The sequence below is a fragment of the Triticum urartu genome, chromosome 3A (assembly GCF_056163025.1).
Source record: "Triticum urartu cultivar PI428250 chromosome 3A, HENAU_Tu73, whole genome shotgun sequence".
Taxonomy (NCBI): Eukaryota; Viridiplantae; Streptophyta; class Magnoliopsida; order Poales; family Poaceae; genus Triticum; species Triticum urartu.
The window spans coordinates 678,946,657-679,018,106 of NC_141875.1; the positions used below are offsets into that span (position 1 = coordinate 678,946,657).

A 71,450-nucleotide genomic window follows, 5' to 3' on the forward strand; every position below is an offset into this window, starting at 1 on the left:
GTAATGCTTTACTTTATTACTAAACGGTAGTGATAGTCGTGGAAGCATAAGATTGGCGAGACAACAACGATGCTACGATGGAGATCAAGGTGTCGCGCCGGTGACGATGGTGATCATGACGGTGCTTCGGAGATGGAGATCACAGGCACAAGATGATGATGGCCATATCATATCACTTATATTGATTGCATGTGATGTTTATCTTTTATGCATCTTATCTTGCTTTGATTGACGGTAGAATTATAAGATGATCTCTCACTAAATTATCAAGAAGTGTTCTCCCTGAGTATGCACCATTGCGAAAGTTCTTCGTGCTGAGACACCACGTGATGATCGGGTGTGATAGGCTCTACGTTCAAATACAACGGGTGCAAAACAGTTGCGCACGCGGAATACTCAGGTTATACTTGACGAGCCAAGCACATACAGATATGGCCTCGGAACACGGAGACCGAAAGGTCGAGCGTGAATCATATAGTAGATATGATCAACATAATGATGTTCACCGATGAAACTACTCCATCTCACGTGATGATCGGACATGGTTTAGTTGATTTGGATCACGTGATCACTTAGAGGATTAGAGGGATGTCTATCTAAGTGGGAGTTCTAAAGTAATATGATTAAATGAACTTAAATTTATCATGAACTTAGTACCTGATAGTATCTTGCTTGTTTATGTTGATTGTAGATAGATGGCTCGTGCTGTTGTTCCGTTGAATTTTAATGCGTTCCTTGAGAAAGCAAAGTTGAAAGATGATGGTAGCAATTACACGGACTGGGTCCGTAACTTGAGGATTATCCTCATTGCTGCACAGAAGAATTACGTCCTGGAAGCACCGCTAGGTGCCAGGCCTGCTGCTGGAGCAACACCAGATGTTATGAACGTCTGGCAGAGCAAAGCTGATGACTACTCGATAGTTCAGTGTGCCATGCTTTACGGCTTAGAATCGGGACTTCAACGACGTTTTGAACGTCATGGAGCATATGAGATGTTCCAGGAGTTGAAGTTGATATTTCAAGCAAATGCCCGGATTGAGAGATATGAAGTCTCCAATAAATTCTATAGCTGCAAGATGGAGGAGAACAGTTCTGTCAGTGAGCATATACTCAAAATGTCTGGGTATAATAATCACTTGATTCAATTGGGAGTTAATCTTCCAGATGATTGCGTCATTGACAGAATTCTCCAATCACTGCCACCAAGCTACAAGAGCTTCGTGATGAACTATAATATGCAAGGGATGAACAAGACTATTCCCAAGCTCTTCGCGATGCTGAAAGCTGCGGAGGTAGAAATCAAGAAAGAGCATCAAGTGTTGATGGTCAACAAGACCACTAGTTTCAAGAAAAAGGGCAAAGGAAAGAAGAAGGGGAACTTCAAGAAGAACGGCAAGCCAGTTGCTGCTCAAGAGAAGAAACCCAAGTCTGGACCTAAACCTGAAACTGAGTGCTTCTACTGCAAGCAGACTGGTCACTGAAAGCGGAACTGCCCCAAGTATTTGGCGGATAAGAAGGATGGCAAAGTGAACAAAGGTATATGTGATATACATGTTATTGATGTGTACCTTACTAATGCTCGCAGTAGCACCTGGGTATTTGATACTGGTTCTGTTGCTAATATTTGCAACTCGAAACAGGGGCTACGGATTAAGCGAAGATTGGCTAAGGACGAGGTGACGATGCGCGTGGGAAACGGTTCCAAAGTCGATGTGATCGCGGTCGGCACGCTACCTCTACATCTACCTTCAGGATTAATATTAGACCTGAATAATTGTTATTTGGTGCCAGCGTTGAGCATGAACATTATATCTGGATCTTGTTTAATGCGAGATGGTTATTCATTTAAATCAGAGAATAATGGTTGTTCTATTTATATGAGTAATATCTTTTATGGTCATGCATCCTTGAAGAGTGGTCTATTCTTATTGAATCTCGATAGTAGTAATACACATATTCATAATGTTGAAGCCAAAAGATGCAGAGTTGATAATGAAAGTGCAACTTATTTGTGGCACTGTCGTTTAGGTCATATCGGTATAAAGCGCATGAAGAAACTCCATACTGATGGACTTTTGGAACCACTTGATTATGAATCACTTGGTACTTGCGAACCGTGCCTCATGGGCAAGATGACTAAAACACCGTTCTCCGGTACTATGGAGAGAGCAACAGATTTGTTGGAAATCATACATACCGATGTATGTGGTCCGATGAATATTGAAGCTCGTGGTGGATATCATTATTTTCTCACCTTCACAGATGATTTAAGCAGATATGGGTATATCTACTTAATGAAACATAAGTCTGAAACATTTGAAAAGTTCAAAGAATTTCAGAGTGAAGTTGAAAATCATCATAACAAGAAAATAAAGTTTCTACGATCTGATCGTGGAGGAGAATATTTGAGTTACGAGTTTGGTGTACATTTGAAAAACTGTGGAATAGTTTCGCAACTCACGCCACCCGGAACACCACAACGTAATGGTGTGTCCGAACGTCGTAATCATACTTTACTGGATATGGTGCGATCTATGATGTCTCTTACTGATTTACCGCTATCGTTTTGGGGTTATGCTTTAGAGACGGCCGCATTCACGTTAAATAGGGCACCATCGAAATCCATTGAGACGACGCCTTATGAACTGTGGTTTGGCAAGAAACCAAAGTTGTCGTTTCTTAAAGTTTGGGGCTGTGATGCTTATGTGAAAAAGCTTCAACCTGATAAGCTCGAACCCAAATCGGAGAAATGTGTCTTCATAGGATATCCAAAGGAAACTATTGGATACACCTTCTATCACAGACCCGAAGGCAAGACTTTTGTTGCTAAATTCGGAAACTTTCTGGAGAAGGAGTTTCTCTCGAAAGAAGTGAGTGGCAGGAAAGTAGAACTTGACGAGGTAACTGTACCTGCTCCCTTGTTGGAAAGTAGTACATCACAGAAAAACTATTTCTGCGACACCTACACCAATAAGTGAGGAAGTTAGTGATAATGATCATGAAACTTCAGAACAAGATACTACTGAACCTCGTAGATCAACCAGAGTAAGATCCGCACCAGAGTGGTACGGTAATCCTGTTCTGGAAGTCATGCTATTAGATCATGATGAACCTATGAACTATGAAGAAGCGATGGTGAGCCCAGATTCCGCAAAGTGGCTTGAAGCCATGAAATTTGAGATGGGATCCATGTATGAGAACAAAGTATGGACTTTGGTTGACTTGCCCGATGATCGGCAAGCAATTGAGAATAAATGGATCTTCAAGAAGAAGACTGACGCTGATGGTAATGTTACTGTCTACAAAGCTCGACTTGTCGCGAAAGGTTTTCGACAAGTTCAAGGGGTTGACTACGATGAGACTTTCTCACCCGTAGCGATGCTTAAGTCTGTCCGAATCATGTTAGCGATTGCCGTATTTTATGATTATGAAATTTGGCAGATGGATGTCAAAACTGCATTCCTGAATGGATTTCTGGAAGAAGAGTTGTATATGATGCAACCGGAAGGTTTTGTCGATCCAAAGGGAGCTAACAAAGTGTGCAAGCTCCAGCGATCCATTTATGGACTGGTGCAAGCCTCTCGGAGTTGGAATAAACGTTTTGATAGTGTGATCAAAGCATTTGGTTTTATACAGACTTTCGGAGAAGCCTGTATTTACAAGAAAGTGAGTGGGAGCTCTGTAGCATTTCTGATATTATATGTGGATGACATATTGCTAATTGGAAATGATATAGAATTTCTGGATAGCATAAAGGGATACTTGAATAAAAGTTTTTCAATGAAAGACCTCGGTGAAGCTGCTTACATATTAGGCATTAAGATCTATAGAGATAGATCAAGACGCTTAATTGGACTTTCACAAAGCACATACCTTGACAAAATTTTGAAGAAGTTCAAAATGGATCAAGCAAAGAAAGGGTTCTCGCCTGTGTTACAAGGTATGAAATTGAGTAAGACTCAATGCCCGACCACTGCAGAAGGTAGAGAGAATATGAAAGATGTTCCCTATGCATCAGCCATAGGATCTATCATGTATGCAATGCTGTGTACCAGACCTGATGTGTGCCTTGCTATAAGTTTAGCAGGGAGGTACCAAAGTAATCCAGGAATGGATCACTGGACAGCGGTCAAGAACATCCTGAAATACCTGAAAAGGACTAAGGATATGTTTCTCATATATGGAGGTGACAAAGAGCTCACCGTAAAAGGTTACGTTGATGCAAGCTTTGACACTGATCCGGACGATTCTAAATCGCAAACCGGATACGTGTTTACATTAAACGGCGGAGCTGTCAGTTGGTGCAGTTCTAAACAAAGCGTCGTAGCGGGATCTACATGTGAAGCGGAGTACATAGCTGCTTCGGAAGCAGCGAACGAAGGAGTCTGGATGAAGGAGTTCATATCCGATCTAGGTGTCATACCTAATGCATCGGGTCCAATGAAAATCTTTTGTGACAATACTGGTGCAATTGCCTTGGCAAAGGAATCCAGATTTCACAAAAGAACCAAACACATCAAGAGACGCTTCAACTCCATCCGGGATCTAGTCCAGGTGGGAGACATAGAGATTTGCAAGATACATACGGATCTGAATGTTGCAGACCCGTTGACTAAGCCTCTTCCACGAGCAAAACATGATCAGCACCAAGGCTCCATGGGTGTTAGATTCATTACAGTGTAATCTAGATTATGGACTCTAGTGCAAGTGGGAGACTGAAGGAAATATGCCCTAGAGGCAATAATAAAGTTATTATTTATTTCCTTATAATCATGATAAATGTTTATTATTCATGCTAGAATTGTATTAACCGGAAACATAATACATGTGTGAATACATAGACAAACAAAGTGTCACTAGTATGCCTCTACTTGACTAGCTCGTTAATCAAAGATGGTTATGTTTCCTGACCATGAACAATGAGTTGTTTGATTAACGAGGTCACATCATTAGTTGAATGATCTGATTGACATGACCCATTCCATTAGCTTAGCACCCGATCGTTTAGTATGTTGTTATTGCTTTCTTCATGACTTATACATGTTCCTATGACTATGAGATTATGCAACTCCCGTTTGCCGGAGGAACACTTTGGGTGCTACCAAACGTCACAACGTAACTGGGTGATTATAAAGGAGCATTACAGGTGTCTCCGAAGGTAGATGTTGAGTTGGCGTATATCGAGATTAGGATTTGTCACTCCGATTGTCGGAGAGGTATCTCTGGGCCCTCTCGGTAATGCACATCACATAAGCCTTGCAAGCATTACAACTAATATGTTAGTTGTGAGATGATGTATTACGGAACGAGTAAAGAGACTTGCCGGTAACGAGATTGAACTAGGTATTGGATACCGACGATCGAATCTCGGGCAAGTAACATACCGATGACAAAGGGAACAACGTATGTTGTTATGCGGTCTGACCGATAAAGATCTTCATAGAATATGTAGGAGCCAATATGGGCATCCAGGTCCCGCTATTGGTTATTGACCGGAGACGTGTCTCGGTCATGTCTACATTGTTCTCGAACCCGTAGGGTCCGCACGCTTAAGGTTACGATGACAGTTATATTATGAGTTTATGCATTTTGAGGTACCGAAGGTTGTTCGGAGTCCCGGATATGATCATGGACATGACGAGGAGTCTCGAAATGGTCGAGACGTAAATATTGATATATTGGAAGCCTATGTTTGGATATCGGATGTGTTCCGGGTGAAATCGGGATTTTACCGGAATACCGGGAGGGTTACCGGAACCCCCCGGGAGCTATATGGGCCATAGTGGGCCTTGGTGGAAAAGAGAAGAGGCTGCCCTAGATGGGCTGTGGCCTCCCCCTTCCCCTAGTCCTATTAGGACTAGGAGAGGTGGCCGGCCCCCTCCTCCTCTTTTCCCCCTCCGCGAATCCTATTCCGACTAGGATTGGGGGGGGGGGAATCCTACTCCTAGAGGGAGTAGGACTCTCCTGCGCCCTCCTCCTTGGCCGGCCAGCCTCCCCCCCTCTACTCCTTTATATACGGAGGCAGGGGGCACCTCTAGACACACAAGTTGATCCACGTGATCTATTCCTTAGCCGTGTGCGGTGCCCCCTGCCACAATATACCTCGATAATACTGTAACGGAGTTTAGGCAAAGCCCTGCTGCTGTAGTACATCAAGATCGTCACCACGTCGTGCTGACGGAACTCTTCCCCGACACTTTGCTGGATCGGAGTCCGGGGATCGTCATCGAGCTGAACGTGTGCTCGAACTCGGAGGTGCCGTAGTTTCGGTGCTTGATCGGTTGGATCGTGAAGACGTACGACTACTTCCTCTACGTCGTGTCATCGCTTCCGCAGTCGGTCTGCGTTGGGTACGTAGACAACACTCTTCCCCTCGTTGCTATGCATCACATGATCTTGCGTGTGCGTAGGAAATTTTTTGAAATTACTACGAAACCCAACACCAGCATAGCAGCATTACATCATAAGGTTCTAGCTTCCTACCCACATCAAAATTTTGTGTGTATCGCTTTCTTTCCAGTGTGGTTTTACTCACTTGAATAATGTGTTCGGCAATACACTCCGGCTGCTTCGGTTCTTGACAAGCAACACCAGCAACTTGTCGTCGGACTTCAAGTTTTTGTGTGTATTTTCTCTTACCACCAGTTAAAAGTAAATATCATGAAGATTAGGTGTGATCTAAACTACTCCGGTTAAAATGATAGCAAGTATTGACTGAAAATGAGAAGATTAGGAGTATGTACCATAACCAAAACTTAAAATGAGAGCAAGTATTGACTTAAAAATGGAAAGATTAGCAATATTATGTGTGATGCACTGAGAAGAGTTTCTTATGGAATCTATCATGAAGTCTACCCATGATTCAAGTCTGAACACATTAGTGAGTTCATTTGCATCTGATCTGCTCTGCTTTCCTGTTTATCAAACAATGAGTGCCCTGCCTGCTTTATTGCTAAACACATTAGTGAGTTGGATATCACATTGGAGTAGAAAGAAATAAAGAAATGCATGGCATCATGAACACATTAGTGATCAAGTGTTAGTTACGAAGAAAGAATTTCAGTGGATTCCAATGTTTACCTTGGAGTAGCAAAGATAAATATGCATTGGGGGTAGCAATAGCTTGTTAGAGTAAGCATGACTAGCATGGAAGATTTGTCTTTATGCTATACTACTTTCCTAATGCCCCGTTTTTAGAACTAGCAATGGAGTAGTAGGTGAGCTAGTGCTCTGTTGGAAATATGCCCTAGAGGCAATAATAAAAGCATTATTATTATATTTCCTTGTTCATGATAATTGTCTTTATTCATGCTATAATTGTGTTATCCGGAAATCGTAATACATGTGTGAATAATAGACACCAACATGTCCCTAGTAAGCGTCTAGTTGACTAGCTCGTTGATCAACAGATAGTCATGGTTTCCTGACTATGGACATTGGATGTCATTGATAACGAGATCACATCATTAGGAGAATGATGTGATGGACAAGACCAAATCCTAAACATACCATAAGATCGTATAGTTCGTTTGCTAGAGTTTTCCAATGTCAAGTATCCTTTCCTTAGACCATGAGATCGTGTAACTCCCGGATACCGTAGGAGTGCTTTGGGTGTACCAAATGTCACAACGTAACTGGGTGACTATAAAGGTATACTACGGGTATCTCCGAAAGTGTCTGTTGGGTTGACATGGATCAAGACTGGGATTTGTCACTCCGTATGACGGAGAGGTATCACTGGGCCCACTCGGTAATGCATCATCATAATGAGCTCAAAGTGACCAAGTGTCTGGTCACGGGATCATGCACTACGGTACGAGTAAAGTGACTTGCCGGTAACGAGATTGAACGAGGTATTGGGATACCGACGATCGAATCTCGGGCAAGTAGCATACCGATTGACAAAGGGAATTGTATACGGGGTTGCTTGAATCCTCGACATCATGGTTCATCCGATGAGATCATCGAGGAGCATGTGGGAGCCAACATGGGTATCCAGATCCCGCTGTTGGTTATTGGCCGGAGAGCGATCTCGGTCATGTCTACATGTCTCCCGAACCCGTAGGGTCTACACACTTAAGGTTCGGTGACGCTAGGGTTGTAGGGATATGTATATGCAGTAACCCGAATGTTGTTCGGAGTCCCGGATGAGATCCCGGACGTCACAAGGAGTTCCGGGAATGGTCCGGAGGTAAAGAATTATATATAGGAAGTGCTATTTCGGGCATCGGGACAAGTTTCGGGGACACCGGTATTGTACCGGGACCACCGGAAGGGTCCCGGGGGTCCACCGGGTGGGTCCACCTGCCCCGGGGGGCCACATGGGCTGTAGGGGGTGCGCCTTGGCCTATATGGGCCAAGGGCACCAGCCCCAAGAGGCCCATGCGCCTAGGGTTCAAGAAGGGAAGAGTCCCAAAGGGGGAAGGCACCTCCTAGGTGCCTTGGGGAGGAGGGATTCCTCCCTTGGCCTCACCCCCCTAGGAGATTGGATCTCCTAGGGCCGGCGCCCCCCCTTTGGACTCCCTATATATAGTGGGGAAGGAGGGCCTCTCATAAGACATCTTTGGTGCCTCCCTCTCCCTCTCCAACACATCCTCCTCCTCCATAGAGCTTAGCGAAGCCCTGCCGGAGTACTGCAGCTCCACCACCACCACGCCGTCGTGCTGCTGTTGGAGCCATCTTCCTCAACCTCTCCTTTCCCCTTACTGGATCAAGAAGAAGGAGACGTTACGCTGACCGTACGTGTGTTGAACGCGGAGGTGTCGTCCGTTCGGCGCTAGGATCTTCAGTGATTTGGATCACGTCGAGTACGCCTTCCTCATCCCCATTCTTTGAACGCTTCCGCGCGTGATCTACAAAGGTATGTAGATGCAATCCAATCACTCGTTGCTAGATGAACTCCTAGATGGATCTTGGTGAAACCGTAGGAAAATTTTTGTTTTCTGCAACGTCCCCCAACATGCTCTTCATCTAATTGTTCAGAAAAAGTTCAAAATGCTCAAAAAAGTTTAGGAAAAGTTCAAAAATCCACATAAACATCACATTCAAATGCATCTTGTTTCATGTCTTAAAACTAGTGATGATTATAAATAGAACTTGAGGTCATCTTAATATAAATAGAAATTGAACCATTTCACCGTGGCTTCATATTCAGGCGAACCATTTCACCAGGGCTTCAGGTTCAGGTGAACCATTCCACCGTGGCTTCAGGTTCAGGTGAACCATTTCACGGTGGCTTCAGCTTCTTTTTTATATCTGTTTCTGTATATGAAGAGCATAAAATTTGTGTACATAAGCATCTCTGTTCTCTACAAGTAGATCTTACAAGTAAATAATAACCATATGTAGTATGTGCACATAAGAATTAGAAAAGCATTATGTGCTCAGAAAAATTTGTATGTATGTGTGGACAGAAACAAAAAATGAGTTTAACTATGCAACTAAAACAACACTCATCTTGTTCAAGCTCGTAGGGCACTTTGCGCTCTGCCGGCATACTGAGTTGTCCACTCATAAACCAATCCTTTCTGTATTGAGCGAAATATGCAACATTCACATGAGAACATAATAAAGCTTAATTTGGTTTCTATTCAATGTTATCTATTATAGCATCAAATAAGTTAACATTAACATTTAGTTCAATTTCTTATATGTTTGAAGGTATGGTATCATTCACTCATTTGCTTGTTTTTCATATTCTTCTATGCTCATGTAAATAGCTCTCCGCACACATTGGTATCGTGTAACAGAAAATTATTCATCTTATATCTTTGAGGGAAAATTCATTCTTTATTAAAAGCAGTAACCTTCTCTTATTAAAGAAAATATTTCCACTGAATCAAGGTGATGTTCCTTGGAAATTTAGGATGCAACACCCATGTTTGAACTAACCATGCAACATAGTGGTATGGAATATTTTCATTGTGAAGAGCATAACTCTAACTATCTAACATTAATAACATTGGGATATTGCTTGTTTTTGTCAATAACAAATTGTTGACAACACAGTGGATATTGATTTTTCTGTCAGTAACAAATTATTGACAACATAGTGAAATATCACTTGTTTTTGTTAGTGGAATATTGACAACACAGTTGAATATTACTTGTTTTTTCTGTAACAACACAGTGGTATGTAAACAATTTATTTAGGGATAAATATTGCTTGTTTTTTCAGTAACAATGGTGTGGAAATAATTTATGTAGAGACAAATGTTGTTTATTTTTGTCAATAATTAAGACTAGAATTAATTTGTCACTAACAAATTGATTGTTTCCAAAATTGATAACACATGTGTGTATTTCTAGATTGATTGTTCCAAAATAACATTATAGTATATTTCTACTCCTCTATGACGTTTGGGGAAGGCCGGAGGAGGAAACAACTGGGAAGACAACTAAATTTAAAAACATTACACTAAGAGCAAAGTGGTAAGAAACATGGTTGATAGTAAAACAATTTATACTGATTTTTTTATTTTTTTTATAGCTCCATATGAGTTTAGTCAACTTAAGTACACAATCTTTGTATTCTTCAAACGTATCAAAAACATTAAGGACATAACTACTAACAAAGTTGTATATTGCACGATTCAAACAAATATTATTACAAATACACATTATAAGTACAACAATTTTCATGAAAATATTCTATTTTTAGTTTGAGATGTTTCTTGAAATGAGTTTTTTTGCAGGATGTTTCTTGAAAATGAGTTATATCTAAACATATGCAAGCTTAAATTACAACAAAATCACATCCTTGTACAATAATTTGTGCCACTTAGATATACGACGTGGTGGTTATATGTGTTATTATTTAAAATTTAAGTATCTGTAAGTATCTTCATATGTCTACTTAATATCCCAATAGAACTTTCTAGCTACATGAAGATTACCTAGCTTAGTTTGAAGTATTAGGAAATTATAGCGTATGTCCTGTCAATGAGTGTCTTCTCCAATGTGCATTTATTCTTATTGGTTGCAAGCATATGTTGTCAGGAGGTCGACTATGTTTATAAGGGAGACGAAGTTTCCATATGCCTTTTTGGCGACAACATTCTATTCCGTGTGTTAATAGTTCAATGGTTTAATTCCTCATGTCTCCGCCAACTTGGGTGGTTCTCCTTCGATGGGAATTCAACAATATGTGTCTTTGAGAAGGTTGATCATTCCTCGTTCTTCATTTTATTCTGTAAAAGAAGAATAACTTCGTATGCATCGAAATATATGTTCCTCAAATTTGATCTGTTATATTAATGACATGATGTCATACAATTCCATGCTGGTTTTTTAGCAAACAATGAGAGGTCACTTAAAGCTCATGCGTTGGTTGGCATCACATCGAACTTCTTCAAAAGGAACATAGATCTACAATTTCTAGAGCAGTGGTAACTTGATGAGGGAAATTAAGGAGTGCGTCGTGCAAAATTTCAAAATGGATTTTGTGTATAGATGTTCTTCAAGATGGCAACGGAGACGGGTTTTGCTTGCGCATCCCCGTCCCCTGTGACAAAAATTGAAGCATGTCCCGTCCCCGTCATCATACATGGGAAACAGTTTTTTGACCATCCCCGTCCTCGTCGGTTTTTCTATACCCATGGGGAACCTGTCCCGGCAAGCGATAAGCAAAAACATCAGCAACATTTCAGCAAAACAACATTTTTTGGGTTTTCTTGGGGCTAGGCCTGGTGTTTAGATGTTGTAGTGTGGCAGACTAGCAACTGAAAGTGGAATTTTCGAGAGATAGTGGCGGGATGATAGGATTTTGGCCAACCTAGGTCTATTATGAGGCCCATGTGTCATACGTTTCACATGTTTGGCAGATTTCAGGTGCGGGTAGTACTAGAACGGGTTTGCACCCATGAAACCAGCCGGGTTCTCAAATTTACCAAGCAACAACCCCATGGGGATATAAACTGGCCCATCCCCGTCCCCTATTAGGGTAAAAACCCGCGGGGATGTGAGTTTCGAGGCTCCATTGCCTTCTTGAGATGATCTTGATATCTGCATCTTTCTATCCCTTGAGATTGGCACTTCTTGATGCTTCTTTTGACCATGATGAGCTCAGGGGCACTGTCTGGCGGTCCTTAGGGATGACAGAGGAATTTTCATTGCAAGGGGAATGGAAAGATAGACTGGTGCGCAGATATCCTGGCGGCGGAAGCCTTGGCGCCCCGATATGGTTTGTCCCTTGCGCAAAGGTTGGGCTGCAATCGCCTCGTTATTAACTCCGACAATATGGAGGTCATTGATACCATGAACCGCGGAGGATGTTCTACAGATGCAGTGGCGATGATTTTCGACAATTGTTATCATCTTGCTTGTGATTTTCCTATTTGCAGGTTGGGTTGCTCTCGTGCCTATCTCTCCATTTGCAACCCGGCCACACGCCAGCATGCCTCCTCCGAGCCACTGCCAGACTTCAAAATCTCGGGGATGTACCCGCACCGCCCTATTGGTGAGTACATGTTGTGATTGTTCACTACCTGGATCGTTCATGTGCGGTCTCAACTAATCCCTTGGTAGGGCCACAATGTCATGATTACATGTATAATTTAAAATGCAGACAAACCTTATGTTTTGAGGGCATGTACAATGGTAGCATATGGATACAGATGCTTCATAACCAAAAATAATTTGAGGCATATGTGTTGATTTTTTCTCCCCAATGCAAGCTACTACTAGTGGCCTCATAAAAAATAAAAAGTTACTCTCACTACATTTGCATCCCTCCTCTTTACTTCAACTTTTTCCAACTTTATGCACCGGACCACACTTTTCTCTCTAAGCACCCGCCTCCTGGAGAGGATCCTGCTTCCCCATCCAAACCTACTTTTTCTGTCATCCGATCCTACATGGCATGTGAGGCATCACCCTGGGGCTATGCATTGGCCATGCCCTGAATGAAGTGCAAATCCATGTTGCCTATGTTGGTTAGCGAGATGCTGGTCTTCTTTGATTCGAATAAATATCCATGGATTTGTAGAGGACTCTAATTCTTGAGACCTACGTAGGTCGTTTGACTCACAAGTTTAGAATCCTTATGATTTTTTCTTAAATATTTAACATATTTTCCAAACGGCAACTAGAGGAATTGTTCCACCCTCATGTGAGTTTTTCAGTCGCAGCTACATCGATTGTTTGATTTCAAAGAAAAAATTCCACTGGCCCAAACCGCTGTAGAAACGATTTTTCAAGATGGTCACTATGATTTCCTAATTCGCTATTGTGTGTGTGTGTGTGTGTGTGTGTGTTGATTTCATAGGCAAGACTTCTTTGACCCACCAGGTTCTAAAAGCATGGCAACAGAGGCAACGATATCGGAATGACATGCTCATTTGAATCATGCAAGATTTCGATTTGTTCGATTGGATCACAAAAGAGAAACAAAAGATTCCTTTCGAGAGGTTTTGGGTGGTCGTCCTATGAAATATTAGTACAAACAAAATCAGCGACAATTAATATGTACGAGAGGTAGTGGTGTTTTTCGTGTTGCTCTGTTTTTTTGAATCTTAGGGAGTGAAAGGAGTACATGGATTATAGCCTTTTCTTGGGGGCCAATGTGTAAAAAGAAGCAATCATGCGCAGCCCCCACACCCACAAAAGGTGGCCCCATCCCACCGGGCTCCCCCTGGAAAACCTCTCCCCTCTGCTGCTCCGCGTCCCCAGAGAGAGTCGCAACCGCCCCCTCGTCAAACCCGCCGACGAAGGGGGAGGACGGCGACGAAGTGCCCGTCGCCTTCAAATCCCCCTCCCCTCGTCTTCTCCCCCCTCCACTCCAACTCCTCCCTCCCTCCCCACCCCCGTCCAAACCCCCCGCCCCTCCTCCACAACCACCGCTCCTGCCTACCGGTGGAGGGATTAATCGGGGGCTTCCGCAGCAACCACCGGCGGCGGCGGCGGTTCACCGATTCGCTTGCGAGGCGCTGCCGTCTGACCCTCTCCGTGGCGGCGATGGGCCAGGGCGTCGTCGAGATCCAGCCCCGCGAGCTCCAGTTCACCTGTAAGCCCGCGCGCACGATTTCTCCCCTCTCTCTGATTATTCAGTAATTCCGATCCGTCTCGGGCGACGGATTAGTCCGGTCGTCGCCGCGCGTTCGTGCGCGGCCTCTCGCCCCGCCTGCGCCGATTCGATGTTCCGCACGGCCGCGGATTCGGACATTTCGGCGGTGTGTGCCGCGTAATCTGGGACTCGTTCAGTCGATTGGTGGTTTATTCCAATAGTTTTTTTGTGTGTGCGCGTTCCTTTCCTTGGGATTGATTGGAGCAGTGCCAAGTGATATCTAGTTTGTTCTGTGCTTGTGCTGCGATTTGGAAGATGGGATTTGACTTGGAAATTGGTCTCACCGAACGGGCGAACATGAAGTTTGGAGGCAACAGATTTGTAAACATTTTCCGAGGATTAGTTCCACATTTTCCGAGGTTTAGGTACTTGCAGTTTTCGTATCCTGAACCTCAGGGCACAGGGAAAGCAGGAATGGCTGTATTCTTTTTCCGAGCGAACCCGGCAGTAGTATTTTGTAACATATATAAATGACAGAGTTCTTTCCTGTAATTTTTATATTCAGGCTTGGCTTTGTTTTTCCAAAGCTTTTGCGTTACTACCATGTTATTAGTTGGTTGCCGCCTTTTCGGTTCGATTGGTTACAGACAGGTAGATTTTGTGGTACGAGTGGTTGTAAAGTCTCTCTCGGTAGTTGGCAGTTGGCACATACTCGGCCAAGTGTGAGTAGCTTGTTCACTCCACTGATTGTGATGACACAAAGGGGAGCTAAGGCTTACAAAGACTGTAAAGTTAGTATTCCAGTATGCAATGCAGGGTCCGGTGCATTCATTGTTGCACCTGTTAATGTCCCTGATGCAGTGATGCACATGCTACTGATAATAGGAAGTGGGCCGCTAGTGAAATGGAAAATCTTCCCATCAAGTTTCTATTGTTGGTTTCCTATAAAATTATGAATCATACAACGTGCTCTGTTAGTAAGTGCAAATCAAGTGATCTTTAATTCTTCACATTTCAAAATGTCTCAGTGCTGGCACCTACTCTCAGCATGTGATTCTAGTGTGGCTGCTTCCTGCTTGTTGTGCTTATTTTGTTTCACGCAGTTCTGAATTTCTATGCCTATGGTTGATAATCATGTATAATTTGCAGAATGCCCAAAAAAATCTGAGTGAATTTATTTTCAGTATAATATATCTGGATAAAATTCTGACTTGGTTTTCTCATTTTTTGTTATTGTCAGTTGAGCTGAAGAAGCAGAGTTCATGTTCTGTCCATCTTGTCAACAAATCCGATGAATATGTCGCTTTCAAGGTTTTTGCCCCTTCTTTTTTCTGATGACGGTCTTGATAGCTTGATTTAATAGCCTTATACTGTACATCCGCATGTTGTGCAAAAGCACATTTCAGTTTACTACGTATGCGTATGTACAATGTAGGGAAAATGTATGATGCATTTATCTCAAATTGGTAGAGTAATACTTATTTATAGTAGCAGAGGGGCCATTTCTGGTTGGTGTCTAAACACTGTCTGTTCTGTCGCTTTTTATTTTCAATTGGATGATCATGGTTTGAGCATAAATGAAACTGCAGCATCTGATCACCATTTTGAAATTGCTAGGTTAAGACAACTTCCCCTAAAAGATATTGCGTCCGACCAAATATTGGAGTTATCCTTCCAAGGGCAACATGTGATTTCACAGGTGTGTACACTACTGCTACTGACCTTATTGATACCTTATAGTGATAGACAACTTGTTGAGTTTTAACCACTCTCTAAAGCTGAATTGCTTTTTACTCGTTCTATATTTATGTAAGTGGGCTCATTCTTAGTTAAGTTGCTTTCTCATCTTCTTTTTTGGTTTGTGGAATGAACTAAGTTGGTCCATTGCCACCTCGTTCCTCATAAGCACAACACTTTAAAAAAATGAGGAAACGGGTCATCCCACAAAAATCATAGCATGAACACTCATGATGGACCAACCCATCTGTTCCTTAAAGCAAACATGTCATAATGTGCTTGCTTCAGAGAGAGGGTAGCAATTATATAATTTTGTTTGTCTTGCATTCAACTATTCATGCCTTGATTCTGTTTGGTTTCTTCGGTTATATTCCTCTTGATTTGTATATTTTTATCGCCTCTTAAATGCAGTTACCATGCAAGCACAGCGTACTGCGCCACCAGACATGCAATTAAAAGACAAATTTTTGGTGCAGACCACAGTTGTTCCTCCTGGTACATCAGATGATGACCTCATTCCTGCTTTTGTAAGTAACTAAGCACACAGTTCAGAAGCTTTACATGCATAATATTCCTTATATGTTACTTGTCCTCATCTTCTTAACTCTTTTCCACAGTTCTCCAAAGAAACCAACGCATATATTGAGGAAAGTAAATTGAGAGTTGTCCTTGTTGATGCATCTCGTCCTCCTGTGGAGCAACTGATAAATAATGTCCCCAGCACTGATGCGGCAGTTGAGGTTCCGGTGTTAAAAGATACACCAAATGTTCAGAATGAAGTGCCAGCTATGGAGAAAAAGGTTCCTGCCCCCCAGGAGAAAATTTCAGCTGTTGTTCCTAACATACCTTCCCCTGTCAGGGAGTCTCCAATCCTTCAAGAAGTTCCTGTGCTACCGCATGAAGAACCTGCTATTTTGGCAGAATCTCCTCCCCCTCTAAAAGACGAATCTCCTCCCCCTCTAAAACATGAATCTCCTTCCTATATAAAGGATACGTCTGCGGTTACCATTGAACAGCTTTCTCCTCTGAAGGAAGAGACTGTAACTTCAAAGGTGTCTCCTCTGGAAGAAACTCTTCCGAAAGAAACTGTCACCGTAAGTGACCGAGGTTTTTTCAGTGTGCAGAATCATCAATTATCTCATGTAAGGATCCATACTATAGTTTTATTTATGCCTATTTTCCCTATGTTTTCCACAAAAAAAGAACATATAAGGCTTTTAAACATGTTCTGTTACTGTAATGCTGGGTTGCTAGTCTCAAGCTGGACAAGATCTTGCACAGCCCCCAAGTTGAACCTAGTTTGAGACTGGCTAGATTTTGGTAGAAACCTATATGTTTCTAGCTAAATGGTCTAAAGTCTAAATCACTCGTATTTTCTAGAACAGTTGCAGTAAAAAATACTGAAAAGAATAGCTGGAACCAGCTTAATTAGTGGCCACAAATTTGTCTAACTTGGTATAACTTTGGACAAGTGCTGCCTGTATTATTTGACCAAGACTTGCCCTTGCTAGAAAATCCTCATAATGCACTTTAACTATGATATACCTGGAGATCTCAACACTGCAGAGTATAGTCCGGATCTTTTCAGTTTGCAGAGACCGAGGTTATTTTAATTGACTTCTTTCATGTATCGATATGTAACAGGTGACGGAAGATGTTCAGAATCTGAAGTCAAAACTCAACAACCTTGAATCAAAATTGGAAGGGGTAAGTTGACCACCATAAAATGTGTTTGGATCGTTCAAACAAGTTTCTTGATAAGATCCTCATGACACAATAGAGCTTATGTTGTCTTATTATCTCAGATTGCTTACATTTTGGAGAATACCCTCTGACGTGAAACAATATTATACTTCTGTTTTGTAGGCTGAAAAGATGATAATAAAACTGAGAGAAGAGAGCCGGACTACAACCCAGGAGCGGGATAGGCTGCAGCAAGAGATGGTATGACTTGTTCACAGAAACATCTAGATTCTTCTTTTTTCTTCATACAAAAGCACCATTGTCCAGGTTCCGCTATTCTACAATAACAGAACACAACATCCAGTCTCCAGAATATCTTGGTTGTTCAGAACAAAACATTATTTAATGGATTATTAACTTGGCCTGAAACCTGTACATCCTTTGCTGCTCTAGAGATTGGGTTCTAGCCTTTTATTCACAAAGAAGAAGCAGAGAAAACTAAAAGCGCCTTCCTCCAGACCTTACCCCCCTGCATGTCACAATGTCTTACCAATTACCACGAGGGTCATTCATTGCAAATTACATAAGACACTACAATGATCTTTCTTGTTAAAGCTTGCACATAAAACAATCCAGGCGGCAGTACAATGATCTTACATAAGACACTACAATGATCTATCATGCGTCCTAGATCTGTTTCTTGCGGAAAATAATCTGTTACTTACGACGCATTTATTTGAAAAAACTAAAAGTGTTGGTCAAGTAATCTGAAATATTAAGTAGTAGCACACTTTGAAAGAGTCTCAGGACAAAATGTGATTGTTCTTTGTAGAATTCTTTATCTTGTTGAAACGTATGGTCACTGTCACTATTGTTTCTCAAGCAGTGTATGCCGAGGTATATGTGTTGTGTACTTTGCAATATTTACTGGATGCTATTTCAGCACACTGCAGACAAATTTGCTCTTGAATCTGCTTTGCTTTGAAATTTTGATGTTTTTGGTTACTAAAAATTGTTCATGACTACCTGTTGTTGATCTGCGTCTATTAGTTTCTAACATTATGCATTGGCTTGGGCAGGTATTTTTAAAGAAGGGAACCCCAAAGAGTCAGCTAGGCTTCCCGTTGCTGTTTGTGGTCTATGTGGCGCTTCTCGGCACATCCCTCGGCTACCTCTTGTGCCTATGAGTTGGAGTATGTTGGAGATCCAAGCCGCCGGGTGCTTCAGTCTTCGTCAAGAGTTGAAGGGCAGCTGTATACATAAATGTTGCAGGAGCATCCCTGTTAGCAGCACCATCGTTTGTTATTAATTAGTTGAGACGGTTTTGAACATACCAGGGTTATTGCCGGTAGCCTGCCTGTATAGAACAGCGTTTACATTATATAGAACCGCCCGAAAAAGTGCTTGGGTACTCCTGTGGGCTAATTAGCCTTGAGTTTGTTCCTCTTGGTGATTCTTTTTGCGTGTTTGGGTTCAGTTCTAGGCTTCTAGCGAGAACAAAACAGCATAATTTTCTGCATTATTTACTTTAGTCGGTGTCTGATTTGTGAACTATTGAGTATGTATCAACAAGGTACAAACCTTGGTGAATTTCATTTAGTACTAGGTAACTAGGTAATATTGCATCAAGCTTTTAAATAGCTGCCGCTACCTCTGCAAGCTTTTGCGGCTGCTCCATCATGCAGCTATTATTCTGTGATTGTATATTGTTCAGTTATAGTCTTTTCTTACATGTCACCATTTCTTAGATTATGTCATATTTGTTGCCAATGGTTGCTCACTCCGAACCAAAACAAGTGTCAAACTTATTTTGGATCGGAGGGAGTATATAATATCTCAAATTTATGGGCTGTTCTTTACAAATTCCTTATGCGGGCATATCACTCGTATTGTCTGTAATGCACATTTTGGAATGCCGACCCCAATCTGCAATTGCTTCGCAGTCCGCTATTTAAAAGCTTTGTAGTGCATGCAAATATTTGAAAGGCATACATGACAGATGATGTTACATAGTTGTAGTGTTCATGACAGCGCGCAAGTGAGTTATTTAGCGAGCCAAGGACTGTATTGTCTTATTTGTTGTGGTGCATATGTTTGGCATTCTGTCAGTAGGCCCTGGTGTGCGAAGACCGTGCCACAGCAATCTTGCGGCAGGCGGCAACAACAGAGGAGGTAGAAGCTGCATAAGGGCAGCTACAATGGTAGACGCTTGCAAAGACGCTAATAGTGAAAAGAATAAATATTGCCGAATTTAAAAAGTGCCTAAGCGTCCTACATTGCAATGGCAGGCGCTAATTACATGCGTTAAATTGAACTACCCGGGCGCTTCGCATGGGAAGAAAAACAAGGAAGCGCCCGGCGCACGGTCTTGCGTCGATGCTACACATAACGCTGGGATTCTAGTGATAACTGCCCAATCAACCAGGAATCTGATCCTGGCGCCCGTGCTAAGCACCCGGCGTTGTACATGCCCTAAGGAACCACTGGTTCAAACTTGAGAGATCTCCGTCTCGAAAAGAAAAATAAATAAAGCTTCAGAGGACGAAAGCTTCTACCTCCCTGGTCACACGATGCACAGCACTACAGCTGTTCCACAGGCCACCCGTAAGCCAAAACCTAGAACATGTTCCTTGCCTAGAATGAGGCATTCCGAAATTAACCGGACCGAAATTTGGCAAATTGAGATGACGATTTCTACTGCCAGAAATTAAGCACCAAATTGCAGTGTAATGAGTGCACACGGACACAGACACGAGAGAGCATCGACTGAAAGGGATGGAACATTGGGTCAACCTATTTCTTGCCCGGAACAGGGCAAGCTGTAAGTCACAGTGAAATTAACAGAACAGGAAACCTTAGGAATAGCATTAACATTTGTTGGCCATCGAGATCACTATCCCAAAAGATGGAAGAAGATTCCTCGGCACCTTAAAACATTTGTTCCAAGGCCAGTTGAGGATGCGGGTCATCGATGTTGCAGCTCAGAAGCTGCACAAGAAGCATTCGTTCAGAGTCTCAGCCTCGGAAAGAAAAGGAAGCTTCAGAGGAGCAGGAAACCTGAACGACTAGTGCATGGTTTTCTTTCTCAAAAGAACTAGTAGTATATGCTTGAGATGTTAACTGGAATTGATGATTTCGTTGGCAAACATTCCAAAGTTAATTTTCTAGTTAGCTGAAGATCCAACTTACCACGACACCAAGAAGCCACCAAGAACCAGGGCCACCCGGGAACCAGGCCTTGCATTAACAGTACTCACCCGGGAACCAATTTGAGTTACTGGTTCTTGACTGCAATCTCCGGCCGATGAGCATTCCGCAATTAAATTTCATGGTATGCTACTGTAATCAACACCTGAATTCTCCGAACAACATACTGTGTGTGCTAAAATAAAACACCTTTCAGGCAAATCTATGTGAACAGCTGAATCTACAAAATACATCCAGAAGCAGCAACAATAAATTCTGTCAGAAATATTTTTCGCAAGGCACGTGATATATCCATAGATTATAAACACCTTTCAGGCACGTGATATATACAAGGGGTTGCAAAATTCAAAGCTTATGGACAACAACGAGGCATTTCATATATTCATAGATTCACTGGCAGGGCTAAAATATAGAAAAAGGGGGGAAAAGGTTGATCTGACATCATCTGCTGCAGAAATTAAGAACCACATTGCACACAAGATAACAGCATCAAGCTAAACAGCGTAGCACTGGGTACATACCATGTCCTAATTAAGATAGCTAAGAGTAATTCCATCACAGAAGATACAACCTAGGTTCTATTGCCCAGAACAAGTGAAGGCATAGCCAAATAACAATCTAGAAAAGAGCAAACCTTTCTAAGCAATGCATACCATAGGCTCAAACATCAAGTTTAGCAGTGCTAGCCAGTTCAGAATCCCTCCCGGGTGCTGATGGTGTAACTCGACAGAAGCTGGATGATCGTGAAAGGACGTTCGCCCACGAGGACAAACTGCTTGCGCTGCTTCACAAAATCGACGGCTTCAGAGACCCTCTCTGCTTTACACTCCTTGATTTTGTACTTCCGGATGTGAGCAGACGAAGCGTGGTGTTCAGTATAGTAGATACAGTCTGACTCGATTGATGGGAACATATCAGCATCCACAGGAAGGCACCTATGATGACTAATGAAGAATGCATGGTTGCCGATGCTCTTCGCAGGCAAAAGCATGCCGCTCCCGGCTTGGAATCTTAAAACCCAGAAGAAGCTTTGTCCCTTGATGACGACCAGCATCTGACCACCAAATTCCATTGGGAAACACAGGGCATCGTCTGCGATTCCCATCTTGGTAGCACCACCGAAAATGTAATTTGACAGATCGACACTAAGCAACTGCCTCAGTTCGCAGATCTTGAGAGCCATGTCAGTTGTTGTGCTTAATTCTCGCCAATGGCCGACCAAACCACCTCCAACCGCCCTCCGGAAGAAACTGTAAACCGAAGGGTCAATGTCTGGGGCGTCAAAGCTGTGAGGACTGGCCATGTACATCTTGCAACATGAGTTGCAGAACAAGGCGAGCATGGGCGGAGAGAAGCCAGTGCTGACGCCAGCGGTGACCTGCGCCTCGGGCGGCACGGGCGCCGTGAAACGGATCATGTCGCCGGTGAGAGGGTTCAAGACGCGTGCGGCGTGAGGAGGGCTCCTGTCTTCCAGGACGAAGAAGCCGCGGAGGGTGGTGGCGACGACGCAGTAGTCGCGGAGCGCCGGGAGCTCCTTGTGGAGGAACCGGCCGGTGGCGGTGTTGAGCAAGAGGCGGCGTGTGTATGGAGTAGTTTTTTTTTTTTTTGGCAAACATGGATGGGAGTATCGTACTGTAGCACAACATGAACCAAACAATATTAAAAAAAACCATGAACCAAACAAGTTTTTTTCTTAGGCAAACCAAACAGGTAGTCGTTTTTCGTGGGCCGGCACACGAGCACCTGTGCCTGGCACGTAAAGGGCCCAGCCAGGCACGCGACTAAATGGGCCGTGCTGGCCTGTGGCCCACTATGTCCTGTGCTTGTTCGCCGAGGTGAGGTTCGTGGGCCGGCACGACATGACCTGTTTATTGGTTTGATTTTTCTTTTTTAAATGACACAAAAGGCTGAAAAGCACGCGGGCCGCCGGTACATGTGCCGTGCTGGGCCGGCCTGTTTATCATGCATGGCATTTTAGTCCGCCCAGGTGAAGCCCATGTGCCGGGCGCTGTGTTAGGATGTGTCGTGTTCGGGCCATCCCATTGGCCACCTATTGCGTTGAGCTTAGTTTTTTTAGTAACCGAGTCAGAAATTTTAATTGACCATCAAAAGCATTTTCTTGAATATGTTGTTAGAGCATCTATAACCGAACTTCCCACATCAGTCGCAAACGCACGGGCGGCCTGCCCGGTCATGATTTTGCCACCCAACCGGACCGGGCAAATCCGGCCGAAACATCCGGGCTGACCGACAACCCCATATCCAACCCATACGTGAGGTGGATATGGGGATGCTCGGACGCGCCCGCCACGTCGGACTGACATGCATATTCCAAGCGAAAACTTATCAGTCTGACGTGCACCTCCTTCGTTTTTTCGATGAGGGCATTCATGGCTCCGCATGGCGCCGCTCCGGTGGGCTACCAGAGGTACCAATTCCGACTATTTAAGCCGGGCCACAGCGGCCCAACCCTAGCTCGTCCCATTTTCTCCCTTCCCCTTCCCTCCACGCCACCACCTTCTGATTCAGTTGCCGTCAGCCGTTACACATGGCCTGATGATGTCTACTACAACACTTTCTTCTTGTAGACATTGTTGGGCCTTCAAGTGCAGAGGTTTGTAAGACAGTAGCAAATTTTCCTCAAGTGGATGACCTAAGGTTTATCAATCCGTGGGAGACGTAGGATGAAGATGGTCTCTCTCAAGAAAACCCTGCAACCAAATAATAAAGAGTCTATTCTGTCCCCAACACACCCAATACAATGGTAAATTGTATAGGTGCACTAGTTTGGCGAAGAGATGGTGATACAAGTGCAATATGAATGGTAGATATAAGTTTTTGTAATCTGAAAAATATAAAAACAGCAAGGTAGCAAGTGGTAAAAATGAGCGTAAACGGTATTGCAATGCTAGGAAACAAGGTGTGACGCCTGGATAATTAGACTACAGTAATCCCACGTTAATGATGCCACGTCACCTCGATTACCGTTGCTAATCGCGCGTTAGTTCGAAACCGGTTCGAATTCAAATTCAAAATCAAGCAAACAATAAAATATTTTCAAATATTAAAACTAAAATGTTGGGGTGTTGCCAAATAATGCATAGGTAATTATTGTGGAGAAACCCCAATTTTATAAAAGGTTTAAGTGCACTAAAATATTTAAAATAGCAGCAAAACATTTAACTAACTACCCTTTTCAATTTGATAAAATATTAAACAATTTGTTTTATTACCAAAAACTTATGAAGCAGTGGCATACTTATTAAAACTAAATTAGGAACCAGTGGTGTAGTTTATAAAACAAAATTCAAAAGGAAACTAAAATAAAAACAATAAAACAAAAATATAAGATAAAACAAAAATAAAATAAAAGGAAAACAACTTTACCCTCCTCTGACTGGGCCTTGGCCCAGTTGGTCATGTGGCCTGCCGGCCCACCCCCTACTTAGGCCACCCCCACTCCCGAAATCCTAATCCACCCACTATCCCACTCCCCCCTCTCTCCCCTGTTCCCGTCTGGATCGGATCGGGCACCAGGGCCAACCCCGACGCTCGCCCCTGCGTCCCCGTCGATCCCGCCACCTCGATGATCGCTGACGCCCATCGCCTCCCTGACCCAGAGGCGGCGCCATGCCACTTCAACGTCGTCGACCAGGGCCTCATCGCCCCGTCCGCGACCGTGCCGTCGCCGGATCCCGCTGGACTTCCTCCTCTCCGACGCCGGTGCCGCCTCGCCGGACCTCCTCGGCTCCTCCCCGAGCCCACTGCCCGAACCCCCACATTCCTGGTGAGGACCCCGGTCCTCCTCTCCCCCTCGCCTCGTAGCGCCGGGCCGTGCCCCGTGCGCGCTCACCGTAGCCGCCGCCCGGTTCGGTCCCCGCTCCGGCTGCTCGCTCCCCCTGCGCGCTGCATCTCCTGCTGCTGCCGCACTTGCCCTGCTGCCCCGCTTATGCCCCGGGCCGCGCCCAAGCTCGTCGCCCGCGTCGTCCCGCTGCCCCGCGCTCTGGCCGCGCCTGGCCTTGCCCTCCTCGCCGCTGCTCCGCCCGGTCACCGCGACCCGCCCCGCCCGACGTGTCACCTCACGCGCTCGCGCCTGTGCTGTGGCTGGTTGCTGCGTTGCTGCCGCTCCACGGCGGCCCGGCATGGCGTTCGCCGCTTGCCCCGCCTCCGCCCACCATGGCCCTCGTGCCCCGCTGCGGCAACCCCCATCGTGGCCACGGCCACTCCCCGCCCCGAGCAGGCTACGGGTGCCCGTCGCCCGTTACACCCGCGCCCGCTGCCCGTTAAGCCGCACCCGCCCCGGTTGGCCCCTAGGGCAAATGACAAGGGGACCCCAACACCCCAGAACGATTTAAAAAATAATAATAAGAAATAAAATTAAATACTAAATAATCTATTAATTAACTTAATTAATTCTGTTTAAATTAACTAATTAAGATTAATTAACATAATAACTAATTAACCTAATTAACAACTGTTAATTAATTAGACAGTTAATGACATGCAGGACCCAAACGTCAGTTTGACCAGTCAACACCTCTGTTGACTATTGACGTCATGATGACGTCAGCAAACACTATTCTGGATAATGTTGAATTAAATAAATTAAATAAATTCTGAAAATGAATTAAAACTTTAGAAAATCATATAAAATAAACCGTAGCTCAGATGAAAATATTTTCTACATGAAAGTTGCTCAGAATGACGAGACGAAACCGGATAGGCAGCCCGTTCGTCCGCGACGCATCCCTAGCATAGCGAACACGCAACTTTCCCCCTCCGGTTCATCTATCCGGAAACGCGAAACACCGGGGATATTTTCCCGGATGTTTCCCCACTTCACCGGTACCACCTCATACCGCGTTAGGGCATCCCTAGCATCGCTACTTGTCATGTCATGCATCGCTATGCATCTGTTTGCTTAATATTTATTGTTTCCCCCCTCTTCTCTCGCTAGACACCGAGACCGACGCCGCTGCTACCCAGTACGACTACGATGTTGACGACCCCTCTCTCTTGCCAGAGCAACCAGGCAAGCCCCCCCCCCTTGATCACCAGATATCGCCTACTCTTCTCTATACTGGTTGCATTATAGTAGTGTAGCATGTTACTGCTTTTCGTTAATCCTATTTTGATGCATAGCCTGTCATTGTTGCTACAACTGTTAATACCTTAGCTGCAATCCTAAATGCTTAGTTTAGGATGCTAGTTTATCGTCAGTGGCCCTACATTCTTGTCTGTCTGCCGTGCTATACTATCGGGCCGTGATCACTCGGGGGGTGATCACGGGTATTTACATACATATATACATACCATATAGTTGGTGACTAAAGTCGGGTCGGCTCGTTGAGTACCCGCAAGTGATTCTGATGAGGGGGCTGAAAGGACAGGTGACTCCATCCCGGTAGAGGTGGGCCTGGGTTCCTGACGACCCCCGACTGTTACTTTGTAGCAGAGCGACAGGGCAGGTTGAGACCACCTAGGAGAGAGGTGGGCCTGGCCCTGGTCGGCGTTCGCGGTTACTTCAAAATAACACGCTTAACGAGATCTGGGTATTTGATCCGAGTCTTGCTACTGGCCTATACACACTAACCAACTACGCGGGGACTGTTATGGGCACTCGACGTCGTGGTATCAGCCGAAGCCTTTGTGGCGTTAGCGACTGAGCGGCGCGCGCCGGGTTGGAACGCGTAACGTAACTTCCTTTGTAATGGAGGTTGCCAGGTCTGCTCACCGGCCGCGTACGCAACATGCAGGTGTGCAATGGGCGATGGGCCCAGACCCCTGTGCCATAGGATTTAGACCGGTGTGCTTACCTCTCTGTTGTGCCTAGGTAGGGTTGCGACGTGTTGATCTTCCGAGGCCGGGCATGACCCCGACAAGTGTGTCCAGACAAAGGGGATCGAGCGTGTTGGGAAATGTGGTGCACCCCTGCAGGGAAGTTTATCTATTCGAATAGCCGTGATCTTTGGTAACAGGACGGCTTGGAGTTGTACCTTGACCTTATGACAACTCGAATCGGATACTTAATAAAACACACCCTTCCAAGTGCCAGAGACAACCCGGTGATCGCTCTCTAACAGGGCGATAAGGAGAGGATCACTGTGACGCCCGGGTAATTAAGCTACAGTGATCCTCTGCTAATGATGCCACGTCACCTCGATTACTGTTCCTAATCTAGTGTTAGTTCGAAACTGATTCAAATTCAAAATCAACCAAAGAATAAAAGTTTTCAAATTTTAAAACTAAAATGTTCGGAGTGAACCAAATATTGCATAGGTAATTATGGTGGAGAAAGCACACCTTTATAAAATGTTTAAACACTCTAAAATGAATGAAATAGTAACAATATTAATTATTTAAATGCTTCCAAAATGTTAAACAATTTCAAAACTATTTTGTTTCGGTGCTAAGTGGTTTGTGGCTGTGGCTTAGTTTGCAACCTCTATTTTGGTGCCACTCTAGTATTTTACTAAAATGAGAAACAAAAGAAAACAAATAAACAGAAACTATAAAAGAAAATAAGGTTTATAAAAAAATGGAAAGCCCCAGGCCAACTGGGCCATCCGGCCCAACTCCTCCCTGGCCCAACCGGCCTCCCATATCCCCCCACCCCAGGAAACCCTAACCCAACCACCAGCACTCCCCTCCCCCGCCGTTCCCTCCCCTCCCGATCCAATCTGGATCGAGGACGAGACCCCCCACTCGCCCCACCCCGCTCGCTCCCCTCGTTCCTCTCCACCTCACGCCGCACGCACGCATCGTGCCTGGGGGAAGAGCTCCCCGCGCTCGATCCACCCACCAACCCTCACCGCCCCCTCTCCCCGATCTGGACGCGCCCCTGACCCCGTCGTCATCGCCGGCGCCAGGCGCCGCCTCGCTTGCGCTGCCCCACCGTCGCCGCCCTGCGCCGGACCGACCATCGCCACCGACCGGGACGACCACGCCGGACGTCATCGCCGCTCCTCCCCTGCGTCGCCGCGTCCCCGTCCTCCTCCCCAAAGGCTCCACCGAGCCTCGCCGACCCTCGTCTCTGCAACGTCGGTGAGGCCCCCGGCCTCTTCCTCCCCCTCGTCCCCGTCGACGCGGTCGTGCTCCTCCGCGTGCTCACCCGCAGTGCTCGCCTGCTGCCGCTTCCTCCCGCGTGCTCACGCCCGACCACACGCTCGCGGCCACCAGGCCCCGGCCGCGCCCGCTCAACCTCGCGCGCGCCCGTGCGCCCCGGCACAACCCCGCTGCAGCCCCGCGCTCGCCCGCTCGTGCGTGGCCTCGCCCGCGCCCTTGCCCGCCGGCTGGCCGCGCCCGCTCATGGAGCGCTCCCGTGTCCTAGCCGCCCTGCCCTGCTCCGCTCCCTCCTGCGCCGCTCCTCGCCTTGCCGCTCCAGCCGCGCGGCCCCGCAACGGCCCGCAGCACCGCCGCCCCCTGCGCTCGCCTCCGCCTGCCGCGGCTGGCCGGCGAGCCTCGCCGAGGCCACGGCCTCACCCCGCCGCACTGGGCTACGGCCTCCGCCGGCGCCCCCTGTTGCCCCTTTCGGGTGCACGAGCGCCCGCGGCCGTTAGCGCCCGCTAACCACGCCTGTTACGGACCCCCAGGGGCCTATGACAAAGGGGGCCCACCCCACAGAACGTTTGAAAAAAAGAGAAATAATAATAAAAATAATTAAAATAATAATAATAATAATTAAATTAATTATTTAATTAAGGAAATAATTAAGTTAATTAATTATAATTAGGTTAACCTAATCACTAATTAACCTAATTAACTGTTAGTTAATTAAAACAGAGTATGACGAGCGGGACCCACCTGTCAGGTTGACCAAGTCAACTACTGACGTCATGCTGATGTCATGATGACGTTAGCAGACACTATTCTGGATAATTTTTATTAAATTAATTAAATAAATCCTAAAAATGATTTAAATCTTTTAAAATTAATATAAAATAAACCGTAGCTCGGATGGAAAAACTTTGTACATGAAAGTTGCTCAGAACGACGAGACGATTTCGGATACGCAACCCGTTCGTCTGCCACACCCCCCTAACCTATCAAACTTGCAACTTTCCCCCTCCGGCTCCTCTGCCCGAAAACGCGAAACACCGGGGATACTTTCCCGGATGTTTCCCCCCTTCACCGGTATCATCACATGCCGCGTTAGGGCACCTCTAACGCCGTTACCTGTCATGTCATGCATCACTATGCATATGCTTGCTTATATATTTATTGTTTCTCCCCCCCTCTTCTCTCGATAGACACCGAGACCGACGCCGCTGCTACCCAGTACGACTACGGAGTTGACGATCCCTCTCTCTTGCCAGAGCAACCAGGCAAGCCCCCCCTTTGATCACCAGATATCGCCTACTCTTCTCTATACTGTTTGCATTAGAGTAGTGTAGCATGTTACTACTTCCTGTTAATCCTATACTAATGCATAGCCTGTCCTTGCTACTACCGTTGTTACCCTTACCTGCAATCCTAATGCTTAGTATAGGATGCCAGTTTATCATCTGTGGCCCTACATTCTTGTCCGTCTGCCATGCTATATTATCGGGCCGTGATCACTCGGGAGGTGATCACGGGTATATACTATATACTTTATACATGATACATGTGGTGACTAAAGACGGGTCGGCTTGAGGAGCACCCGCGAGTGGATCTTTGAGGCGGAGCGACAGGGCAGGTTCCGACCACCTAGGAGAGAGGTGGGCCTGGCCCTGGTCGGCGTTCGCGGATACTTAACACGCTTAACGAGATCTGGGTATTTGATCTGAGTCCGGCCATTTGGTCTATACGCACTAACCATCTACGCGGGAGTAGTTATGGGTATCCCGGCGTCGTGGTATCAGCTGAAGCCTTCGTGACGTCAGCAACGGAGCGGCGCGCGTCGGATTGGACTGGAACGCCACTAGGCTAGGTCTGCTTCCGGCCGCCCACGCAACGTGCAGGTGTGCTAAGGGCGATGGGCCCAGACCCCTGGGCGCTTAGGTTTAGACCGGCGTGCTGACCTCTCTGTTGGTCTAGGTGGGGCTGCGACGTGTTGATCTTCCGAGGCCGGGCATGACCCAGGAAAGTGTGTCCGGCCAAATGGGATCGAGCGTGTTGGGGAATGTGGTGCACCCCTGCAGGGAAGTTAATCTATTCGAATAGCCGTGATCTTCGGTAACAGGACGACTTGGAGTTGTATCTTGACCTTATGACAACTAGAACCGGATACTTAATAAAACACACCCTTCCAAGTGCCAGATACAACCGGTGGTCGCTCTCTCATAGGGCGACGAGGGGAGGATCATCGGTTAGGGTTATGCTATGCGATGCTACTTGGAGGTCTTCAGTCTACTCTCTTCTACATGCTGCAAGACGGAGGCTGCCAGAAGCGTAGTCTTCGAAAGGATTAGCTATCCCCCCTCTTATTCTGGCTTTCTGCAGTTCAGTCCACCGATATGGCCCTTTACACATTTACCCATGCATATGTAGTGTAGCTCCTTGCTTGCGAGTACCTTGGATGAGTACTCACGGTTGCTTTCTCCCTCTTTTCCCCCTATCCCTTCTACCTGGTTGTCGCAACCAGATGTTGGAGCCCAGGAGCCAGACGCCACCGTCGACGACAACCCCTGCTACACCGGAGGTGCCCACTACTACGTGATGCCCGCTGACGACGACCAGGAGTAGTTAGGAGGATCCCAGGCAGGAGGCCTGCGCCTCTTTCGATCTGTATCCCAGTTTGTGCTAGCCTTCTTAAGGCAAACTTGTTTAACTTATGTCTGTACTCAGATATTGTTGCTTCCGCTGACTCGTCTATGATCGAGCTCTTGTATTCGAGCCCTCGAGGCCCCTGGCTTGTAATATGATGCTTGTATGACTTATTTTATTTGTAGAGTTGTGTTGTGATATCTTCCCGTGAGTCCCTGATCTTGATCGTACACGTTTGCGTGTATGATTAGCGCATGGTCAAATCGGGGGCGTCACAAGTTGGTATCAGAGCCGACTGCCTGTAGGAATCCCCCTTCCACACTCCTTGGCCGAAGTCGAGTCTAGTCGATGAAAACTGCTTTACTAACATGACTGTGCGGCCCATGGGTCCACGTCGCCATTGGGTGGTATTAGGATCTTTTATTCCTCGACCTATACTCTGGGACTCTGATCTCTCTTCTATTCGGGTTAAATGATTTTGCTAAAATCTAACTCTAGGTTCTCGTTACCACTTCCTGCTGGAGAGCCCCTTCATTACAGATGATCGACTGCTTCACCAGAAGATTCCGAAGATAATCTCCGTTGTTCTCTTTAGACACTTGTGCCCATCGCCTTTGCAAATTCCCTACCACTGTTATATTATTATGGATAACTACATACACTTGTCCTTTCAATCCCATTGATCTTGTTATTACAAGATACCTCGAAAATTCTCTCTATTGCTCCGAGAATACTTTGTGCCTACTGCCTTGCAATTCATTACCCACATGAATACCTCTACGGATAAATCCTCGCACTTATCGAGTATCCGCTCATTCCCAGTTGTTCATGTGTTCCGCAAAGGACTTTGAAATACCTTTCGATCTTCCAAAAATCCTCAGGAGCCTATTGCTCTTGAAATTCTTGCTTGCTTACATTTTGGTTAATCCAATAAGTCTAGTAATCCTATTGGCATCCTTTGTCACTATCATTTTAAGTCCGTTGATTCTATATGTGTGTGAATGCACGCAATCATCAGTTGATCATTATAAATTACCTTACGGCTCAGACGTCTTTCGAACATGAGCTGGTTCTTGGCCAATCAGATTGCCATCGATCTTAACCCTAAGTCTAGTTGACTTATCCATCCTTGATCAGAGCTTTTGCTCCTGATCCCTTGAATTGAAAATCATAATTACTATGCTATTTAGATGTTGAATTATTCAAATGTTCTATAAATCGATGCATTTGCATTCTTTCTTCCTCTGATTGGGTATTGATACTCACATCAGCTCCATTGTGGATCGCCATATCCACTGTTGGATTATTATCCGACAGTGTCCTTCATAATTAATCACCTTGTGAGTTCTTTCTCCGATACATAATGCCTTTGGTAAATTGTATCCTCTCCTTTTGCCAACCATGCTCTGCTTTCGAGCTGGTGATATCTACTCTTGAAGATTGTGTTATATTTTTCCACGATACCCTAACGGGTTGATCCGATGCCTTCCTTTATATGTGTGAACTCGGAAGTTTTCACGAGTCATACTCATCTGGTATTTCACCAGGTAAAACTTTCAACACTAAGGCCTTTATCAAAGCTAAAAGTGAATGGAAGGTTATACATTGAAGAAGTGGGAGTCGACCTTGAACCTTGCGTTCATGCCCAGGGCCACGATGTATAACTTATCATGGAAGCTGCTCGTAAAAATAATTACCCCTTGTTATAAGTTCATCTTGTATCCATGGTTCGATCCTTTATGATCGTGGATTCCGACCATGTTCTCCTTTAAATACCATTTCTCGTGCAAGTTTAAGCACTTGTCTTCTGCAGAGCAATGCCCCAGTCCAACCTCTACTTTGGTCCGTCATCGAGTATTACCCCCCTCTGGTATCTCGAGATTATCGCGGAACTGCATAACTTCTTATGAGTTATTCTTCAAGTACTATTTCTCACTGATTCCAAAAATTTTCCCCGGGTTCTGAGTTGTTAGACACTCAAGGACACCGACAGTGAATCGAGTCTGTACTCTGAATCAATAACTATAAGTGATTTTTATTGCTTATGAGTTTAATAATCCTTCAAGTCATTCCTAGCCCGGTTGGCTATATCATTATCGTGCTAAATTTTAACTGTGCTACCTGGTCCTTCTTCCCGGAACACAACTTTCGACGATGAGCTAAGCTTATGTCGATCTTTCTCGTCATATCTTTCACCTTGGACAACAAGCTTGATTTTGAGTTTGTGTTGTACCCATGGTTCCGGTAACCTTTTGCTTCATAATTCCTTTGACTTGATGACATCGCCGATAGATTACATCTTCATGAAATCTCTCGACAAATGTGTCGAGATCAGCACCAACATCTTGGGCTCTTCCAGGATATCCATCGAATTCATGATGAGAATTACCATCTTTTCCCTCGCTGATTTATATTATCATCGACCACTTTATTGCCTTCCGTTCAACATAAACTTGTTCGTGTTTTGTGTTACACGTTGAGATCCTTGCTACCCCGCAGTTGTTCTTCTTCACCTTGGAAGTATTACCATCTCTTTTGTCAAGAATGTGGTGAGAATTTCACCACCTCTTAAAAATTCTTGGTATGATAATACTTCTCGCCATCTCCGTACATTCCTTGGTCCCCGTATTGTCTTTGACCGGAATACCGACAATTGAGCTATGACGTGTGAATTCAAAACTTCTAAGCAACCCTATTGATTTGAAGTGAATGGGCGATAGTTTCATTCTAAGTCTTCCGATAATTGAATCACCATTCTAACATTGATCGTGCTACCTAAGCCCATATGTCGGGTGCACCTTTCAACCATTTTTTAATTATGTATGATTTACTCGAGCATACATCATAATATCATTTGATCTGACTAATGTTATCTCCTTGTTCACATAATTGTGGAAACCCCTCTTTTGGAGTCTCGAGGAACTGTCGCTGAGTTCATCAGCCACCCCCTCATCCTCTCCTTGGTTTAATGATGAACTCTGGTTTCAGAACTCGCTCCCATAGTTCATTTCTTGAGAATCTTACATTGCCATCTCGTCAATTTGTGTTGCACCTTTTCTTCTCTGGCATCCTAAGTCAGAGGTATCCTGACACCAATCGGATCTGAACCTCGGTCAGATATGATGGTTGGGGCATATTTCCAAGAGTTATAACATTGGTCCTTATATGACTCGGTAAGGTGATGTCATGCCTAGCACACCTGACCGGAGGACCTATTGTTATAATTTCCTTTTTGGCAAGGAGAACCCTTCTTCCATGAGGGAATTGGATGATTTGATTTATAAATTTTTCCTGATGGATTCTTTGTGTATCCAAAGTCCGACCATCGCTTGAAGACCTTGTCAATACTATCTCGAAGCATGTCTGTGGTACTCCAATTTTCCACAAAGAACATTTGAAGCCCAATGCTAAATGTTTCTCGCTCAATTATCCAAACACCATTGTATGGGTAATATCATGAAATTTCTCTCCCCTTACCTAAAGAGATTTCTACTTTAAATCCTGTCATGGATATCATGCCCTACTTGTCCGTGGGAAGGATTTACCCCGGGAATATGTGTTTTAACACATTTTCCTTTCCATTGTTCTGTCAATGTGGTAATCATATTTTCCTTTCCATTGTTTGGTTTAACCTTTCTTGTGATCTATATGATCCAAGAAGAAATATTCTCCTGCTTATGTAAACACCTCAGTGTACAATTCTGTCAGCAAGACCCTGTTACTATTGTTGATGACATTTCGGTAGCCACCGATGGACGAGAACTTTGCCTATTGGTCCGCCTCGTTCAACGAGCAGGAAAATGGTTCTCTTCGTCCCTCGCCCTTGGTACCAACGTTGTTGCCAACATAACCGACAGTCTCTTCTCTGACATGCCTGGCTATCATGATGCCTTGCTATCATGACCGTGCAAGATGTCAGTGCCCCCCTACTTTACCCACATGGTGGGCCCATAACCCACAGTTCCACAAGATCAAAACCTGACTCTCCTGTACAGCCCTGCTTCAAAGTTATCCCTTATGCTTGGCTTCATAGGTAATTCGTGAGCCACCTTCCTACTGCTCTATTCTGGTATCAGACGCAACGCTTACTCTCGCCGCTCTGAACCCCTTTCTCACTCTGGTTCAGACTTTGAGAAGCTAGCTACCCGCTTGGACCCTCCCATTATACCTTCGTTTCGTACTCTCGATGTGTTTTATATGTTCAACTTGAGAGATAATCTTATGCTCATTCATGGTTAACCCCAGATTGTTTCCCTCGTAAGCATGATGTCGTAGCCGAGCTGCCCCTTACCTATTCGTAAGTACGTTGGAGTTCCCGGAGAAAATTATGATGACTTCCTCATGGTGACCCAAAGCTGAGGTATGAAGACATCAATGTTATGGATCGACCTCTTCGAGAAGAGCATCCAAGACCGAGAAGATTCGTTAGAATTTCGTGACCAGATCTTTCCCCCTTACTTCCCCTCTTAAATCTCGCGACGAGATTTCTTGTAGTGGAGGAGAATTGTGACGCCCGGGTAATTAAGCTACAGTGATCCTCTGCTAATGATGCCACGTCACCTCGATTACTGTTCCTAATCTAGTGTTAGTTCGAAACTGATTCAAATTCAAATTCAAAATCAACCAAAGAATAAAAGTTTTCAAATTTTAAAACTAAAATGTTCGGAGTGAACCAAATATTGCATAGGTAATTATGGTGGAGAAAGCACACCTTTATAAAATGTTTAAACACTCTAAAATGAATGAAATAGTAACAATAATAATTATTTAAATGCTTCCAAAATGTTAAACAATTTCAAAACTATTTTGTTTCGGTGCTAAGTGGTTTGTGGCTGTGGCTTAGTTTGCAACCTCTATTTTGGTGCCGCTGTAGTATTTTACTAAAATGAGAAATAAAAGAAAACAAATAAACAGAAACTATAAAAGAAAATAAGGTTTATAAAAAAATGGAAAGCCCCAGGCCAACTGGGCCATCCGGCCCAACTCCTCCCTGGCCCAACCGGCCTCCCATATCCCCCCACCCCAGGAAACCCTAACCCAACCACCAGCACTCCCCCCCGCCGTTCCCTCCCCTCCCGATCCAATCTGGATCGAGGACGAGACCCCCCACTCGCCCCACCCCGCTCGCTCCCCTCGTTCCTCTCCACCTCGCGCCGCACGCACGCATCGTGCCTGGGGGAAGAGCTCCCCGCGCCCGATCCACCCACCAACCCTCACCGCCCCCTCTCCCCGATCTGGACGCGCCCCTGACCCCGTCGTCATCGCCGGCGCCAGGCGCCGCCTCGCCTGCGCTGCCCCACCGTCGTCGCCCTGCGCCGGACCGACCATCGCCACCGACCGGGACGACCACGCCGGACGTCATCGCCGCTCCTCCCCTGCGTCGCCGCGTCCCCGTCCTCCTCCCCAAAGGCTCCACCGAGCCTCGCCGACCCTCGTCTCTGCAACGTCGGTGAGGCCCCCGGCCTCTTCCTCCCCCTCATCCCCGTCGACGCGGTCGTGCTCCTCCGCGTGCTCACCCGCAGTGCTCGCCTGCTGCCGCTTCCTCCCGCGTGCTCACGCCCGACCACACGCTCGCGGCCACCAGGCCCCGGCCGCGCCCGCTCAACCTCGCGCGCGCCCGTGCGCCCCGGCACAACCCCGCTGCAGCCCCGCGCTCGCCCGCTCGTGCGTGGCCTCGCCCGCGCCCTTGCCCGCCGGCTGGCCGCGCCCGCTCACGGAGCGCTCCCGTGTCCCAGCCGCCCTGCCCTGCTCCGCTCCCTCCTGCGCCGCTCCTCGCCTTGCCGCTCCAGCCGCGCGGCCCCGCAACGGCACGCAGCGTCGCCGCCCCCTGCGCTCGCCTCCGCCTACCGCGGCTGGCCAGCGAGCCTCGCCGAGGCCACGACCTCACCCCGCCGCACTGGGCTACGGCCTCCGCCGGCGCCCCCTGTTGCCCCTTTCGGGTGCACGAGCGCCCGCGGCCGTTAGCGCCCGCTAACCACGCCTGTTACGGACCCCCAGGGGCCTATGACAAAGGGGGCCCACCCCACAGAACGTTCGAAAAAAAGAGAATTAATAATAAAAATAATTAAAATAATAATAATAATAATTAAATTAATTATTTAATTAAGGAAATAATTAAGTTAATTAATTATAATTAGGTTAACCTAATCACTAATTAACCTAATTAACTGTTAGTTAATTAAAACAGAGTATGACGAACGGGACCCACCTGTCAGGTTGACCAAGTCAACTACTGACGTCATGTTGATGTCATGATGACGTTAGCAGACACTATTCTGGATAATGTTGATTAAATTAATTAAATAAATCCTAAAAATGATTTAAATCTTTTAAAATTAATATAAAATAAACCGTAGCTCGGATGGAAAAACTTTGTACATGAAAGTTGCTCAGAACGACGAGACGATTTCGGATACGCAACCCGTTCGTCTGCCACACCCCCCCTAACCTATCAAACTTGCAACTTTCCCCCTCCGGCTCCTCTGCCCGAAAACGCGAAACACCGGGGATACTTTCCCGGATGTTTCCCCCCTTCACCGGTATCATCACATGCCGCGTTAGGGCACCTCTAACGCCGTTACCTGTCATGTCATGCATCACTATGCATATGCTTGCTTATATATTTATTGTTTCTCCCCCCCTCTTCTCTCGATAGACACCGAGACCGACGCCGCTGCTACCCAGTACGACTACGGAGTTGACGATCCCTCTCTCTTGCCAGAGCAACCAGGCAAGCCCCCCCTTTGATCACCAGATATCGCCTACTCTTCTCTATACTGTTTGCATTAGAGTAGTGTAGCATGTTACTGCTTCCCGTTAATCCTATACTGATGCATAGCCTGTCCTTACTACTACCGTTGTTACCCTTACCTGTAATCCTAATGCTTAGTATAGGATGCCAGTTTATCATCTGTGGCCCTACATTCTTGTCCGTCTGCCATGCTATATTATCGGGCCGTGATCACTCGGGAGGTGATCACGGGTATATACTATATACTTTATACAGGATACATGTGGTGACTAAAGACGGGTCGGCTTGAGGAGCACCCGCGAGTGGATCTTTGAGGCGGAGCGACAGGGCAGGTTCCGACCACCTAGGAGAGAGGTGGGCCTGGCCCTGGTCGGCGTTCGCGGATACTTAACACGCTTAACGAGATCTGGGTATTTGATCTGAGTCCGGCCATTTGGTCTATACGCACTAACCATCTACGCGGGAGTAGTTATGGGTATCCCGGCGTCGTGGTATCAGCCGAAGCCTTCGTGACGTCAGCAACGGAGCGGCGCGCGCCGGATTGGACTGGAACGCCACTAGGCTAGGTCTGCTTCCGGCCGCCCACGCAACGTGCAGGTGTGCTAAGGGCAATGGGCCCAGACCCCTGGGCGCTTAGGTTTAGACCGGCGTGCTGACCTCTCTGTTGGTCTAGGTGGGGCTGCGACGTGTTGATCTTCCGAGGCCGGGCATGACCCAGGAAAGTGTGTCCGGCCAAATGGGATCGAGCATGTTGGGGAATGTGGTGCACCCCTGCAGGGAAGTTAATCTATTCGAATAGCCGTGATCTTCGGTAACAGGACGACTTGGAGTTGTATCTTGACCTTATGACAACTAGAACTGGATACTTAATAAAACACACCCTTCCAAGTGCCAGATACAACCGGTGGTCGCTCTCTCACAGGGCGACGAGGGGAGGATCATCGGTTAGGGTTATGCTATGCGATGCTACTTGGAGGTCTTCAGTCTACTCTCTTCTACATGCTGCAAGACGGAGGCTGCCAAAAGCGTAGTCTTCGAAAGGATTAGCTATCCCCCCTCTTATTCTGGCTTTCTGCAGTTCAGTCCACCGATATGGCCCTTTACACATTTACCCATGCATATGTAGTGTAGCTCCTTGCTTGCGAGTACCTTGGATGAGTACTCACGGTTGCTTTCTCCCTCTTTTCCCCTATCCCTTCTACCTGGTTGTCGCAACCAGATGTTGGAGCCCAGGAGCCAGACGCCACCGTCGACGACAACCCCTGCTACACCGGAGGTGCCCACTACTACGTGATGCCCGCTGACGACGACCAGGAGTAGTTAGGAGGATCCCAGGCAGGAGGCCTGCGCCTCTTTCGATCTGTATCCCAGTTTGTGCTAGCCTTCTTAAGGCAAACTTGTTTAACTTATGTCTGTACTCAGATATTGTTGCTTCCGCTGACTCGTCTATGATCGAGCTCTTGTATTCGAGCCCTCGAGGCCCCTGGCTTGTAATATGATGCTTGTATGACTTATTTTATTTGTAGAGTTGTGTTGTGATATCTTCCCGTGAGTCCCTGATCTTGATCGTACACGTTTGCGTGTATGATTAGCGCACGGTCAAATCGGGGGCGTCACAAGTTTTAGAAATTTTATTCTTTGGTTGATTTTGAATTTGAATTTGAATCAGTTTCGAACTAACACTAGATTAGGAACAGTAATCGAGGTGACGTGGCATTATTAGCAGAGGATCACTGTAGCTTAATTACCCGGGCGTCACAATCACCGGGTAGGATTATGCTATGCGATGATACTTGGTGAACTTATTGTCGACTTTCTTCTACATGCTGCAAGATGGAGGTTGCCAGAAGCGTAGTCTTTGATAGGACTAGCTATCCCCCTCTTATTCCGGCATTCTGCAGTTCAGTCCACATATGATACCCTTTTCCATTTGATACCAATGCATACATATGTAGTGTAGCTCCTTGCTTGCGAGTACTTTGGATGAGTACTCACGGTTGCTTTGCTCCCCCTTTTTCCCCTTTCTATACCCGATTGCTGCGACCAGACGATGGAGCCCAGGAGCCAGACGCCACCGTCGACGACGACTCCTACTACACTGGAGGTGCCTACTACTACGTGCAACCCGCTGATGATGACCAGGAGTAGATTAGGAGGATCCCAGGTAGGAGGCCTTCGCCTCTTTCGATCTGTATCCCAGTTTGTGCTAGCCTTCTTAATGCAAACTTGTTTAACTTATGTCTGTACTCAGATATTGTTGCTTCCGCTGACTCGTCTATGATAGAGCTCTTGTATTCGAGCCCTCGAGGCCCCTGGCTTGTAATATGATGCTTGTATGACTTATTTTATTTGTAGAGTTGTGTTGTGATATCTTCCCATGAGTCCCTGATCTTGATCATACACATTTGCGTGAATGATTAGTGTATGGTCAAATCGGGGGCGTCACACAAGGCCTAGGGTTCATACTTTCACTACTGCAAGTTCTCTCAACAGTAATAACATAATTGGATCATATAACTATCCCTCAACATGCAACAAAGAGTCACTCCAAAGTCACTAATAGCGGAGAACGAACGAAGAGATTATGGTAGGGTACGAAACCACCTCAAAGTTATTCTTTCTGATCGATCTATTCAAGAGTCCATAGTAAAATAACACGCAGCTATTCTTTCCTTTCAATCTATCCTAGAGTTCGTACTAGAATAACACCTTAAAACACAAATCAACCAAAACCCTAATGTCACCTAGATACTTCAATGTCACCTCAAGTATCCATGGGTATGATTGTACGATATGCATCACACAATCTCAGATTCATCTATTCAACCAACACAAAGAACTTCAAAGAGTGCCCCAAAGTTTCTATCGAAGAGTCAAGACGAAAACGTGTGCCAACCCCTATGCATAAGTTCACGAGGTCACGGAACTCACAAGTTGATCACCAAAACATACATCAAGTGGATCACATGATATCCCATTGTCACCACAGATAAGCACGTGCAAGACATACATCAAGTGTTCTCAAATCCTTAAAGACTCAATCCGATAAGATAACTTCAAAGGAAAACTCAATTCACCACAAGAGATTAGAGGGGGAGAAACATCATAAGATCCAACTATCATAACAAAGCTCGCGATACATCAAGATCGTACCACCTCAAGAACACGAGAGAGAGAGAGAGATCAAACACATAGCTACTGGTACATACCCTCAGCCCCGAGGGTGAACTACCCCCTCCTCGTCATGGAGAGCGCTGGGATGATGAAGATGGCCACCGGAGAGGGATTCCCCCCTCCGGCAGGGTGCCGGAACAGGTCTAGATTGGTTTTCGGTGGCTACGGAGGCTTCTGGCGGCGGAACTCCCGATCTATTCTGCTCCTCGATGTTTTTAGGGTATATGGACATATATAGACGAAAGAAGTCGGTCAGGGGAACCACGAGGGGCCCACGAGGGTGGGGGCGTGCCTAGGGGGGGTAGGGCGCACCTCCCTGCCTCGTGGCTTCCTCGAAGCTTCCCTGACGTCTACTCTAGGTCTCCTGGATTGCTTCCGTTTCAAAAATAACTCTCCACAAGGTTTCATTCCGTTTGGACTCCGTTTGATATTCCTTTTCTTTGAAACACTGAAATAGGCAAGAAAACAACAATTTGGGCTGGGCCTCTGGTTAATAGGTTAGTCCTAAAAATATTATAGAAGTGTTTAGTAAATCCCATAAACATCCAAAACAGATAATATAATAGCATGAATACTTCATAAATTATAGATACGTTGGAGACGTATCACCTGACAAAGGATAACCATCTACGGCTTTCTCACTTCGGACTAGAGGATATCCGGGCCAGGCACGAAGTTTGGATCGCAATCAGCCTGCCTCCGGATTCACTAGAGGTGGCAGAGGAGGAAGAGCGCTAGTAGAAAATAGGGCTTTGGTCACAGCGCAATATACACATTAGTCCCGGTTGCATTACAAAACCAGGACTAATGTGAGCATTAGTCCCGGTTCGAGTGGCTAAAGGCATTAGTCCCGGTTCATATGGGCCCTTTAGTCCCGGTTTGAGACACGAATCGGGACTAAAGCGCATCGCACCCTTTAGTCCCAGTTTGTGTCTCAAACCGGGACTAAAGGGCACCATTTCTCAAACTCTACCCCCTCCCCCCGGTGTATCACGATTTTAGTTTTGTAAAAAACAAAAGAAAATGATAAAAACTTCAAAAAATAAAATCCTTCGATATGTAATTATATTACTACATCTACTAGTTAGGAAAATTAAAAAACTTAAATTTGGACATGTTTTGCAAAAAAATGTTACGAAAAATTAAAACGGCTATAACTTTTGCATACGATGTTGGAAAAAACGTATAATATATCAAAATGTTCAGCACGAAAATCCGCATCTACGACCTGTTTGCAAATTTTTAGAATCCTCAAATTCTTAAAGGAAAAAATGCTCAAATTTCAGTTTTTTTGAATTTTGGTTAAATCAGGTTAAACTATGCTCAAACTACTTATTAAAGAAGTATTAGTGTTACTAAATAATTATTCAAGAACATTACTGTTACTAAATAATTATTTCATTTTTTTGAATTTTGGTCAAATCTGATCAAACTGTGGTCAAACAATGGTCAAACTACTTATTCAAGAAATATTAGTGTTACTAAATAATTATTGTTTTTTAGAATAATAGTTTCAAACTCAAACAATGAAACGTGTGACTTCATGCATGCTTAAGCTAAACTCCTGAGGGTTAATATGATTGACATCTTACTATTGTTAGGAAAACAACAAGTGCAGACTTGAAAACGAGGGGGGATAGAACCCGGAAGTTAAGCGTGCTCAGGCTGGAGTAGTGAGAGGATGGGTGACCGGCCGGGAAGTTGGATGATTTGGAATGATGAGGGGTGATTAGAGATTAGAGGTTAAATTGAGCAGTGATGAGGGGTGATTAGAGATTAAATTGTAAAATAATTCAGAAATTTGAAAATAAAAAAATAAAAAAATCATAAAATTTCCTTTAGTCCCGGTTGGACAGCGGCCACGTGAAGGGCCTTTAGTCCCGGTTCGTAACAGAATCGGGACTAAAGGGAGGGGGGAGGGGGGCGACTTTAGTACCGACCCTTTAGTCCCGGTTTCAGAACCGGGACTAAATGCCCTCTAGAACCGGGACTAATGCGCCTTTTTCTACTAGTGAAGGCCAAAAGCGAGGCTAATCCGGTGCCTCCGGCTGCGGCCTTCGCCATGGGCGACGCGCTGGAGGAGTTCGAGGTGGCTCAAGTGTAGGAGGCGGTGGAGTAGGAGCCCATTCTCGAAGCCATCCAGTCCAAGACGAAGGTGGAGGCCAACCGCCGCATCCTCCGCGAGGCGGACACGGAGTTCAAGGAGATCTTTGGCGACGAGGAGGAAAGGAGGAGGAGGAGCCGCCAATGACCATGAGGCCAACCGCTCCGGCATGAACTTCACCAACATCTTCAACGAGGAGAACGCATGCCGTTGCATGTTTTTTGTATGGATCATGATATGGATACTATGGTTGTGGGAGACCAAATATGGGGTGACCGGTCACTGTCTGTGGACGCGCCCCGCCGCGTGTGCGACATTTGACAACTCAAGATAGCTATGTGTGATTGTACATGATGCTTAAAACGATGATAGTGGCATTTGGAAACGTATTTTAGGGACCAGCAAAAACTGAAGTTAAACAAAAACATATATATGTGGGGTCTTAGATAAACCTACATGTGGAGTAGAATATACATGTGAGACAACAGAATGCAATCAATACTATACGTACGTAGAACTTAAACAACAATGTCTTGATAAATTCTATGGGCAGGTTTGTGCAGGCATCATAATAAGCTGCAACAGCGAGGCTGCATCAATTAAATCTCGTCATCTGCAAACAACATTGGTCGACGACGAGCTGTAGCCATGTGATCCAGGGGAGACGTCGGGCGGCGGCCGTGACAGGGCCGGCAGCGCCACGTCCTCGGACTGCAGGGCGCTCATGGCCTGCTCGACGGACGGCCGCGCGCTGGGGCGCGGGTGCGTGCACCAGAGCCCGACGAGCAGTGTGCGGCGCGGTTGCCACCTGCAGCCGTGCCCGTCGTCGTGCTGCTCGTCTCCCTTGAGCCTCCCATCCACCGCTTGGACGACGGCGCCCTTCTCGTGCAGCTCCCAGATCCACTTGAGCAGCGGGATGGCCTTGTCAGATGGTTGTTCCGCCTCCATCTGCGGCCGCTGGCCCGACACAATCTCCAGCAGGACGATGCCGAAGCTGTAGACGTCGGACTCAGCGCTCGGCCGACGCATGCGGATGAACTCCGGGTCTATGTATCCCAAGGTGCCCATGACGACCTGCTCGTCCGAGGCCCGGCTCCATGCTCCACCAGTCTCGTCAGCCCGAAATCCGCTAGTTTGGTGCCGCATGACGAGTCGAAAAGTATGTTGCTGGGCTTGATATCGCCATGCAGCACGCACTGATCCTACTTCGTGTGGAGATAGCGCAGTGCAGATCCCAGACCAAGGATAATCTTGTATTTGCATCCGTGCGTGTTATTAATTCAACCAAAAGAATATGGGCACTACTCTGCGCCGGCGCACCGGTAGAACGGTTTGGCCGGTTGACCTGCTCACCTTTTGGTGGCTCTGGTGGTCAAATCGCAACAAGCTAAGGGAGGGGGAGCTGCCGACGCCGGGCGAGGAGATTGCTAGGAGGACCAGAAGCAATGTCCTCGAGTATATCGAAATCCTTAGCCCTCAACTGGAGAAGAAAGTGGTGGACAAATGGAGCCCTCCTGCGGGTGATATGGTGAAAATTAACATTGATGGTTCTTTTCTTCCAGGGACAAACCAAGCAGGCTGGGGCGTGGTGGCGAGAACTTCAGAAGGCAAGATCATCCGTGCCCGTGCTGGCTGCCAGGCAAATGTCAATGATCCATTTGCAGCTGAAGCTTTTGCAATGTCTCAGGCCGTCTCGCTTGCTGCCGATCTTGGTCTTATTCGGGTGGAATTCCAGACGGATTCGCAACTGCTACTCGAAGCACCTGTAATGCAGAAGGCGGATTCGTCGGCATATGCAGCAATGATAGAGGACACTAAATACCAGTTGAAATTGTGGTTTTCCTATCATGTAATTTCTGTCTGTAGGCGCGCTGCTAACACTGTAGCCCACGAGTTAGCCGCAGTCGGTCGTCTGTATAACCCGAACCTATATGTTGAGTGGGAGGATGATGTACCAGCCCGTGTGGCTGAATGTGCGATGGGCGATCTGCCCAAGCACTGTTAAGTTATAAAGCTATTGCTTTGCCTTTAAAAAAAATTTGCTAGTCATCAAATGTGTCTCCTCGCTTTTTCCTTCTCAACCGCCTTCCTGAAAAAACTGCAGAGCCGCACATCGGAGCGAGAGGACACTGCAGCGCTGTCAACCCCTACGAGCGACCGAGTCCGAAGCACCGCCACACACCCCGGGCTCGCCGCCGCTCGCCACCCTCACACAACCTTCTCATCACGCTTTGAAAAAAATTGACCCATGGAGCTTAGTTTGTAGCACGACTCCTCACCGGTTCCAGCATGAAAAATCCTCATCCGCGGGTTGCAGCCTCGCAACTGCTGTGGCGTCGTCGTCGTCGTCCCCGGGCAGCCGTTCGTCATCGCAGCAGTGCTATCGGAGTCGCCGCGGGTCGCAGCTCGCCAAGAATGGACGTAGCAAAAAAGAATTGCCAGCCAGGGCAAAAATCTACGATGCATGCAGCAAAAATCATCGTCGCCGCCATGAATTATTGCAGCTCTGCCGTGAATGGACGTAGCAAAATAATTCGTCGGACGTAGCAAAAATCCATGACAGTTGCAACAAAAAATCATCGTCGTTGTCGCGGGGTCGCAACTCAGAGCATCTCCAGCCGCACCCCCAACAAGCCCCCCCCCTGGGCGATTTTTTTGGCCGCCGGCGCCGAAAAATCGGCCCAGTCGCACCCTCAAAGGCCCTTTTTCGCCGGCTCGGGCCGAAATTAGCGCCGGCTGACCCAGGCCGAACCCGGCGCATTGGGGGAGGGGGGTGCTTGAGGCGCTAGCCGAATCATTTTTGGCACGAAAATCGGTGGGCCCTCCTTGGCAGCGACTCGGCTGTTCTCGTCGCTTCGTCGTCCTCATCACCTCGGTTTCCCACAGGGGAATCAATGCCAAAGCTGCTGCCTCTGCCTGGCTCGTCAGGCCGAAGGTGGAGTCCGGCCTCCCCGCGGAGTACGAGTCCATAGCCCGGTCTGGCTTCTCCGACGAGCCGCCCTAAAGTGGGCGCGGGACGACTACCTCCACGACGAGATGGTCCGGCAATGCCGAGCCCTGCAGGAGATAACCGCCCGCCAGCGTGGGCGCGAGGACGAGAACGGCGTGGTGATCCTCGACAGCGACGAGGACGAGGACGCCCCCGGACCGTCCAACCCGCCCCGCGTCGGCGACCCTAGGCAGGGGAGCAGCAGGGACGGCGGCCGCGGAGGACGCGACGACGACGACGATGGCGACTACACGCAGTTCTACAGGCTCGTCGGCATGTAGAGCTTCAGGACGGCGGGCGGCGAGGAACGGCGAGGGCGACGGCGGGTCTAGTAGTGTCTTTTTTTTGTAAAATATTTGATGAACTCACTGAAGTTTGGTTAAATTTGCGCCTTGTTTGTGCGAATATGGGGCCGGATTTTATTTAAAAAAACAAAATGTAACATAGGGACGGCGACTGGGGAGCATCACACCCCAACACGCGGTTTAGCGCCAGTTCGCCCCCAGGCGGCGATTTTACGCGCCTCCTGGGGGGTCAATGGCTGGAGATGCTCTCAGCCATGAATGAATGTAGCAAAAAAACCTAACCGGTTGTAGCAAAATCCGATGATGGTGGCAGCAAAAATCATCGTCTCCGTTTGATTCCAGCAAAAATGTTTATCAGTTGTAGCATCCCTCATCACCTGATGTAGCATCTCGCGCAGCGGTTGCAGCATTCGATAAAAACGGTGAACCTCTGTATCACTGTATGGGCACATCCATGGTGATTGTTGCATCGATGTCTCCAGTGCGTCGTGCACGGCCTCTATGCAGATGTCCCCGCCGTTGTCTTCTCCACCCCCGCTGTAGCTCGCCCTACCAGCAAGGGCTCGTCATGCCTGCACGCTGCGTGTGGCGGCGGAGATGCATATAAGGAGCAGTTGCCCCGTGTTGTGGGGAAGAAGAAGACGACGTGAAGAAAACGATTTGATTAAGGAGCGTTCTCACGACCCACGATCGAGAGCGATCGTAAGGCTAGCGAGCATCCGGCCCAATCTTGGGCCGGCAGTCCGGCCACAAACGTTTACCAAATAACATCTATCGACGTACTACTGATCAATTATTTTGTTGCGTACGTGTGTGCGTACCTCTGTGGTCAAGTAAGGGCATGTACAATGATTGATAAGATAATCTTATCTTAAATTTTGCATATAATTTAGAGATGACAAAGAAAAATGTTTATAATGAGTCATCTCTTAGCCTTATATTTAATAACTAGTAATTCTTAAAAATGTGATGAGACATATTGTGCTAAGAGATCATCTCTTGTCTTATCTTAAATAAGAGAAGACAAGCCTTCTCTTATGAGTTCTCTCTCCTTCACCTCATTATTTATCATACGTGACACTCCTAAAATAGCACCATTGTACATGCCCTAAGCAGCAGAGTGGTGATGTATATGTGTCAGTCAAGGCTGCCTTCGGACACAAGTTCGTAGACGAGCAAGAGCCCTCTGCGGCTATCGCTCCAGCCCAGTAGCTGCACGAGGTTCCGGTGCCGCAGCCGGCTGATGATCTTCACCTCCGAGTCGAACTCTCTCCTACCCTCCCATGTATTCACTGGTGTCAATTGACACCAGTGCCTTCTGGCTTTTCAGCTAATAGTATCAACAAAAACTGTATGACCCCAGCGCAAAAATTCCATTGACCCCAGCCCAGCAGCAGACCAGCTAATCCCTAAAGCCTTAGCCCATAAAATCCATTAAGTTCCAAAAGAAATCAACAGCCTGCGGCAGCAAACAACGATACAAGGCCAGGCCCAATGCGTACGCACTATGTATCAATTAATCGATGTACGCTACCCGGCTGCTATACACGTACGCGAACAGACAGACGCCCTCGTCTCTTCGCCTCCTCATCTCGAACCCTAATTCCGCAGCCGCCGCAGCGAATCGGCGACGAACGACGGCGAACTCGACACCGTTTCATCGGGTGAATGTTGACATCGGCTGACCGTCCGCCAGTGCATAATCTTTAATTTGCAAGTGTTGGCTCTTCCAATCCCAGGTAATTTGCACCTTCTCTCTCGCCTCTCGGTCTCTAGACTGTCTAAAGACTACGATTCTACAGGTGCATTGCTTTCATGATGGCTATTGGCTAAATAATTTTTTTAGTTTATTTTCTTTGATTTGCCTAGGACCAAGAAGATATGGATAATTTTTTGTTGAAAAGGAAACGACCAGCACTAGATAGTAATGTGGCAGGGCCTTCAAGGCCAGTTAGACCAGCACTTGATTTGCTATGTGGAGAAAGACATATTTTCTACAATAACGAATGACGATGTAATTGATCTATTTAAGAAGATGAAAGATCGAGAAGGGAAGTTATGAAATGTGAGTCTCGTATCACTTTATTTTTCCTTAACAATACTTATTTTTTGCACTATTTCTTTCTTACTATTGTTGTGAATATAATATGTTCTTTTGGGACGTGGAGGAATTGATCCCGGGCACCAGTGATCCTGGATGAACAGTAAAATCCGAAAAAATAGTAAAAAAATTCAAAAAAATCTGAAATTTGTTGTCAAGAAACTTTGATGTTTTTTCTACATGCGTGCCAATTTTCGTGATGAAATGACATTTGTGGAGGTGTCAGCAAAAAAAAACAAAATCATGCTCCAAAAAAACTGTTTTTGGAAGCATTTTGGAGCATCGATTTTGTTTTTTTTGCCGAGACCTGCATGAATGTCATTTTGTCATGAAAATTTGCACGCATGTGAAAAATATGTCAATGTTTGTTGCCAAAAAAATTCAGATTTTTTTGAACTTTTTAAATATTTTTTTCGTTTGTACTGTAGCAAAGGGTGCCTATGAGCTCGAGCTCACAATAGCACTTTCGGTTCTTTTGTTCATCCTTTACAGAAAGTTACGAATGAAACGTTCCAAAGTCATCCTTTTGCCTATTATTTCTGGAATATGTAAAGAAGTGTTATTTTATGACTTTGCTCAGCCAATACTCGCTACTCGGTATGATTTTTTTAGATGTAATAATAATATCACCTGCATATGATTGCTTTTTATATCGCTCTCGGCCATTATCTATGTTGTTGCACCACTATAATTTCTGCTAGCGGCTTAGCCTGGGAAGCGGTTGACACTAATACCCATTTTTTCTAGCTTCGTCCCTGCCTACCCTGCGCAGACGATTCCATGAAGAGCATCTTTATGGCTAACTACGGGGCGATCTTGGTCGCTAAGGCTGCCTCGATAGACGTTGCCGAAGTCCCCTCGCTCGAGCTTCTCCTCGTCGGCGAAGTCCTTGGTTGCGGCGGCGAGCTCGCCGTAGCGGTACCGTCTGGGGCCTACCCCTCTCTCGAACTCTGCTTGCTCATGCTCCTCGTCGTCGGAATCATGTAGCCTCTGCCACATGCGTCGCCGACGGACTAGGATGACAGCGACGGCGCAGAGCAACGCAACAAAAGCTACTACTGCGGATGACACTATCACGTCCACTAGTCGTCGCCATCGTGAACTGGTACCGGCGCGATCTAGAGTGGAAGTAAACGACCAAGACAGAACCTGATGCAGCTCGATGCACATACCCGTTGCCGCCGAGAAGCCAACCGCAACGTCCTGGGGCAAGGCCGTGGTCATGTCCACCGTCCATTTTACGTTGTACGGCTCGTCGCCCTCCATCTGGAGACGGGCGGCGAGAACACCCGTCTCGGCGTCGTAGCTGATCTCGGCGGCCATGATGGCGTCATCGGTGACCATGCTCCTGGTCACGTTCGTGTAGGCCTTGGACTTGATGGAGTTGACGTCTATACCAACACGACTGTTGCTCGCGTCGAAGTCACCGAGGACGGTGTCGAACTCCACCGCCACCACGCGGTCGTCACCGGTGGTGCTGATGTTGTTGCTGTCATTGAAGAGAGCGAGGTTCTTGCCATAGCTGTTGGGGGGAGCTTCGACGGGTAGGGCGACAGGAAGAAAGCCATGTCGTCGCCCTTACATCGGTCGCGCAGCTGGACCTGGTTCGTCTCGCTTTCAGGCCTGATCTGGAACGTGAAGTTGGAGGAGAAGCTGGCCACCTCACCGGTGGCCTTGTCCCAGAGCGGCACCGGACGCGTGTATGACGCCCGGCCCACGCTAAAGAAGTCGTGGATCTCGTTCCTCGTGAGCTCGATCACGCCGGAGTCCATGAGCGTGTCATGCTCGCACCTGAGCTCCGTGTTGCAGAGGTCCCCGGAGGTGGAGAAGTTGAAGCTAAAGGAGAGCGCGGTAGCGAGAGGTGCACTACTGGTTACCAACAGCAGCGAGTAGCAGAGAGAGATGGGCACGGAGAGAAGAGGTTGGTGAGGGCTCCATATTGCAGCCATTGTTGCTGTTTGGATCGGGAATGGGAACTGGGGAGACGGGAAGCGATGGATTACCTAGCTTTGGTTTTAATGGCACCTCGCCCGGCCAGTTTCAGGAGTTGCATTGCACCACGCAGGAAATTTGCCTGAAAGTTATGTTTACATCAATCACCTTTTCTTTTGGTAGTGATTGACTAATACACATATCATAAAACTGTGCTACCAGCTACAATACCAAATACACATAGTACATAACGATATGTTTTAGGGAAATTATCCTAATCAACCGGCTGATCCAGCAATTGCATCCGCTGCCTCCGTCATCGGACACGTGTCCCTGGCAAACAATTATAGCATCGCACGGTCATATCCTTATCTATTTTTTTTGGCTCTCATCCACTCGTTACTTTCCCCACCGAACGCAACTCCGGCGTCTTCCTCAATCTGTCTCGCATTTTCTCTCCCACAGCGTTGCTCCGCGCACTGACGCACCACGCCAAGCTGGTCATTGCTCCCGCTTTGTCGCGTGCCGCCACCACCGCAAGGACTGCTGCAGGCCACAACTCTTTTTGTTTCTGAGATCTCCATCCATGGCGCTCTAAACGTCGCCGTCGCCCGTCGAGCTGCAAGTCCTTCTCTCCTGATTGTCCTCTCCAACTGCTCCTCTCCCCGCCTCCCTATGCCCGCATGGGTTCTGCTGCAGAAATTTAGATGCGGCAGAGATCTTATTTTAATTTTTGTAACAAGGGATTTGTTGCAGAAAATAGGACGCAACGGGAGATGTTGTTGTAATTTTTGCAACAAGGATCTTGTTGCAGAAAATTAGACGCGTGAAAGATGTACAGAAAATTAGACGCTTGTTTCTGCAACTCGACTGTTGTTTCAGAAAATTTGTAAAAGATGAGGTTTCGCAACAAGGTCTTGTTGCAGAAAATCAGAGAAGACTAGATCTTGCAACAAGAGCATTGTTGCAGGAAATTAGAGAGGAGGATTGAACGGCTCGCGTCACGCATTGAATGGCTCGCGAGACGCTTGTTTCTGCAACTTAATCGGTGTTTCAGTAATTAGTGGGTTGGGGGAGGAGACCGAGCCGCGCGCCAGAATAGATCGGACGGCTACGCGCGCGTACATCGAACAGCCGTCGAGGTGGCGGATGTGTCATACAGATCATCCGGCGGACGCATAGCGTCTCCCTATGTTTTATAAAAAAAATCTTATGAGATGACTAATTTGGTGTTCTAGACGGCAATATATATATTTCTGTATATTTGATCAAACTTAATGAATTTTGAGTTAGGATAAAGCTAAAGCTTAAATGGTTTAGAACAAAGAGAGCATCTCTTCTATATGCCTCCTAGTTTTGAATTTTCATTTTCTATCTATGTTATGTTGGTGCCTCGGTTTCCACTATTCAATATCCTACCAAAAAACCCGTTAAAGGCGACAGAGGCGGTGGCCATGCTTACAGGACGTCAGCGGGATAGATCGGTTCATCGTGCACTAGTAGAGGAGATTCGCAGCATGGCTAGTCTCGCTACTAGGGAAATCTCTTTTATTCACTGTAGCCGCTCTTAGAATATTGTTAGTCATGAGCTGGCCGTTTATGGCCATAACACCCCGCGTACAGCACTATGGCTTGCTGCCGGTATGGACTTTGTTGTAAACCTGGTTGCGGCTGAAGCCCCCGTGAGCTTAATGGAGATTTCTTTTCACCCCAAAAAAAAAAACCCGTTAAAGGAGACAGAGAGAACTCGATCATCTTTTCTCAAGAGACAACCGATGCACACAAACAAGCATAACATAGTAGGTCTAATCCAACTCGCTGTGTACAACGGCAAATAATCATAAATACTGAAATGGATGGGAGGATCAATACAAATCCAATAGTATGGCCAACTTTGATATTGATAGCAACATCCTTGTCATGAAAAATTGGACCAAATTTTCCGGAGAAAATTTCAAAGCTTTTAATGGTCTGATTCAAGGGCAAGTCTAGTTGGGACACTCCCCACCTTTGCCATATGGTGTGGCATCTTTTAGTGGTCATTTTCCTCCAGAAAGAGATTGGATGCATGCAGAATTGAACACATCAGCATGAATTGCTAAATCCAAAATGATTTAGGTAATCTGATTAGCGATTCATCTTCACCATTGTGTTCATCTCAATGAGGGTTTGAAAACAACATCTCATGTTGTTATGTTTTGACAAAAAAATCGTCATCATCATTTGCCAAATTATAGAACCATGGTTGTCACATTAACAGAAACCATTGAGGCAATAATATTGTCCATGGGTATTAGAGAAAAATAAGAACACATTTGGTGGTTTAGTGGGACCCAAACTTTATCGTAGTGAGATAGATGGAGAGCTGACATTTTTATCCATTAGTATTTTGGTCATATAACATTGTAAACAGACTTTGAGCTAATAGTTATGGCGTCTAGTGGCACTTTTTAGCATGCGCCTAACAGAGGGGTGGCATTTTCGAGCAGTTGAAACTTTTAATGGCAAAAACGAGTAGTGGGACGGAACTAGTGGCATAAATGATAAAACCCTTTTTAATTAGAGAATATGCATGTATGGTGGTGGTCCGATAACAAAATCTTATGCATTTGCGTTAACTACAATAAGCTGCATTTTGGGCCCATCCCAAATTTTTTTACAACTAATACATAATATAAAAGTTAAATTGACATCACTCAAACAAAACTTAACATTTGGATCCTCAATTTATCCGTGTTTAGGATCCGTCCCACATCCTTGTAGTTCAGACCGATCAATTTAGCCCGCTGTACTACAATTTAATTAAGCACATGACGCCTTTTTTTTAGAGAAAAACACATGACGCCTTTACTTGATAAAAGCCCAAAAAACAAGAAATAAATACTGAAAATGGATGGGAAATTCTTAGTGGCCAAACATCATGATGCCTATATATATATATATGATCGACAAGCTTGGCCAACCTGGAAATTCTTAGCAACATCCTTGTCATTTGTAAAATGGACCAGGTAGATTTCAAAGCTCTATTTAATGTTTGATTTGATATTCGTACGTGGACCGGTCATTCAGTCCTTAAATATTAGCAGGCCTATTGCTGTGTCGAAATAGTCCAAAATAGAAGATGTAAAAGAAAATTGATGTCCAGCGATTGCTTAGTAAGCATGTCAACCAGAGATGACTGGTACCAGCCTACCACTGGTTTCTTTTCTAAAAGGAGAGTCAGAGGAAGAAAGCAAACTTGACACCTTGAACCATCTAACCGAATGAAATGCTTTTTTAGGTGTTAAACAACGAATTGACGATTACAGTGGCCAGATGGTAGGTTCGAGTTTTCATGGGTTAGCTGAAGATCAAACTTACCAGGTCCCAAAGAAGAAGCCACCAAACGCAGCACACACAAGAACCAGGGTGTGATGACCCTGGAGAGGAAATCACAGAAGAGGGAATGAGATGCAGATAGAGAGACAGGAGATGAGATTCAGAACTCTGTACTCATTTCATTCATGCCATAACAGAGGGGATGTCCCTTCCCCGGGCTCCCTTGCAGGTGGGTGCACTGACATGTCCAGAAAACTTATGTAAGTATCCGAATCTAAATATCCCACTTAGAAATGGCAATTGCGCCATCTGTTGGAATGTTTGATACGCAAAGCGCATCTTAAGCTTGTAGGCTACAGCTGTGCTACAGGGTTAGACCATTCTTGGAACGTGCACACAAGGGAGCCTTCCAAAATAGATGAAACATCGCTGCATTCATGCCCATTTCTTGAGAGAACAAGTCAAGGCACACCAAATTAACAAAAGGAAAGGCTAGAGAGAAAACATGAAACCTTATTGGATCAACATGTCATCGAGATCACTATCCTCACAATTGAAAGAAGATTTGTCGGCGGCTTATTAGCAGAAGCTGGAAGGCCAGCTGATAATCTAGGACATTGATGTCATAGCTCAGAAGCTGCAGACGAAGCACTCCTTCAGAGAATCAGAACTATCAGCCTCAAGATGAAAAAAAAGCTTCAGAGGAGGAAACCTAAACAACTAGGGTATGATTTTCTTTCTCAAAAGAACTAGTGTATGCTTCAGATATTAACTGAAATTGATGATTTCGCTGGCAAGCATTGCAAAAAGTTTTTAAAAAATTCCTTACTGAGCTGAAGATCCAACTTACCACTACCCGAAGAAGCCACCAAACCTAGGCCCCCAAGAAACAGGGCCACCCAGGAACCCAGACCCTCCAGGAGGCATTGGACCCCCATGGATGTACCTGTACCTGCCGCTCCATGTATGATCCTCACCCACTGGTCAGTCTTGTCGATGTTCCATGTTGCAGCTGCTATTCTCAACTCCCTGCCTACTATTGCCTTGCATTATCAGTACAAATGTGAGTTCTTGATTCTCCGGCCAGTGATCATTCTACACAATTTAATTTCATGGTATGGCATGATCTAATGTTAGTGTAATCAACACCTGTATCCTCGGAACAACATATAAATGTGTGCTAAAATAGAACACCTTTCGAGCAAAAATATGTGAAAAGGCTGAATCTACAAAATCCATCTAGAAACAGCGACCAATTGTGTCTGAATCATTTTTATAAGCAACACAAATCTTAAGTTCTTAGCAGCCATGGCGAGCTTCAAAGCACAGCCAAAGTTCCCAACAGCAGTTGTGTTACCAATTTTGTTATACCATTCTGCAGCAGTGTCCAGAAAATCCAACAACAAACAAGCTACAAAAGGAAATATTAGACTCATAGACTCCAAGGAGCACTATAAGAAATAGATGAACATTATAAGTCCTCCTGCAGCATAGAGTTGTTCCACAGGCAACGGGTAAGCAAATGTAAAACCCGTTTCTTGCCTAGAACAAGGTGTTGCAGAATTACCATAGAACAATGAGGCACGTCATATAATCATAGATTTAGTTGCAGAGCTGAATATAGAAAAAGGGGAAAGGTTGAGCTGACATTCTCTACTGCAGAAAGATACTACCTCTGTAACTTTTTATAAGACGTTTTTAGAGTCTATGACAGTGTCAAAAAACGCCTTATATTAAGTTACAGAGGGAGTAGCATCAAGCTAAGCAGTGGAGCATTATGTACATATCATGTCCTAATTAAGATAGCTAACAGTAATCCCATCACAGAAGATAACACCTAGAGTCTTGCTCAGAACAAATCAAGGCATAACCAAAATAATAACAACCTATAAAACAGGAACCCTTTCTTAGCAATGCATACGATACGATAGGCTCAAATGTCATGCAGTTCATCAGCGCCTTGTGTGGTCTGCTGCAAGGCCAGTTCAGAATCCCGGATGCTGATGGTGTAGCTTGACAGAAGCTGGACGATCGTGAAAGGACGGTTGCCAATGAGGACAAAATGCTTGTCCCGCTTCACAAAATCGGCAGCTTCCGAGATCCTCTCAGCTTTCCGGTCCTTGATATTGTACTTCCAGATGTGAGCAGACGACCCGTGGTGTTCGGTGTAGTAGATACAGTTTGCCTCAATCAATGGGAACATATCAGCATCCACAACAAGGCACCTATGATGACCAATGAAGATGGCATGGTTCAAGATGCTCTTCACATACAAAAGCTCGCCGCTCTCGAATCTTAAAACCTGGAAGAAATGTTGTCCCTTGATGGCGACCAGCTTCTGTCCACGGAATTCCATTGGGAAACACCGGGCATCGTTTGCAAGTCCCATCTCAGTAGGATCATCGGAGAAAAACTTCAACAGATCAACGCAAAGCGACTGCCCCACTTCGTAGATCTTGAGAGCCATGCCAGTTGTTCTGAGTAAATCCCACCAAGGACCAACCAAACCAGCTCCGGCCGCCCTCCGGAAAAAAACTATAAACCAAAAGCGCGCACTCTAGGTCTAGGGTGTCAAAACTGCTGTGAGGACTGGTCATGTAGTACATCTTGCAACACGAGTGGCAGTACAATGTGAGCAAGGGCGAAGAGAAGTCAAAGCAGACGGCAGCGGTGACCTGAACCTCGAGCGGCACAGTCGCCGCCGTGAAACGGATGATCTCACCGGTGAGAGGGTTGAAGACACAAGCCGCGTGAGGAGGGCTCCTGTCGGCCAGGACGAATAAACCATGGGGACTGGTGGTGACGACATAGTAGTCGCGGAGCAGCGGGAGCTCCTTGTGGAGGAACCGGCCGGTGGCGGTGTTGACCAAGAGGCGGCGCGTGTCACTCTCGAAGACCTCGTCGAGGACGATCCATAGGCGAGGCCGGAACCGGGAATCAGAGATGCTGTTCCTGGGATCGTCAGTGGCGGAGCGCCAGTTGTGGCAGACGGCGCGCAGATCCATGTACCAATCTAGGTTGTTGGTAGCGAGGAATGAGTCGGCGATGTGACCCACGATGTCGTACGGGAGCGAGGACCAGTCTGCAGTCGCCGTGGCCGGAAGGACTGGTGAGGTTTCCAGGCAACCGGGGTCCTTCTTCCACCTCTTGGCTGGCGGAAGAACTTCAGCGGGCGCGGTTGCCATTGCTGCACACTCTATTCCGGATCAACCAATGCCCTAATCCTCGCTGGGGTAGAAGGGGCAGGGCATTGCGAGTGAGGGAAAAGGACGGAACTTTGAAACAATCGATCAAGAAATCAAGAACCAGGCAAGAAATCAGTTACCAGGTCAGTAGATTAGTAGACCAGCGGCAACGGAGTGGATCAAATCGAGGAAGCACGGAGGAACGGACCAAACGGATTTGGGAGGAAAATGAGGAGGAAGATGGAGTATTTTTTTTCAGTTTTGCTAAAGCATTTTTTTCCCGGAATCGATTTATAAAAAATCTTACGTCAGGTTGTTGGGCTCCCGTCGCGAACGCGTTCATCTTCGTCCGTTTCGCTGCACGAATCTTAGAGCAACCGGCAGTGCCATGTCAGATCCGCCGCCGTTCGCGCTAACCGTCATCCGTCACGAACGCTCCCCACCGGCGCACGTCTTCCCTTTTTCCCGCCATCTTTTCAGTTTTCTCCCAAACAGTCCGCTCAGTCTCTCTCATTTCCCCTCTCGCTTTCTTCTGATTGGGGCGATTCCGCGGCTAAAGGCTCGCATGTCGGTGTCGGTCGCCAGAAGTCGTCGCCGTGTCGCCCTCGACTCCGCCGCACCGGCACTGTTCAACTGCGTGAGGATGAGGTACGCTCACTTTCCCCTCCCCTCCGCCCGCATCTGCTAGGTGTGTAGTTATCTCCGTTGTATCTGCCCGCAAGATCCTCGAGTTGGTCGTGCGGTGGCAATGGCGAGACAACCGGTTTCGTGCCGGTTGCGTCGTCCTCGGAGTCCGTTTCGTGTTTTGTGATGTTTTTGGCGTTTGCGTCATCACCAGAGGCCCTTTCGTGTTCTTGTGCTATGTTTTGTTGCTCGGTATGCTGACACTGTAGGGTTTGACCACATAGTTTAGTTGGTCGGAGACGCCGATTGCAGTTACGGCCGCCGTAGATCTGTGGAGTTGGGGGTTTCCCGTGTTGTTGCTGCAATTCTAGTCACCGTGCGCAAAGGAATCAAAGTGTACAATTTATTCTCATGGACATGACAAATTTTGATTTCAGTCGAGAATTTTTTTTTTCGCTCTGTTTCTTCCATTCGTACAAATAGTGCTTTTGGTAGATTTGTGTCCATGGCAAAAATTGCTTGCCGTCCATGGCAAATTTACCAACCCTTTTTTTGGGTGCCACTTTTTCCTTGTGGAATTCTCATGTCATGCTCTCTATTTTCACTCCCACTTCATATTATTTTTGCGAAATGTTAAATAAATACGTTGAATGACATATCGCATGTGCCATCTACAATAGTTATCTAGCCCATGTTCTCCCTTATCTCTCTATTAGTCCAATATTAGGGTTGTTTATAAGGACGTGGGCCATGCATGTTGATCCTAAACCCTAAACCTTAAACCCTAACCCTAATTGTATATATGGCACTAGATGCCCGTAATACAACTGCGTTGCATCAAATCTCGTTCTACGTCATATCAGCCTACCTCACGATCCTGGGTGTTAGAAGAGTAGGCCGCAACAATCTTGGGGCAGTTAGCAGAAGCAGAGGAGGTAGAATTCATGCAGAAGAAGCATTCGTCAAGAGTTAGAATCAGAGGTACATGTCTAAAATAAAAGCTTCAGAAGAAGAAAGGTTATAAAATAGTGTATTCTTTGTGGCTCACATATACTCCGTATATTGCACGTTGATTATTGCTGAAAGGTGTATACTTGAACAACTAACCATCTAACTAAAAATTAGGAGGAGGATTTTGGGGGTAGCTATATTTATGGCTTTATCAACCCTTTTATCATTCTTTCAATCATCCGGTCAATGGCTGTGTTGATATGTTGTATCCCGCGATAAGCACGCATTGCATGTGCCACAAAGTAAAGAGTACTGCACCTACACCACCAACCTCTATTTGTGTGCACAATGCTTTCATTATATATACCACACTAACCTTCACTTGCCTGAATAAGGTTCTCTTCTCATATGTACAATTTCATCTTCAACTGAATAGTCATCTAGCTTTATCTTCACATGTTGGTAGCACTGGCTCATTTCATAAAAATAGGTGCTGATCAAAGAGAGGTTCTGAGGAGAATGTGAATTCAAAAGATGTGAGAACACAGGGGAATACGAGACATTTCTCTTCGTCTTGTTAATCTGAATATGGAGCCCAACCTGTCGTGTGTAATGTCGGTATCATATAATTTTCGTTTTCTCCTGGTTGTACATTTTCCATGGTTTTTCTGATAAAATGTATTTGTGCAACTGAACTAAAATAATGTATGACTATGTGCTCCCAAGGATGTAAGTTATCTCGGTTGAGGTCACTGTATATCCCTGTTTTCAAACAATCAAATTTTATGCATGAGTTCCTGGGCATGCAAGCTGGATTAAAAGTTAACTCTCCAGCGGTTAGATCCCATTGTTTTTTTCGAAATGACAGTTATCCTGCATTCATTAAAAGAAAAAGAGTTGCTCGGTTAATTAGGGAAAACTGAATGAGAACCAGATTGCCCAGTTAATTATGAAGAATCGGGCGAAAACCAACACACGCGCTGAGCGGCACACATAAGAAAGCCCACGCACACCACTACAAAGAGGGCCTCGGCGAGACAGCACACACACGTCATCGTCATCACTCCTTCCCTAGAGGCGTCATCACCATCCCTACACTCTGAGCAAGCAACTCCGGCTTCGCCGTAGGCGATCATCGACTCAACCCACACCGCAGCGAACGCGTTAAGCTGCATGAAGATCTGCACCAAAGCTCAGCCACCTGCGGCCAGACAACGCAGCCACTGGCGGAGCTACGTGCTGCAAAAAGAGGCCGTGGCCCGCCCAGCACATAGCAAGTGCAGTAGGATATTTAGACTAGACTAGACCTTGAGTGCAAAACTATTGGGCTTTTCCTTCTATTGGCCCGCCCTTCTTCGCTACTGAAGCTCCGCCAGTGAACACAGCTCCGACTCTGATGAAGAACTCTGAAGAAGCCGACTACCGCAACCATTGCCGCATCGTCGAGAACACTCCTACCATAACCGTTGCCATAGAAGTCTGGTCGCCACAACCGCCGCCTTCCCCGAGTCCCGCCCGCGGACACCGAGCTACCAAGACAAAGCCCCCAAGAGAGAATACGACACCAAGGCGCTGCCATTGTCTGATCACAAATCAAGGGTTTCCCCCGGAGAGGCCGAGATGGCCGGATCCGTGCAGGAGGGGTGTGGCAGCAAAACAGCGATGCCCCTAGGAAGATCAACGACGGCCACAGCCGCCGTCATGGCGCCATCGCTGGTCACGGCTCAAGGCCAGGACAGGGTCTTCACCCAAGCTCCCACACCACCTCAGCCACACATTATCCCACACCGGTGCCAGCGAGCCCACCATCCACCACCACCATCGAGGCTGCCCAACGACGAAGAAGAAGCTTCGAGATTCACCGCAGCCAACCGCACCTCGCGGAGACCATCGATGGCCAACCACCAGAACGAGGTGCCAGATCCATCAATGGCCTTCCTGGCGCACAACCACCGGATGCAGCACGAGCCGCCGTGCCCTGCCAAGCACCATGCTGACGAGAACGGAGAAGCGCCACCCGAAGCCAAGAACCACCATGGTTCCCAACCGCGGCCAAGCAACAGACCGCGGCCAAGCAACAAAAGCACCGACGCGCCCCATGCACGCCACCACAACCGCTGAAGACCGGAGCCGCAACACTCGTAGTTGGGGCGCTCTTTGTCGACAACCGGGCCCCTGACCCGCGCATCACTAGGGCGTCCTCACTACGTCTTGCCGTGCCCCTCACGGACGAAGCCGCCGCCCTCACACCACCGCACCACAAGGCCGACAGTCTCCTCCAGGCATCGCCACACTTCCTCCAGCAACGAAGTGCGCCTGCCGAGCCTCCATGCCCGGCCCCGATCGAGCGCCGCCCACCACGCCCTGCGCCCGCGACACTCAAGCCGAGTCCATGCCGCACCAGGTCACCGCGAACCCACCGCCGTGCCACCCCTACCCCTGGGCCACCAGATCCGTGCCAGCCGGCACCGGAGTCGCGCCAGCGCGCTCGCCAGAGCCTGACAAGCCTTCCTGCAAGATCTGCTCTAGCGCCACGCAGAGACAAGCCCCGCCGCCACCCTAACATTTATCAAACAGGAAAAAAGGAACTCACATGGACGCAGATGCCAATGTGCATGCTACAGAAAACTGAATGTGAGTAGCCTCCAAATGTTGTGGATAGCTGAGCAATTACCAATGTCAGATAATACAGCCAGAAAGAAATGATTGGAGTGAACTTGAGACAATCTGCTTGAGACAGAATTCCTGGTGATGTGCTGCTTGAGGCAATCTGCTTTCGACCAATGGTACTCAAGATGATCTTGCACCGCTCAGAGAGAAAAAAAAATGAACATATGGCTGGTGGTTACAGAGTCTAAAGGGGTGCACAATCTGGGACCTGGGATGAACCATGATACACCTTTCTTCTGCTTATCACTTACCAGTACAAGTTCCATTTCTTGAGCCGATGTTGAGATCAACATCACATGAAACATTTGATTCCTTGAAATTGTTAGGAGCTAAAGTTAAATGATAAATATAGTTCCAAATGAAGCAACACGAAAGTAGAATTATAATATGTTTCAATACTTAGCCAGAGTTATAATGCAATCTTTCAGTTTAACTAGTGCTCTGAACCCTTGTATACAAAATCGGCTACAACTTGCTAATCAGCAAGGAGGATGATCTGTCTCATTTCATCGTCAGCTAAAACAAAATATAGAAACAGGAAACCCATGTATATTCGCTAAATTCTAGTATTAAGAAGATAGGTGGTCTCTGAGAAAGAAGATCTGATAAATGGACAAGTTGATTCTTCAATTAAATAAAAAGAGACAAGAGGCAGGTTGAACTGCTAACAAGCATTGAGTACTAAGAAGGCAACTCTTGCTAAGGGGGGAAAAGTACATTCTTCAGTTTAAGAAAACAGAGATACGAGTCTGAGCAATTGACAGACATTTCAAACGCTGGCCCAAAGGACTTGTATGCATCAACATCAACACTGATATTCTGGGTGTTACTCTTGTACTATATACCATCGAAGTGTAAACTGTAACCCCACAAACGCACACAATTCACCAGTATGTACATTCATCACAGGAAAATAAACTCACACAGACGCGCATACTGCAAAAAACTGAATGTGGGTAGCTGAGCAATCACCAATGGCACATAATACATCCAGAAGCAAACAATTGAACCCCACAAAAAATAGTAATTGGAGGGAGCTTGGCACAATCTGCTTGACACACAATTCCTCGTGATCTCCTGCTTGAGGCAATCTGCTTTCAACCAATGGTACTCATGAATCATGATGGACTTGCACTGCTTACAGATAAAAATGAACATGGCTCGCAGTCCAACGGGGTGCACAATCTTTGACCTGAGCCAGACCATGATAAACCGTTCTTTGGTTTATCAGTACATGTTTTCTCAAGCCGATGTTAAGATTGAACGTCACATGAAGTGTCGATTACTTGAAATGGATAGCAGCTAAAGTGAAATGATAAATATAGTTCCAAAAGATGAAACGAACTGACCCTCAATACTGCAGCTGACGTGGATACGGAGTGAGGCCATAAGAAGCACCACCACAGCCAACAACCCTCAGATGAAAGGATATGTGTATCCACCACATTATCATCTGATGAAAGGCGAGCCGTTCATAACATAACCCTCCAGTGTCGGAAAGAAGGCATGTGAAACTAGACTTTGTTTGAGCCGAAGTCGAGTAGGACGGAGGCCTTTGCGATGGAAACTGGCAACCAACTGGCCTTCCATGCCAACCTGAAGTAGCCAATCATCAAACCGGAGCAGCACGAGCACATCACTGTCGCATGACGTGACAATCACCTCCCAATGATGGTCAAACTTTCCACATTGCAAGCTGATCTCCGCAACCGGAAATTCGACCCGGTACTTTAAGGCCCAGATCTCGGCTTCGTAGTCCTGCATCCAGATGGCAACGGGGACGAAATTCATCGGGTTTTGCCTTCCCAAACTCATCCCCACGAGAAAATCGTAAACCCATCTCCGTCCCCATCACCGTATGCGGGGCTAGTTTTTCGCCCGTCCCCTAAACCCATCGGGTTTCGGGGAACCCATGAGAAAATAAAAATATTTAAACAAACATAGTGACGACAAAGAATAACATTTGAATAGCAAAACAAGCACATTTCAGCAGCATAACTAGAGCAAATTTCAACAAAAAATAATAGTAGATGGTTCAACAGCTATATAGAGTGCATTTTAGCATATTTAAACAACATACATAGTATATTTCAGAGGCAGCAAACATAACATAGTAGCAACAATGATATCATTTCAGCAGCAACATAGTATATTTCAGTAGCAAAACAACTGCAAATTTCAGCACAATACTCACGAATAACATCAGCTAAAAGAAGCCTATTTCAACACAACTATAGCCCATTTCAATAACGAAGATAAGCATATTTCAGCAACAAACAGGAGCATATTTCAGTAAAAAAAAAGTATTTTGCCGGGTTTGCCAGGTTTTGGGTTCAGGGACTACCGAAACGGGTGCAAACCCATGAAACGTGTCGGGTTGTATAATGCGTCCAACAACAGCCTCGCGGGGATGAAAAGATGCTCATCCCCGTCCCCTAATAGGGTAAAAACCCACGGGGACGCGGGTTTCGGGGCCCCGTTGCCAACTTGAGTCCTGCATCGCCCAGATTTCAACGCTTGTCCCTTCATAGTTGAGACTAAACATGCCAAGCATGTCACCCATCTCAAACAGGTCCTCGCAGCCAATTACAATCGGACATCGCATCGACCGGAACGACTCAGCAATGGTGTCAAATACCATTACAACGCGGTTCATGTACCAATGCAGGCTACCATGGAACAGGACAGATCCAGCTGAAATGTGTATCAATTCCTGTGTATCAGAGCACCCTATGTACCTTGGCAGCTGGCCGGAGCCTAAAGAGAAGACGTGGGCGCCATCTTGAGCGTCAGGCGCCATCGACCTCCGGAACGGGTGCAGCAGCAACCGGTACTCGCCGGTAGGGCCGTGCCGGTACATCCCCAAGGGCATAAAGCCATTAAGCTGCTGGACGGGAGCATACTGACGAGTTGCCGGGTTGTAGACGGAGTGCGTGCTGTAGAGGGAGAGGAGGAGGAGCCCATCGCAGGAGCCGTGGAGCACGAGGCCGTGGCCGTAAACGCTGCGAATGCCAGGTCGCGCGCTGTACTGGAGCTGGTCGGCGGCGTCGGCCCCTGCTACGTTGTCCAACGGAATGATGTCTAGGGAATCAACGACGTCGCCGGCGCAGTTGTAGCCGTGGAGGAGGGGGACGGTGGGCTGGCGGGCGTGGTGGGCGAGGAGGAAGTCGCGGGTGGAGGTGGCAAGGCGCCAGGCGCGGCGGACGGCGCGGCAGCGGAGGAGGGCTTTGGGGGGCAGGCGGACGAGGATCTCCCAGACCACGACCTCATCCGGGAGGCCAGGGAGGAGATGCGTCGCTGCTGCTCGTGCGGCCGCCGGCTGGGAGCTCATCCTGCTCTGCTTGTGTGTGTGTGTGTGTGTGGTAGTGACGGCGGCGGCGGCGGCGGCGGAGTGGTAGGTTTCCCTCTCTCGTGGAAACGAACAGAAATGCATTTGGGCTGGGCTTAGCGTACCTCGTTGAGATGAAACCGGCTGGGCCGGGCTCAGGTTCCTTTGCAAACTCTAAATTTACCCAGAAACCTCTATGCTCGAAAAAAAACCCTTCCTCTCACCAAGGGGTTGTCAAACTTATCTTGCCAATTCTGAAATTTAAATCCTTAAGCTGGAACCTGATCTCACCCATCGATTGATCTCGATCCAATGGTCTACGTTGCAGAGATTCACGTCTACAATAACCCAACTCCAAATATTGTATGCATGGTCCCTTTTGGAACATAATCTTCACCAATGCTTAAGAAAAAAAAAACAATCCATGGAAGCGGAGTTCATCCCCAGCAGTGGCGGAGCTTCAGAGAAAAAGTTGGGCGGGCCGGTCCTAAGGAGAAAACTAAAATTTTCAAATTCCACAATATATATACTACTCTTTTCGATCCATATTATTTACTCTGCCCCAAAATGTAAGACCATTTTCGACACTACGACAAGTAACATGATGGAGGAAGTATTTGTTTCGGTAGGCATTAGTCAGCGCACAGCACTTTTGTTCATCAACAGGGTGAAAGACTATTCGAAGTGCTACAGCCAGCCTATAGGAAAATTGGTATGGAGTGATAAATGAGATTTTTTGGGAATATACAAAATACATGAGTTAATTACACCTCGGGTACATAAACTTTCGCGGCGATAACGAATCCATACACAAACAAAAAAACCATAAAAGTCATACATTAACTCTGATGCGGATTCGTTTAGCTACAAAACACATGCAAAGTGGACAGATGGGCTGCCACGCACGCAATTAGTAGACTCCACTTCCATCAAACCCATAGCAATAGGAAATATGCAGTCATTTGGGTCTATGCCCACTGCTATCAGTAGTTGGCCTTTGTACCTGCTCTTCAAGTGGCAGCCATCCATAAATATTATAGACCTACATCCCTTTAGGAACCCTTTCTTGCAAGCATCATAGGACCAATACAGTGATGACAAATGGTCCTTTGGGAGTGCATCATCTTTCCCCTTCACCTTGGTTGTTCTGACAATAAATTTGCTCCCAGGATTGCACCTTCTTAGTTCTTGGCCATAATCCCATAGCTCCTGGTATTGCTCTACTTCATTTCCATGGATGATACCAAGTGCTGCCTTTTTAGCTCTTCCCAGTTTCATTTTATTGGGCATCAACTTGAACTCTCTCTGCACTTTGTTCCCAAATGTTGTGAGGTCCATTTTCTGGTTGTCTCTAAACTCATCAAGGAATTTATGTGTAAGAATCTTAACAGTCAGACACTTGGAATCAAAGTGTTTTTGGCATGTGTGATTGTCATTGTACTGCCTTATTACAATGCTTCCAATCCTATTGTCCTTTGAAGCTTTAAGTAGCCAAGGGCATCCCTGAGAACACACTGCATTAAGCCTCTCACTCTCATTTCTTGGTTTGAAAATTTTGACTATGTTCCTCACAGTGTATGCATCCAATGCCATCCTCAGCTCTTTCATGTCACCAAACACAAGCCCTACTCTGAACACTGGATTGTTCATGTCAACTTCTGGATGTAAGCCCTAAATGTGTGCTGCAGTTTCTCAAGTTCTGCTTTGGACAGGTTTAGATCATCATCATCTAAAGGATCATCCTCTGGTACATATCCTTCCTGTTCATTGTAGTCACCAACTTCTGCATCTACATTCTCAAGGAATAGATCATCATCCAATCTTCCACACCATAATCACTCTCATCAAAATATGAATCAGTTTCCTCTCCTTGCTCTGTTGTTGTTGTGCCATCTCCTTGCTTTGTTCTTTCTGTGCCATCTCCTTGCTCTGTTCTTGTTGTGCCATCTCCTTGCTCTATGTCCTCTGCATGTTGTCCTTGCTCTCCTTTCTCTCTATCATCTGCATGTTCTTCTTCCTCTCCTGCCTCTCCATTGTCTTCTTCCTCTATTCCTTCAGCAGACCTTGGCAATTTCCTTGGAGTAATTACCCTTGGCGGAGGGGGGCCCATCTAGGATCACATCATCATACAAAGTTCTTATCTTGTTCTCCTCATCCACTATTAATAGCAGTGTCTTACATTCTTTGCTTGCATTGACCATAACAGCAATGACCTCTTCAGTATCCACACAAACAAGGCCATCTACTATGTCTTTGCCTGGCAAGCACTAGTACACTTGCAGATCTGGATAACCATGGGAGTAATCCAGCTTGTCCATGCAAAACTTCAACATATCTAAGGACCAAGTGTCAGCATGACAATAGTCAAATTCACAATAAGTGCTGCCAATATATGATCTGTTCACTCCTTGCCCAATAAATATGTTCACTCCTTGCCCAATAAATATTCCATTGTGCTCAAACGCTACAGAGAACAACAGAGATTCTTCTCCTGAAGTTACTGCAAAAAAGACAAATTTTTTCTTTAGACTCTGATGCAAAACACAACAGTAAATGAAGTCCTTTTGAGTATATAGTACATCAATAACTAATTAACAACATTTAACATCACTTAATTGAATTCTCTGCAACATTTATAGACAACATGCACTTAACTGAATTCGATAACATTCACTAACTGAATTTTGAAAGCAAGTACATAGCAATATCTGAATTTCGACAACAAGTACAGAGCAATTCACACCCATAACAGGGCATCCATCACAGTAATCACAGGGGGGGGGGGGGTGCATACATCACAACAATCAAAACTTCCTTCAAATCCAAGAACAACCCCTATATTAACCCTAAATTAAGCCCCAAATCATCACCATCGGCAAGCCAACATGGAAAGCAACGAAACAACAGTAATCGTCCTATCGAATGCCTACATTCCCTTCATCGCATGAATTGCGTCAACAAAACATCAATCTTTCCACCGAAATCATGAAGAAACCTAGCCCGATCAAAACCCTAGGACAAGGGGGCAACCCAGCAGGAGAAGAGGTCGATCAAGCACATACCGTACTCATGAGGGATCTCCCCGGGCCCCCGTAGGAGCGGCTCCATGCCGCGTCGATGGGCGGCAGCGTCCAAACCGGCGGCGTCGACGCAGAGAAGGCGACAGCGTCGACGCAGAGGCAGAGAAGGCCAGGGGTTAAGGAGGGTTTGTGAGCACGGGGGCTAACCGCACTTGTACTTATCTGGATGCAGGGACCGACCTACAAATATTTTACCATACCAGGGGGAATGTAGAAAAGTGCCCAAGGCCAGCCGTGAGCCTTCTCTTCCCACGTGGCAGCCCAGTTGGCACGTTTTGGACTGTTTTGTACCTAAACGTTACCGCATCAGAGTTGGTGTATGACTTTTATGGGATTTTTTTGTTTGCGTATGAATTCGTTACCGCCGCGAAAGTTTATGTAGCCAGGTGTAATTAACTAAAAAATACATTGTGCGGCTCAGCAGCCAGCAAAGCTCGTTTCAGACCTACATTGCCGTGCTCCTGGACGGCTCTGGGGGCAAGGGACAGTGCTGGCTGCATGTGCGACTCGCCGCAGGCTGCTCGCAGCCGTACATGCTTGTCAGTCGCAGTTCGGGGTGCTGAATAAACTGCATTTTAGTAGACTGGGCTGGGTTCTGAAGCACAGTTAAAATAAAATGGGCACAAATCCTGGGCAGGCCATGGCCCAGTTTTGCCCTAAGGAAGCTTCGCCCCTCATCCCCAGTAACCCGTGTGTGTGTGCATAGCCACCAAAAGACGGACAACGGGTAGCAGCATCCCCACCTCTTCCTCCCCGCGCCGGCCACACCGACAACAACTCCACGTATGTTGCTTCGCATTCGCCGCCCCAACCCTACACCATCAGCTACCGCAACCAGTGGCCGGTGGCTGATTTAGGATTTCACACCGGGGAGGGGGTAGACATTTCTTACAATACCCAAATTAGCATGACATGTATAGAAGTTACCAAAAGCACAATAGAAATAGGTCACACAAAGAAGCCTTGTGCCCCTTCCCTTAATTATGAGGCTTTGTTAGTGCCAGCTCACCACGGCTCAACTGCTATCTTAGGGTTGGATGATCGGTACCTTCTTTCCCCTAGCGATTACCATCAACGATGGTATGCCTGGTAAGAACTAGCAAGCAATTTATATTAGTGAATAAAAAATATATCATGTTCTATATATTATTGTTTTCAAATGTTATAAGAGTTTTTAAAAAAATACTTTGTTCAAAAGTAATTAAAAAATACTTTTAACATAAAAAAGGTTCTTGTGTGTCAAATAAAATGTCCGTGCAAAAACCCAAAGATATGTCAATAGCTAAAATGTTTTGTACATAACTATTTGCTTTCTTTAGATAGCTTTGTCTCTTAGAAAAATATTCATATGTTCAAAACATAATATTAGTATGTCAACTAAATTGTTTGCATGACTTTAAAATAAAATTTTGCCAACTACAGAAAAAGCTCTGCACCATGTACGAAAAATGGCCATGTATGCCAAATAAACTGTTCATGAAACTTCTAAAGTATGTGTTGACAGATATGAACAATATGTTATTTTACACCAACAAAAATGGTCTTGTGTATCTATAAAATGTTCATGTGACTTCTAAAAATTATTCCAACACACAAAGTGAACTTTTTTCCTTCTTATTTCAAGTACTATGATAAACTATTGAACTTCACTTCTGAAAAAAGTGTGGCAATCATTCAAAATGTTATTTGTTGTGTTAAAATTATTTCACTTTTCAAAAAATATATACACCTGTGAAAACATATATTACTTGAACATTTCATAGAATAACATCAACAGACTATGTACTGGTAGAACCCATTTAAAATTGAAGCAATAAGTAGAAGGGGGAAAAGAATGAAAGAAAAAACAAAATAGAGAATAGGAGAAAATATGAACTGAAAAGAGGAGATATCACAAATACTGGAAGGAGGCAAAAAAAAAAACAAGAAGCATCATCTGGATAGAAGTGGTTGGTCACCTCCTGCTTATAGTTTTTCAAAGCTTAATACAAATTGCGACGAAAGCCTCCTGAAGGAACTACGTGCACAGTTTTGTATTCTGGTCACTACTAAGGGTAATACATACTCCGTAGGTGACACTGGATCGTCAGTGGTGTCTAAATAAGGAGAAGGCTAGTAGTTTGATTATGCATAATTTGACTGTAATGGCTGACAAAATAATTATGAAAGAATTGCCAGTCAAGCTTGCTCATCTTCATGTATATTTGTTCTGCAGCAGGACAGGAGCTTCTCAACTCCAGCAAGAGCAGCTTTGAAGACAGAAACAATCTTCACCTTTTAGTCATTTCTTGTTTATTCCTAACTCGCTTCAAACCATCATTGCAATGGCCTCGAGTAGAGGCAAGAGATCACCCAGCAATCAAACATCACAGGCGGTAAAGTTACAACAAACTTCATTTTCACTTCTTTGTTACTTGTTCATTTATCTTAGGTTTTATGACTTCTTTGCTGGATCTAAGCGCCCCCACGGGACAACGGAAACCATTACATATCTACAAGAGACAAGCATGGAGAGCAGATGGATGATGATGTCCAGAGGCACCAACGACCTACTACCAGGTCATCAAAGGCAAACTCGCCGAGACTTCAGATCTTCACCTCTCGCACGTCGTTTTGCCCGAAAGGGGTGCCACAGCCTGGGCACTTCCGGTGGCGTAGCTCAAGGTTCCTCTGGATACATGTCGAGCAGAATAGATGGAAGCATTTGGTGATCACAACCTGCCAGCAACCAAACAAGTAACAGAAAGCTAATCAGCATTCAGCAGTACATGGTCACAGGTTAAAAAGCATAACAGAGAAACTGGAACTTCGGTCACATGGAAATAAAAATAGCTGTATAACTCAGCTTCTACCATCTCGAGTCACATACAAATCTGCATCATCCAAAAATAAGGTTGTGCAATTCAATTAACAGTGAATTACCTCTTTGGGTCGGTCAAAGCACACGCCACACTTGAGAATAGCCTTGCATTCTTTTATCTCGTCCTGGAGCTTCTGGATAGTAGCCTCTTCGTTCTCGGAGGTCAGCTCCGCGACTTCATTCTTCACCTCCTCGTATTCTTCCTCGAGCTTTCTCTTCTCGCTTCTATAATAAGATAGCAAGAGAATGTAACAAGCCCGGGTGGCATTACAGCAAGGCCAACTTGGAACCAAAAATTAACACCACACCAGCAAGCCTAACCTCTCACGCTCCAGCTCCGTTCTGAGCTCAGCTATTTTTTTCTGGTTTTGCTCATATTCTTTCTCAGAGGATCCAACAACGGACCGAAGCCACTTGAGCTCCTTCTCTGCTTCAGATACCTCCAGCAGAGTCTTTTCAATGGTAATTGCATGATGCCTGTTCTCTGAAGAAGTTTTTATAGCTTGTGCGACATAGGCTTTCATCTGTAAGGTTTATTCAAATAAAGACACTTCAAAACCAGCTCAGTGGTAAACACAGACACACACAGAATATATATATTAATACAATATAATATCCGCTTTGACGTGATTTTCAATTACTGTTGGCAGACAGCAAACTGAACCATAAATAACACACAGGGCATGAGTCAGAGATTACCTGCTCTTCACCACGGGAGAGTTTTTGTTTAGATGACTCCAGTGAACTGTTAACCTGATGGAGTTGCTTCTGTAACAAATGCTTTTCAGAGAGAAGGGAAGCAGAGGCTTGCTTTGTCTTCACACTATCTGATACTAGCTGTTAGATGAGAAACAAGTTACTGATGGAACCAATAAGAAAAACAAACAGTGTTTCTTCTGGCAATTCAACAGAGTATAAATGATGTGGGGTTAAAGTGCCTGGTTAATAAGGCGATAAGGCAAGGTGATGCACTGGACTACTGCCCCAGCATCTGAAGTGCTAGAGACGTGCTGCAAGGACACACTATATGAATCAACAAGTAGCAGCAACTGGAGTAACTTCTAATAGATAGAGATGGAAAAGGGAAAAGAGAAATACACCAGGCCACCTAGCCCAACAGCCGCAGCTGTCACCATGCTTGTGCACATGGAGCATGTAACAGGATCCTAGTGGTGTGTTGCTATATTGAGGGGGGTGCCATGCCGCCAGCAAAGAGGAAACGTCGGTGAGATAGAAGCACGGATTCCACCACATAAAGCCCAGCAAGCTGGCAGCGAAGAGCTGCCCTGGTATCAGATACGCACCTTTATGTTAAAATCATCTCTGTCGGCAACCTGTTGAAGAAGATGCTGGTTTTGTGTCTGCATGTCTTCATATGCTTGACCAATTGTCTGCAGTGACAGCATCATTTGCTTTCAAACACACACACACACACAAACAAAAACAAAACTGCTGATAAGAAAACTAAAAATGAGCTAACCTCAATTTCAGAGATATAAGCATCTCCTTCCGCTTCTTTAATTCTTATTGCCTCCTTGAGTTCCAGAACATCTCTGCAAAACAGATCATACAAGGGATGAAGCTGCGGAGATGATACAGAATACCAAGTTCTCATTGAACAATAAAATATCTACTGGTTCACAAACATAACATATAGTGCCAGCTGTAGGAAAATATAAAATCTCGTTTAAACTACTGATCAGTAGAATTAGTTGGATAATACTCCCTCTGTTCCTAAATATAAATCTTTTTAGGATTATTG

At 46.1% G+C, this 71,450-nt stretch overlaps 4 protein-coding genes and 3 pseudogenes across 7 annotated transcripts in view; 1 reads left to right on the forward strand and 6 right to left on the reverse strand.

Moving 5' to 3' along the window:
- Positions 1-13,805: 13,805 nt before the first annotated feature.
- LOC125545930 (uncharacterized) lies at positions 13,806-19,062 on the forward strand. Of its 2 annotated transcripts, none has more exons than XM_087513982.1 (8): positions 13,806-14,002; positions 15,243-15,313; positions 15,620-15,701; positions 16,151-16,266; positions 16,357-16,881; positions 17,384-17,446; positions 17,606-17,683; positions 18,502-19,062. In XM_087513982.1, the coding sequence occupies exons 1-8, from the start codon at positions 13,954-13,956 to the stop codon at positions 18,607-18,609; spliced, it is 1,092 nt and encodes a 363-aa protein (XP_087370108.1). In that variant the 5' UTR covers positions 13,806-13,953; the 3' UTR covers positions 18,610-19,062. The 2 variants fall into 2 exon arrangements, with proteins under 2 accessions (XP_087370108.1, XP_087370109.1); XM_087513983.1 differs by having other exon boundaries at positions 16,357-16,833.
- A 2,227-nt stretch (positions 19,063-21,289) lies between these two features.
- Positions 21,290-24,773, reverse strand: LOC147981491 (uncharacterized; annotated as a pseudogene).
- Positions 24,774-41,245: 16,472 nt separating this feature from the next.
- On the reverse strand, positions 41,246-49,720 carry LOC125528502 (L-type lectin-domain containing receptor kinase IX.1-like; annotated as a pseudogene).
- Positions 49,721-54,486: 4,766 nt separating this feature from the next.
- On the reverse strand, positions 54,487-56,344 carry LOC125528501 (uncharacterized; annotated as a pseudogene).
- Positions 56,345-61,201: 4,857 nt separating this feature from the next.
- Positions 61,202-63,858, reverse strand: LOC147981492 (F-box protein At5g49610-like). The gene is made up of 2 exons (XM_087517130.1): positions 62,922-63,858; positions 61,202-62,185 (listed from the first exon to the last, which is right to left on the reverse strand). Exons 1-2 carry the CDS (start codon positions 63,851-63,853, stop codon positions 61,870-61,872), a joined length of 1,248 nt encoding a protein of 415 aa, XP_087373256.1. The 5' UTR covers positions 63,854-63,858; the 3' UTR covers positions 61,202-61,869.
- A 754-nt stretch (positions 63,859-64,612) lies between these two features.
- Positions 64,613-65,398, reverse strand: LOC147981493 (uncharacterized). The gene has a single exon (XM_087515983.1). It carries the CDS (start codon positions 65,396-65,398, stop codon positions 64,613-64,615), a length of 786 nt encoding a protein of 261 aa, XP_087372109.1.
- A 3,806-nt stretch (positions 65,399-69,204) lies between these two features.
- Positions 69,205-71,450, reverse strand: part of LOC125528503 (E3 ubiquitin-protein ligase BRE1-like 2) — a 10,516-nt gene continuing 8,270 nt past the window's right edge. For all 3 annotated transcript variants that reach the window (XM_087513984.1, XM_087513985.1, XM_087513986.1), the window contains 6 exons: positions 71,169-71,241; positions 70,993-71,079; positions 70,388-70,525; positions 70,010-70,212; positions 69,751-69,913; positions 69,205-69,546 (listed from right to left, as the gene is read on the reverse strand). In XM_087513984.1, coding sequence (XP_087370110.1) covers positions 69,415-69,546; positions 69,751-69,913; positions 70,010-70,212; positions 70,388-70,525; positions 70,993-71,079; positions 71,169-71,241 — 796 coding nt within the window. In that variant the 3' untranslated portion in view covers positions 69,205-69,414. The remainder of the gene's footprint in view (positions 69,547-69,750; positions 69,914-70,009; positions 70,213-70,387; positions 70,526-70,992; positions 71,080-71,168; positions 71,242-71,450) is intronic.

What these genes read in the sequence shown, in the direction of transcription:
- LOC147981493 (XM_087515983.1), bottom strand. Translation starts at nt 65,398, where the DNA reads ATGAACAATCCAGTGTTCAGAGTAGGGCTTGTGTTTGGTGACATGAAA.
- LOC125545930 (XM_087513982.1), top strand. Translation starts at nt 13,954, where the DNA reads ATGGGCCAGGGCGTCGTCGAGATCCAGCCCCGCGAGCTCCAGTTCACC. An exon ending in CCGCGAGCTCCAGTTCACCT is followed by an intron (nt 14,003 to 15,242) that starts GTAAGCCCGCGC and finishes TGTTATTGTCAG; the next exon opens with TTGAGCTGAAGAAGCAGAGT. An exon ending in ATAGGCTGCAGCAAGAGATG is followed by an intron (nt 17,684 to 18,501) that starts GTATGACTTGTT and finishes TGGCTTGGGCAG; the next exon opens with GTATTTTTAAAGAAGGGAAC.
- LOC147981492 (XM_087517130.1), bottom strand. Translation starts at nt 63,853, where the DNA reads ATGCATTTCTGTTCGTTTCCACGAGAGAGGGAAACCTACCACTCCGCC. An exon ending in ACAAGCGTTGAAATCTGGGC is followed by an intron (nt 62,186 to 62,921) that starts GATGCAGGACTC and finishes CGTTGCCATCTG; the next exon opens with GATGCAGGACTACGAAGCCG.